Source organism: Aquarana catesbeiana, linkage group LG05, assembly GCF_042186555.1.
Source record: "Aquarana catesbeiana isolate 2022-GZ linkage group LG05, ASM4218655v1, whole genome shotgun sequence".
Classification (NCBI taxonomy): domain Eukaryota; kingdom Metazoa; phylum Chordata; class Amphibia; order Anura; family Ranidae; genus Aquarana; species Aquarana catesbeiana.
The window spans coordinates 569,571,417-569,643,505 of NC_133328.1; positions in this window are offsets into that span (position 1 = coordinate 569,571,417).

Below are 72,089 nucleotides of genomic sequence, written 5' to 3' on the forward strand. Positions count from 1 at the left end.
CCCCCATCCCAAAGCACCTTGTCCCCATGTTGATGAGGACAAGGGCCTCTTCCCGACAACCCTGGCCGTTGGTTGTTGGGGTCTGCAGGTGGGGGGCTTATCGCAATCCGGGAGCCCACTTTAATAAGGGGGCCCCCCACCCTATGTGAATGAGTATGGGGTACATCGTACCCCTACCCATTCACCTAGGGAATAAAGTGTCAATAAAAAAAAAAAACCCACTACACAGGTTTTTTAAGTAATTTATTAGACAGCTCCGGGGGACTGTGCCCAGGGACTGTGACGTTATAAGGGGGCAGGATCACCGCCTATATAAGTCATTGCGGAGCGATCACACACCATTACAGCGGGAGAGAGCGTCGTGTCAGCATCGGAAGAAGAGAAGAGGGAAGAAGACGACGCAGAAGTCCAGGCCACCGCTAGCAAAAGAGCGGCAGAAGATAGCTGAGGAGCCGGCAGAAGAACCGGACACCAGGAGAAGAGGTCGAACACCGGGAGAAGAGGCCGGAGAGCGGGAGAAGAACCGGACACCGGGAGAAGAGGCCGGAGACAGCGGCGAAGTCGGAAGAAGATCCCCGAAGTTGGAAGAAGACCCCCAAAGTCGGAAGAAGACCCCCGGAGCTGTCTAATAAATTGCTTAAAAAACCTGTGTAGTGTATTTTTTTTTATTGACACTTTTTTCCCTAGGTGAATGGGTAGGTGTACAATGTACCCCATACTCATTCACATAGGGTGGGAGGCCGGGATCTGGGGGCCCCCTTATTAAAGGGGGCTCCCGGATTCCAATAAGCCCCCCGCCCACAGACCTCGACAATCAACGGCCAGGGTTGTCGGGAAGAGGCCCTTGTCCTCATCAACATGGGGACAAGGTGCTTTGGGGTGGGGGGGCCGCAGGGCGCCCCCCCCCAAAGCACCCCCCCCCCCCCATGTTGAGGGCATGCGGCCTGGTATGGTTCAGGAGGTGGGGGCCGCTCGCTCGTCCCCACCCCCCTTCCTGACCGGCCGGGCTGCATGCTCGGATAGGGGTCTGGTATGGATTTTGGGGGGGACCCCACGCCGTTTTTTCGGCGTAGGTGGTTCCCCTTAAAATCCATACCAGACCTAAGGGATATCGTCACCTCGCGCTTGCCGCAATAGGAAAATTAGTTTTTTATATTGCAGCGAGCGCGAGAGGCAGTACCCTGCCCTTGCGTCGTATCTGGTCCTTCGGACCAGCATACAGACGAACGGGCTTTCCGTTAGGAACGTCCGGCGGAGTTACGACGGAAAGATTTAAAGCAGGTTTCAAATCTAAAGTCCGTCGGATTTCCGACCGAAATGGTCTGTCAGAAGTCCGATGCAGACCACACACGGTTTGTCCGCCGGATTTGGTCCGTCAGACCAGTCCGGACGGAAAGTCCGCCCGTGTGAACAGAAAAGTAATGCAGCCATCACATTTAAGGATTGGTAAGCTGTGATATACAGTATGTAGAAACATAATTAAAAACTAGACCACACTCTTATAAATGCAAGTAATCGTCAATAAACCATACAAAAATTGTGCAAAATTTTGAAGTCTATAGTAAACAGTCCAAGTAAAGTACTCAGTGCAAATAAATACATCTAAAAAGGTGAATTACCAGCAGAAGCACATAGCACTCACCAGGAATATATGACCTCTTTTCTTAAGAAAGGTCCCACAACATGTCATTTTTGGTCTTTCAGTTTCCATTGCCATGCTCATACATGCCTGAGTATATAACATTGATGTAAGTGCAATTTTGTACATCTTTTAAGAAAACTTGATATTACTACACCAAAGGGTTGATTTACTAAAACTAGAGAGTGCAAAATCTGATATAGCTCTGCATAGAAGCAGAAGCAGCTTCCAGGTTTTATTGTCAAAGCTTAATTAAACAAACTGAAGTTAGAAGCTGATTGGCTACCATGCACAGCTGCACCAGATTTTGCACTCTTCAGTTTTAGTAAATCAACCTCTAGAAGAGGTTTCTTTACCTTTTCCCTTTGCGAGTGAGGAAGGCAGAGAGTCTCTTAAAAGTGCAGGAGCACTATTAAGTATATGGTGGCGCACAGTTGTCCATGTGTACAGGATACAATTAGCTGACTGAGAACAGCTGTATGCGGGAGCACCTGTTGGGGATACCATAAGCAAGTTTTGACCTTCTTTGAGAAGAAATTTAAAATGCACAGTCTGACAAGGCACAGCCTACATGTAGGGTTGCCACCTGTTCGGGATTCACCCGGACAGTCCGGGTTTTTAACCACTTGACCACTGGGCACTTAAACCCCCTTAATAACCAGACCAATTTTCAGCTTTTGGTGCTCTCACATTTTGAATGACAATTACTCAGTCATGCAACACTGTATCTATATGAATTTTTTGTCCTTTTTTTCACACAAATAGAGCTTTCTTTTGGTGGTATTTAATCACCGCTGGGTTCTTTATTTTTTGCGCTATAAAAGAAAAAAGACCGAAAAATCTGTAAAAAAATTAATTTTTCTTCGTTTCTGTTATAAAATTTTGAAAATTAGTAATTTTTCTTCATATATTTTGGCCAAAATTTATACCGCTACATATCTTTGGTAAAAATAACCCAAATTAGTGTATATTATTTGGTCTTTGTGAAAGTTATAGCGTCCACAAGCTATGGTGCCAATATCTGAAAATTGATCACACCTGAAGTACTGACGGCCTATCTCATTTCTTGAGACCCTAACATGCCAGAAAAGTACAAATACCCCCCAAATTACCCCTTTTTGGAAAGAAGACATTCCAGGGTATTTAGAAAGATGCATGGTGAGTTTTTTGAAGTTGTCATTTTTTCCCACAATTCTTTGCAAAATCAAGTTTTTTTTTTTTTTCTTTTTTTTTTTTTTCACAAAATTGTCATATTAGCAGGTTATTTCTCACACACAGCATATGCATACCACAAATTACACCCCAAAACACATTCTGCTATTACTCCTGAGTACGGCGATACCACATGTGTGAGACTTTTACAAAGCGTGGCCACATACAGAGGCCCAACATGCAGGGGAGCACCTTCAGGCATTCTGGAGCACCCATGCCAATTCTGACATTTCTCTCCTACATATAAAAATCATCATTTATTTGCTAGAAAATTACATAGAACCCCAAAACATTATATATGTTTTTTTAGCAAAGACCCTAGAGAATACAATAGCGGTCATTGCAACTTTTTATCTCGCACGATATTTGCGCAGCAATTTTTCGAACGCGTTTTTTTTTGGAAAAATAAATGTTTTTTGCTTTAAAAAAAAACAAAACAGTAAGGTTAGCCCAATGTTTTTGCATAATATGAAAGATGAAGTTACGCCGAGTAAATAGATACCTAACATGTCACCTTTCAAAATTGCACACGCTTGTGGAATGACGCCAAACTTCGCCACTTAAAAATCCCCATAGGTGACGCTTTAAAATTTTTTACTGGTTACAAATTTTGAGTTACAGAGGAGGTCTAGGGCCAAAATTATTGCTCTCGCTCTACCGATCGCAGCGATACCTCACATGTGTGGTTTGAACACCGTTTTCATATGTGGGCGGGACTTACGTATGTGTTTGCTTCTGCATGCGAGCACATGGACAGGGGCGCTTTAAAAAAATTTTTTTTTTTTTTTATTGTTCATTTTATTTTATTTATTTTAGTTTGATACTTTTTTCCCCAAAAAAATTTTTTTGATCGCTTTTATTCCTATTACAAGGAATGTAAACATCCCTTGTAATAGGAATATGGCATGACAGGTCCTCTTTACAGTGAGATATGGGGTCAATAAGACCCCAAATCTCACCTCTAGGCTGTGCCTGAAATTAAAAAAAAAAAAAAAAAAAAAAACGATCCTGGCATCGATCATAGCGGTGAGTCGGTAGAAGCACCGGAGGGCGGCGGGAGGGGGGGACGTCCCCTCTCGCCTCCCGTAAGAACGATCAAGCAGTGTAACAGCCGCTATGATCATTCTTTATGGTGTAGGGAATCGCCGGCTGAAAAAGATGATATCTGAATGATGCCTGTAGCTGCACCCATCATTCAGATATCCCCGCACAAAGTCAAGGACGTCGTATGACGGAAGGCCAGAAGTGGTTAAAACGCTTTTTTTTTTTTTAACACAAAGTTGTCCATTTATACAATATTTCTAACACATAGCATGTATATACCAAAAATGACCCCCCAAAATAGATTCTCCTACTCCTCCTGAGTACGGCGATACCACATGTGTGAGACTTCCACAGCCTGGCCACATACAGAGGCAGAGCATGGCTGAGCCTGGCTGGGTATGGCTGAGCATGGCTGGGTATGGCTGAGCATGGCTGGGTATGGCTGAGCATGGCTGGGTATGGCTGAGCATGGCTGGGTATGGCTGAGCATGGCTGGGTATGGCTGAGCATGGCCGAGTATGGCTGAGCATGGCTGGGTATTGCAGAGTATCGCCGAGTATGACTGGGTATGGCTGAGCATGGCTGAGCATGGCCGGGTATGGCCGAGTATGACTGGGTATCGCCGAGTATGACTGGGTATGGCAGAGTATGACTGGGTATCACCGAGTATTGCAGAGTATGGCTGGGTATTGCGGGGTATTGCAGAGTATGGCAGGTTATGGCAGAGTATTGCAGATTTTTGCGGGGTATTGCAGAGCATGGTTGGGTATGGCAGAGTATGGCTGGGTATCACTGAGTATTGCAGAGTATGGCTGGGTATCACTGAGTATTGCAGAGTATGGCTGGGTATCACTGAGTTTTGCAGAGTATGGCTGGGTATCACTGAGTATTGCAGAGTATGGCTGGGTATCGCGGGGTATGGCAGAGTATTGCGGGATATTGCGGGGTATTGCAGGGTATGGCAGTGTATTGCGGGGTATTTCAGGGTATTGCAGGGTATGGCAGAGTATTGCGGGGTATTGCGGGGTATGGCAGAGTATTGCGGGGTATTCCAGGGTATGGCAGAGTATTGCGGGGTATTCCAGGGTATGGCGGGGTATTGCGGAGTATGGCGGGGTATTGCGGAGTATGGCGGGGTATTGCGGAGTATGGCGGGGTATTGCGGAGTATGGCGGGGTATTGCGGAGTATGGCGGAGTATGGCGGGGTATTGCAGGGTATGGCAGAGTATTGCAGGGGTATTGCAGGGTATGGCAGAGTATTGCAGGGGTATTGCAGGGTATGGCAGAGTATTGCAGGGGTATTGCAGGGTATGGCAGAGTATTGCAGGGATATTGTGGGGCATACCAGAGTACTGTGGGGCATTGCAGAGGGCATTGCAGGGCATGCATAGTAGTGGGGATGGCTGAGCATGGATGGATGGATGGCTGGATGTCTCTGTGCAGCGCTGTGGGCACTACACATGCAGCCCACAACGCTGCAGCCATCCATCCATCCCCCTCTCCGCTCACAGCGTACCGATCGGTACACAGAGGGGAGGAGAGGATTGTTTACATGTGATCGCTCCGTCATTTGACGGAGCGATCACATGGTAAACGGCCGCGATCAGCGGCCATTTACCGGGATCTGTGATGCGCCGGGTCCTCTGGACCCGGCGGTCACGGATGCTCTCGAGTGCGCGCCCTAGGGGGCGCGTGAGAGCAGAATTCTGGGAGGACGTCCCTGGACGTCCTCCCAGAGTTAAACAACCGCCCTGTAGCCGTCATTTGGCTATGGGCCGGTTGTTAAGCGGTTAATCATGTGTCCAGGTTTCAGTCCACCTGAAACCCGGACACAATATTCAGAAAGGAATGTGGCTCAGAACAGTGCCTGATAGGCGGGTGAGGGGGCACTATGCATGCCACATTACTATTCTCTTTGGAGCGCCCAAAGATGTCCCAGGTCTGTTACTATCATATAGTTTATGCCAAAAAAATAAATTTTTGCTGTGCGCCGCTAAAGTGTTCAGGTTTGGCTTGAAGAAAAAGTGGCAACCTTACCTACATGAGAGTAGCAACTCTGTTCTCAATTCAGGAGCTGTGCAGCATCATTGCTACACTCTCCCCAGGTTAACAATGCTACTGCCCAAAGGTGTCTTTGTGACTCCTCCATCCAGAGTGTAGACACCTTAAGACAGTAAGCGTGTTACTTTGTCAGGGGTGTAAATAGGGGTTGTAAGGTAGGCAGGTTACATTTCTTCTATGTTCGCCCCCTTGTTGGGTGGCAAGTGTGGGTCACATAGTTAGTGGCGGCTGATGGGTTTTTTTTTGGGGGGGAGACAAACAACCCCCCCCGCTCACTGTTTGCCGGTCGATCAGCGGCAAACGGCAGGAGGCAGTGGCAGTGACGTATCCAGGGTATGGCACATATGGCAAGTGCCATGGGCGCTATATGAAGGGGGCGCTCGTGAGTTGCTCTTCTTCCCAGGGCCGAATTATAGATTCTTTACACAATCACCGGCCGCCAGCCACTACATTGCCTTGCAGTCTCGCCAGACAGCTGAATTATAGGCCCAAGACAGTGAGCCGACCCGGGGCAGCGGCCGCTACATACATTGCCTTGCAGAGAATGCTGTGCTGCATAGCCTCTGTACTAGTGCGCTGAGGCTGAGTGCGCTCCTCCCCTTGATGTCCTGGGTGGCATGATGTCATCCAGAGGCCGGCCCGAGAGGCTGGTGGGAAAGGAGTGTGGGCGGCGCCTTGCCGCTGCATGCAAGGAGGAGGAAGCGCTGTACAAGTACAAGCTCTGCCTCTGCATGGGGCTTGGTGAAGTCGGGCAGATAAGTGCAGCTAAGTGTACTGGCTCTGGCTGAAGTGGGTTAACTGTTTGGGAGGGAGGGAGGATGGGCAGGGGGGTTGTCAGTGTCTCCTAGGCCTATCACTACCAGTGCTCATTAGTGCAGCTCATCAGCGCCAGTGCCACCTATCAGTATCAGCGTCACCTATCAGTGCAACCTATTAATGCCAGTATCACCTATCAGTGACACCTATCAGTGCCAGTGTCATCTATCAGTGCCACCTATCAGTGCAGCTCATCAGTGCCACCTATCAGTGCCAGTGTCACATATCATTACCACCTATCAGTGTAGCTCATCAGTGCCACCTATCAGTGCTAGTGTCAGCTATCTGTGCCACCTATCAATGCAGCTCATCAGTGCCACCTATCAATGCAGCTCATCAGTGTCACCTATCATTGCGACCTATCACTGCAGCTCATCAGTGCCAGTGTCACCTATCCGTGCAGCTCATCACTGCTACCTGTCTTTGCCAGTTTCACCTATCAGTGCAGCTCATCAGTGCCACCTATCAGTGCCAGTGTCACCTATCAGTGCCACCTATCAGTGCAGCTCATCAATGCCACCTGTCAGTGCCAGTAAAACCCATTAGTGACCATCAGTGCAGCTTATCAGTGCCACCTATTAGTGTTAGTGCTGCCTCATCAGTGCTGCCCAATCAGTACCCATAAATGCTTCAAATCAGTGCCCATCAGTGCTGCCTATCAGTGCAGCCTATCAGTGCCCATAGGTGCAGCTCATCAGTGCCAATCCATAATTTGTTAATTGAAAGATTAAAGAGCTTGACTTGTAGTTTTGTTAGCTGTTTTTTTTGTTAAGGTTATCTTACATAGTTACATAGTAGGTGAGGTTGAAAAAAGACACAAGTCCATCAAGTCCAACCTATGTGTGTGATTATGTGTCAGTATTGCATTGTATATCCCTGTATGTTGTGGTCATTCAGGTGCTTATCTAATAGTTTCTTGAAGCTATCAATGCTCCCCGCTGAGACCACCGCCTGTGGAAGGGAATTCCACATCCTTGCCGCTCTTACAGTAAAGAACCCTCTACGTAGTTTAAGATTAAACCTCTTTTCTTCTAATTTTAATGAGTGGCCACGAGTCTTGGTAAACTCTCTTCTGCAAAAAAGTTTTATCCCTATTGAGGGGTCACCAGTCCGGTATTTGTAAATTGAAATCATATCCCCTCTCAAGCGTCTCTTCTCCAGAGAGAATAAGTTCAGTGCTCGCAACCTTTCCTCATAACTAAGATCCTCCAGACCCTTTATTAGCTTTGTTGCCCTTCTTTGTACTCGCTCCATTTCCAGTACATCCTTCCTGAGGACTGGTGCCCAGAACTGGACCGCATACTCTAGGTGCGGCCGGACCAGAGTCTTGTAGAGCGGGAGAATTATCGTTTTATCTCTGGAGTTGATCCCCCTTTTAATGCATGCCAATATTCTGTTTGCTTTGTTAGCAGCAGCTTGGCATTGCCTGCCATTGCTGAGCCTATCATCCACTAGGACCCCCAGGTCCTTTTCCATCCTAGATTCCCCCAGAGGTTCTCCCCCCAGTGTATAGATTGCATTCATATTTTTGCCACCCAAATGCATTATTTTACATTTTTCTACATTGAACCTCATTTGCCATGTAGTCGCCCACCCCATTAATTTGTTCAGGTCTTTTTGCAAGGTTTCCACGTCCTGCGGAGAAGTTATTGCCCTGCTTAGCTTAGTATCGTCTGCAAATACAGAGATTGAACTGTTTATCCCATCCTCCAGATCGTTTATGAACAAATTAAATAGGATTGGTCCCAGCACAGAACCCTGGGGCACCCCACTACCCACCCCTGACCATTCTGAGTACTCCCCATTTATCACCACCCTCTGAACTCGCCCTTGTAGCCAGTTTTCAATCCATGTACTCACCTTATGGTCCATGCCAACAGACCTTATTTTGTACAGTAAACGTTTATGGGGAACTGTGTCAAATGCTTTTGCAAAATCCAGATACACCACGTCTACAGGCCTTCCTTTATCTAGATGGCAACTCACCTCCTCATAGAAGGTTAATAGATTGGTTTGGCAAGAACGATTCTTCATGAATCCATGCTGATTACTGCTAATGATATCGTTCGTATTACTAAAATCCTGTATATAGTCCCTTATCATCCCCTCCAAGAGTTTACATACTATCGATGTTAGGCTAACTGGTCTGTAATTCCCAGGGATGTATTTTGGGCCCTTTTTAAATATAGGTGCTACATTGGCTTTTCTCCAATCAGCTGGTACCATTCCAGTCAGTAGACTATCTGTAAAAATTAGGAACAACGGTCTGGCAATCACTTGACTGAGTTCCCTAAGTACCCTCGGATGCAAGCCATCTGGTCCCGGTGATTTATTAATGTTAAGTTTCTCAAGTCTAATTTTAATTCCGTCCTCTGTTAACCATGGAGGTGCTTCCTGTGTTGTGTCATGAGGATAAACACTGCAGTTTTGGTTACTGAAGCCCCCCGATTCACTCGTGAAGACTGAGGAGAAGAATAAATTCAATACCTTCGCCATCTCCCCATCCTTTGTAACCAGATGTCCTTCCTCATTCTTTATGGGGCCAATATGGTCTGTCCTCCCTTTTTTACTGTTTACATACTTAAAGAATTTCTTGGGATTTTTTTTGCTCTCCTCCGCTATGTGTCTTTCATGTTCTATCTTAGCTGTCCTAATTGCACCTTTACATATCCTGTTGCATTCTTTATAAAGTCTGAATGCTGAGGATGATCCCTCAACCTTGTATTTTTTGAAGGCCTTCTCCTTTGCTTTTATATGCATTTTTACATTGGAGTTAAGCCATCCAGGACTTTTGTTCGCTCTTTTAAATTTATTACCCAATGGGATACATTGGCTAATGCCCTTATTTAATATGCTCTTAAAGCAAACCCATCTCTCCTCCGTATTCTTTGTTTCTAATATTTTATCCCAGTTTATGCCTTTTAGCAAGGTTTGTAGTTTAGGGAAGTTGGCTCTTTTGAAATTCAGTGTCTTTGTATTCCCTTTATGTTTCCTATTTGTGTGATTTATACTGAAACTAATTGACCTGTGATCACTGTTACCTAAATTGCCCCGCATTTCCACATCCATGATCAGGTCTGTATTGTTGGTAATCAGTAGATCCAGTAATGTTTTATTTCTAGTTGGTGCGTCTACCATCTGACCCATAAAATTGTCCTGCAAGACATTAAGGAACTGGCGAGCCTTAAATGAATGTGCGGTTCCCTCCGCCCAGTCTATGTCTGGATAATTAAAATCCCCCATTATGATAACACTTCCCATTCTTGCTGCTAATCCAATTTGTGATAGAAGATCCGTCTCCACTTCCTCCCTCAGGTTTGGGGGCCTATAGCATACTCCCAGTATTATTTTCCCCTTAGCTTTATCCCTTTGGAGCTCTACCCATAAGGATTCCACCTCCTCTCTAGCTCCCTCAGTGATGTCATCTCTCACATTCACTTGTACATTATTCTTGATATATAGGCATACCCCTCCCCCTTTTTTACCCTCTCTATCCTTGCGGTATAGGGTATACCCTTGAATGTTTGCCAGCCAATCATGAGAGCTGTTGAACCAGGTCTCTGAAATTCCCACAAAATCCAAATCCTCCTCGTACAACAGTATCTCTAGTTCTCCCATCTTGTCCGCCATGCTCCTGGCATTGGTGAACATGCCACATAGTTTAGACCAGTCGCATATTGTCCTCGTATTGGGTGTTTCGAGATTGCAACTAGAACTTGCTACTATACTCACCTTGTGTTTTTGTGCTTTGGTTAACCTACCACTAATGCCCCCAATACTACCCTCTGGAATATCTTCCGCGCTGGCTATCTCTGCCTCTGAAAGATGGGTTTCAAATGTTTTGACAGGGGCGCGATTCAGTGCTTGCCATAGGCGCCATTTTCACTAGATACGCCTCTGTCCAGCGGGCATCAGGCAGCAGGCATCGTGCAGCAGCTCCTGTGTCCTTTCCTCCATTGTGTCCAATAGGATTGCCTGTCCTTTCAGCCAATCGGGTGATAGGTCTCAGACCCACTTCCTGATTGGCCGGGGGGAAGGATCAGTGTTACAATAGCGAATATTAATTTGCTGCAATTTCAGTGCTTGCCATAGGTGCCATTTTCACTAGATACGCCTCTGGGCAGTGGCTATCAGGCAGCAGGCATCGTGCAGCAGCTCCTGTGTCCTTTCCTCCATCGGCCGTGCGTCTCCTCCCCTCCCCCTAGGTGTCCAATAGGATTGCCTGTCCTTTCAGCCAATCGAGTGATGGGTCTCAGACCCACTTCCTGATTGGCTGGGGGGAGGATCAGTGTTACAATAGCGAATATTAATTTGCTATTGTAACACACCTGGGTGGATGCATTCTCTGCACCCCGAGCCCACCCTATTCTGAATCCTATTAAAGCCTCTGGCTCTAATCAGTGCTTCAAAAAAACACCCCCGTATTGGAATTCATGCATCCGGCTGCAAGAAGCCAGATGCATGGATATGGGGGGCGGCGCCCGTGCACATGGGAGGACTACCCCGGGATGGGTTCTTCTGGGCTATGCTAGGAACCTTGGATAGGGTCACTGCCTTACACATGGGGTATCTTAACTTGTGCCATGCTCACCAATGCCCTGGGACAGGGATAACTAAACCTTAAGGCCTACTTCTAACTCAAAGATGGCCATGCACCGTGTACACTTTAACAGATGACTGAACTCTAGTTAACTCTCTTCATTTTAATGTATACCATTACTGTCACTTGGCACTGGATACCTGTCCAGCGTATCTCTGCTACCTCACTCCCACTAACAGAACGGGGCGTCGCCGTGCGCCTAGCGTGGGCTCCGTGTATGCACTCACTTAACTTTTGCTCTTCCATACCATTCAGCTGGGGCAGAAGCTGTCTCACAAATCAGCATCCCAACCCACCCACATGCTAGCTATGCTGATTTTCCACTACCAATTACTTGGCAACTGCAGCATAAATATAAAAAGTAAGATTCATTTTTTCACTGCTTCAGTTCACTCTACGACTCAGCAATTCTTTAAGTTGATACTTTTAACAAACTTTCTGTAGAAGCACATAGAGGCTGACATTGTGACTTCCCATTTTGAATGACCCTCTGGCTCAGTCTTTGACTGAGAACAAGTAGGCACATAAGGAACTTTTTGGCTTTAATTCTAAGCGGTATATGTGGAGAAAACCTGGCACTGCTCATCACCTGTCCAATACAGGCCCAACAGTGAAGCATGGTGGTGGCAGCATCATGCTGTGGGGGTGTTTTTTCAGCTGCAGGGACAGGACGACTGGTTGCAATCAAGGGAAAGATGAATGCGGCCAAGTACAGGGATATCCTGGACGAAAACCTTCTCCAGAGTGCTCAGGACCTCAGATTGGGCCGAAGGTTTACCTTCTAACAAGACAATGACCCTAAGCACACAGCTAAAATAACGAAGGAGTGGCTTCACAACAACTCAGTGACTGTTCTTGAATGGCCCAGCCAGAGCCCTGACTTAAACCCAATTGAGCATCTCTGGAGAGACCTAAAAATGGCTGTCCGTGATGTAAAAAAATGAGACAAAGATAAATAATTTCAGAACTTTTTCCACCTTTAATGTGACCTATAAACTGTACAACTCAATTGAAAAACAAACTAAAATCTTTTTAGGTGGAGGGAAGTAAAAATAAAAAAATAAAATAATGTGGTTGCATAAGTGTGCATACCCTCTTATAACTGGGGATGTAACTGTGTTCAGAATTAAGCAATCACATTCAAACTCATGTTAAATAGGAGTTAGTACACACCTGCCATCATTTACAGTGCCATAACTCAAATAAAGCAAAAGCCATGGTCCGCAGAGAGCTTCCAAAGCATCAGAGGAATTTCATTGTTAGGTATCAGTCAGGAGAAGGGTACAAAAAAATTTCCAAGAATTTCCAAGGCATTAGATATACCATGGAACACAGTAAAGACAGTTCTCATCAAGTGGAGAAAATATGGCACAACAGTGACATTACCAAGAACTGGACCTCCCTCCAAAATTGACGAAAAGACGAGAAGAAAACTGGTCAGAGAGGCTGCCAAGAGGCCTACAGCAACATTAAAGGAGCTGCTGGAATATCTGGTAAGTACTGGCTGTGTGGTACATGTGACAACAATCTCCCGTATTCTTCATATGTCTGGGCTATGGGGTAGAGTGTCAAGACGGAAGCCTTTTCTTACCAAGAAAAACTTCCAAGCCATGGAAAAACACATCTGAAATCTCCCAAAAACATGTGGGAAAATGTGTTATGGATCTGATGAAACCAAGGTTGAACTTTTTGGCCATAATTCCAAAAGATATGTTTGGCGCAAAAACAACACTTCACATCACCAAAAGAACACCATACCCACCGTGAAGCATGGTGTTGGCAGCATCATGTTTTGGGGCTGTTTTTCTTCAGCTGGAACAAGGGCCTTAGTCAAGGTAGAGGGATTTATGAACAGTTCCAAATACCAGTCAATATTAGCACAAAACCTCCAGGTTTCTGCTAGAAAGCTGAACATGAACAGGAACTTCATCTTTCAGCATGACAACAACCCAAAGCATACATCCAAATCAACAAAGGAATGGCTTCACCAGAAGAAGATTAAGGTTTTGGAATGGCCCAGCCAGAGCCAAGACCTGAATCCCATTGAAAATCTGTGGGGTGATCTGAAGAGGGCTGTGCATAGGAGATGCCCTCGCAATCTGTCAGGTTTGGAGTCTTTTTGCAAAGAAGAGTGGCCAAATATTGCCAGGTCAAGATGTGACATGCTGATAGACTCATACCCAAAAAGACTGATGGGGCGTACACACGGTCGGACTTTTCGACCGGACTGGTCTGACGGACGCCGACGGACCAAATCCGGCGGACAATTCGATCGTGTGTGGGCTTCACCGGACCTAACAGCGGACTTTTCCAGTCGCAAATCTGACGGACTTTAGATTTGGAACATGCTTCAAATCTTTACGTCGTAACTCCGCCGGACCCAGAAATCTGCTCGTCTGTATGCTAGTCCGACGGACAAAAACCGACGCTAGGGCAGCTATTGGCTACTGGCTATAAACTTCCTTATTTTAGCCCGGTATACGTCATCATGTACGAATCCGTCGGACTTTGGTGTGATCGTGTGTAGGCAAGTCCGTTCGTTAGAAAGTCCATTGGAAGTCCGTCAAAAGTCTGTCGAAAGTCCGCTGGAAAGTTTGTCGGACCACTCCAGTCGAAAAGTCCGTCCGTGTGTACACGGCATGAGTGCTGTAATAAAATCAAAAGGTGCTTCAACAAAGTATTCGTTTAATGGTGTGCACACTTATGCAACCATATTATTTTATTTTTTCATTTTTACACCTAAAAGATTTCAGTTTGTTGTTCAACTAAGTTGTACAGTTTATAGATCACATTAAAAGGTGGGAAAAGTTCTGAAATGATGTATCTTTGTCTAATTTTTTTACATCACAGAAACCTGACATTTTAACAGGGGTGTGTAGACTTCTTATATCCACTGTACATACCTGTCCCACATTAGTGGCTTGAAATATCAAAGCCAGAGGGTCAATTTATCACCAGGAAACTAGCATTTTTAAAAGGAGGTAAGCAATGGTGGACCCCAAAGACCCCAAATTTCACTTATTGTGGTTTTAAAAGCCCTATTGAGTTATATTTTTTGCAGGTGTCCCACTGGGGAAATTTCCCTTCACTTCCTGCAGTGGAGATGCAACAGAAATGAGAGTTTGTGTTCAGGAGTTGTCAGAGGAACAAGTGTCCCCACTGAAGGATCTTCCCTTGTTTCTTGCTCTGGAGACAACTCTAAATTCTGGTCACCAGGACAAGGGGGTGAAAAATTCTGCAGGGATACAGACAGCAATAAAAACTTTACAACGTGTCTAACCTTCTCTGCTCTATCCAAAACATTAAAACACGCCTTTACATGCACTTTTATTTTACAATTCTGTTTTAATGGTCTTGCCATACATAAATGCATCTGTTCATATGTCTCTCTGTCCATCCTTTCATCCATCCAATCATCCATTTATCCATTCATCCGTCAATACGTCTGTCCATCTGCATGTTCATTTATCCATCCATACATTCACGGGTCTATCCCATCTCTCTGTCCGTCCATCCGTCATCCTGTCCATTTATCCGTGCATCCAACCTTTCATCCATCCCTAGGTGTACAAAGTACCCGTTATCAGCAATAGACAGAGCTAGGCATTAGGATTTACTAAGTAATCTGGGCTTTGCACATTACACACTAGTTCTGCAATGTTACAGATAAAATAACAAATGCTCAGCAGATCTTTAGTGCCCTCAATTAGCTCATAATTCCGCAGTTCAGTAATTAAAGCAGACTTTCTCCAATGTTAATTCTGGCCCCTTAGCAACTGTAATCACACTGAATCAAATCTATTGAGTGTAGAGGGAAGAGCGGTACATGGGAGCTGCATGGCACAGTTCCACTTTATTATTACTAAGGGCCATTTAATTACAAGTCTTCTCTTCTTCAACAGCCTAAATGAATTACATAAAGCTTTGCAGTACTTTGTTAAGAGAAGCTAAAATGCTGTTCAAACATGAGGACAGTGCCCCACGGTATAATGCAGCCAGCTGCCTCAGGGAGACACAGCATTCCATACAAATCTATGAGGCCCATTTGTATCTCTGCGCTGCTTTGTGATTGCACCATGGATGAATTTTATTGCATCAGAATATGTTTTGGTGAAAACACCTTTACTATGTTTTGGATGCAGTATGCAATATGACTGTAGAAAGACAGTTTTATTAATATTTTTGCCTGTATTAAAGCTGCCCTTTTAATTAAAGAATATTTATCCACATTTTTTTATTCCTGATATGTGCCTACTGTCAGGTCACCTAGAGGCTGGGTGACAGATGCACACCGTTGGGATCAGGAGTGCACCACAAGGCAGTGGACCTGGACTGCTGCGGATGGGAGTCCGGGTGGTAAGGAAGGCAGGGCCGCTGGGACACCAACACTGATCCCACCGGGGCTAGAGCGTAGGATTCCCTGGGGCGCGGAGTCTAAGAGCCAGCAGGTGTTCACTAGAGCCTCTAGAGGTGAGGATGGACTGGGCTGCAACTGGCTCCAGGTCGCGGCCCCCAGGGTCCCCCAGCTCACACCCACAGTAGGCAACAGGAGGATAGGGATAGTAAAGGAATAAGCCAAGGTCAGGGCCACAAGCAGACAAGGACAACAGAGTTCACGCCAAGGTTCAGGGTCACAGGCAAACAGGGATAGTTGGGGACACGCCAGAGGTCAGGGTCACGAGCAGACAGGAATAGTAGAGAACACGCCAAAGTCGGTAACAGAAACAAACGTAGAGCACACGGCAGGCAGGAACAGGAAGCCAAACACACAAAGGTTGATCAGCAGGGCTGACCTGCAGTGCAGAGGTTAATATAGAGTTCTCTGATAGGAGCTGGGGTGGAGCCATGCTAGAGGAGAGTTAAAAGCAGTCAGGTGAGAGACAGCTGGTCTTTGGAGATGAACACATGGAAACAGGCAAGCTGACAAACAACCTCTATTGCATGACCATGACAGGACCCCCCCTCTTACGAGGCCTCCCCCTTCCCTGCCTGGGACCAGGTTTAGAGGGGAACTTCAAATGAAACTTCCTCAACAGACGAGGTGCAAAGACCTCAGAAGCCTTGATCCATGACCTCTCCTCAGGACCAAACCCCTTCCAATGCACGAGGTACTGGAGAATGCCTCTACAGAGTCGGGAATCCAAAATTTGGCTAACCTCGTACTCCTGATTATCCTCAGAGACCGGCGCTGCGATAGAGAGAGGACAAGAGAACTAATTGAGGAATAAAGGCTTCAGAAGGGCAATATGGAAGGAGTTAGAGATTTTGAGGCTTTTGGGAATATGGAGCTTGAAACAAACCGGATTCAGTTTAGAAGTTATGGTGTACGGACCAATGAATCTTGGGGCAAATTTGAGAGAAGGAACCTGGAGTTTGATGTTCCTGGTGGAGAGCCAGACTTTGTCTCCTGGCTGAAGAGAAGGCGGCTTACGCCTGCGACGGTCAGCAAAATTCTTGAATTTGTTGGCAGCTTTCTGGAGGGAATCATGAACGTCAGCCCACATGGAATTGAATGATTCCTGAACAGTAGCCAAGGCTGGAATGTCGGAAGAACAGGTCATAGGAAGAGGGAGTTGAGGATGTTTTCCATAAACAGTGATAAAGGGTGTTTTCTGAGAACTGACGTTGACATGATTATTGTGGGAGAACTCTGCCCACGGGAGTAGTGATGCCCAATCATCGTGATGAGCCGAGACCAAGGTACGGAAAAAGACCTCCAACTCCTGATTAACCCTCTCAGTCTGGCCATTGGATTGGGGATGGTAAGAAGAGGTAAAATCCAAGGTAATGTTGAGGGATTTGCAAAAGGCTGTCCAAAAACGGGACGTAAACTGAACATCCCTGTCCGAAAGGACATGGGAAGGAACACCATGAAGGCGGAAAATCTCTCATACATAGATGGGAACCAAGGCAGAGGCAGAAGGGAGACCAGGAAGAGGAACAAAATGAGCCATCTTGGAGAACCGATCGATTACCACCCAAATGGCTGTATTATTCTCCGACAGTGGAAGATCGGTGATAAAATCATGGCGATGTGAGACCAGGGCTCCTTAGGAATGGGCAAGGGCATGAGAAGACCAGCAGGGGCTTGTGTGGAAGATTTAGACTGAGCACAGACATGACAAGCCTTAACATAATCTTTAACATCCGAGCGGAGGTTAGGCCACCAGTAGAGACGACTGATGAGCAGGAAGGATCGGAGGAACCCAGCATGACCTGCCACCTTGGAATCATGTCCCCAATGAAGGATCTTAGCTCTTAGCTCCGTGGGAACGAAGGTCTTGCCAGGAGGAATCTTTGATTCCAGGGTGGTAGAATGGGCAACAATGCATGAGGTTGGAATGATCGGCTCAGGATCAGGGGTGGACTCCTCGTCCAAAGTGTCATATGACCTAGAGAGCGCATCAGCCCGACCGTTGCAGAAACCAGGTTTGTACGTAATCGTGAATTTAAAATGAGAAAAGAAGAGACTCCACCTGGCCTGTCTGGGGTTCAGACGTTTAGCATTCTGGAGGTATTGTAGATTCTTGTGATCAGTAAAGATCGTAATGGAGTGAGGAGAACCCTCCAAGAGATGACGCCACTCTTCCAACGCCAATTTAATTCCCGATCACCAATGCCATAATTTCTCTCCGCGTGAGAATTTTTTTTGGAGAAGAACGCACATGGTTGACGTCTCTTCTCAAAGAACTGAAGAAGCACAGCTCCCACCCCTGTCTACTTCAATAAAAAATGGGTCCTCAGGATTTGGTCTCCTCAAGAGAGGTCCAGAAACAAAGGCCTGTTTCAGATGGTGAAACGCAGAGACAGCCTCGGGAGGCCAGTCTTTGGCATTCGCACCCTTCTTGGTTAAAGCGATAATAGGCGCGGCAATGGAAGAGTAATTCCTTATGAACTGCCTATAATAATTTGTGAAGCCAAGAAAGCGCTGTGTGGCCTTAAGGTTAGCAGGAAGGGGCCAGTTGGTAATGGCCGAGACCTTTCCGGGATCCATGCAAAGACCCAAACTAGAAACAAAACATCCCAGAAACAGGACCTCAGGACATTCAAAGGAACACTTCTCCAGCTTGGCATAGAGATTATTCTCTCTAAGGCGCTGAAGTACGGTGCGGACATGGTTCCTGTGAGCAAGCAGATTTTCAGAAAAGATGAGAATGTCATCCAGATAGATGACAACAAACTGGTATAGTAGATCCCTGAAGATTTCATTGACAAAGTCTTGGAACACAGCTGGATCATTACATAAACCAAAAGGCATAACCAGGTATTCATAATGCCTGTCCCTAGTGTTAAACGCAGTCTTCCATTCGTCACCTTCCCGTATTCTAATGAGATTGTATGCACCTCTGAGATCCAACTTGGTGAAAATGGAAGCCCCCTTCAACCTGTCAAATAGCTCAGATATTAGAGGTAAGGGGTATCGGTTTTTGATAGTCACTGCATTTAACCCTCGATAGTCGATGCAGGGTCTGAGGGTACCATCCTTTTTACCAATGAAAAAGAACCCTGCTCCTGCAGGCGACGAGGATTTCCGGATGAAACCTCTCTCCAAATTCTCGGCGACATACTCAGACATGGCCTAGGTCTCTGGAATGGACAGAGGGTAGGTACAACCCCTGGGTAGAGTTGCTCCAGGGACAAGGTCAATGGCACAATCAAAAGATCTGTGGGGAGGAAGCACCTCGGCAGACTTCTTACAGAACACATCCCGGTAATCGCTGTATGCCGAGGGAAGATCAGAAGATACGGATGTGGTAGCAATGGGAAGTCTCTCCTTGGGGACCACCTTGAGAAGACAGGACGAGAAACACGAAGGGCCCCAAGCCAGGATCTGCCCAGAGACCCAGTCCACATGTGGAGAGTGGAGCTGTAGCCAAGGAAGGCCTAATACAATGGGGGTAGAGGCCTTGGGTAGAATGAGGAAGGAAATCCACTCCTGGTGGAGTATCCCTACCGACATCCTAATAGGTATCGTCTGGAAACGGATAGGGCCCCCTCGGAGCACAGTGCCATCAATTGCCGAGACTACCAGTGGTGTAGCGAGGGGAGAAAGGGTAAGCTTCATAGAAGAAGCAGTTCTCCATTCCATAAAATTGCCGGCAGCCCCGGAGTCCAGATATGCTAGGACCGATTGGGGAGAAGGGCCTACATGGAGGAACACCGGAAGAAGAAGACGAGAGGGTGATGTTTCTGGGTCCAATACTCCACCTTCTAAATGTATTAGACCCGAGCGTTTCCCGGACGAAGCGAGCAGGAGTCACGAAAATGACCCTTGCCCCCACAATAGACGTCTAGCACGTTCTTCGGGGGTTGGTCTGGTCCGGGCCAGCTGCATAGGTTCCTCAGCAGGCAGAGGATGCTCCACAGGGCGACAGGAGAAGAGTTCTGGCTGACTAGGACCTAGGGGGTGCTGGCGTCTTTTTTCTAGGGACCTCTCCTGGAAACGAATGTCAATCTGATTGCACAAGGAAATTACATCGTCCAAAACGGCGGGGATGGCTCTTCCTGCTAATCCTTCACTCAGTCAGAGAGGCCATGTAAAAAGGACCAGGACCTCATTGTTCCAGCTCAATTCAGCTGTGAGGATACGGAATTGAAGCGCATATTGTCCCACTGAACAAGATTCTTGGCAAAGGCGTAAAAGGGCACTAGGCGCTGAAGAAACCCGAGCTGGCTCCTCGAAGATATTACGAAAAAGCCTCAAGAAGTCGGACAGGCTGGAAACCACCGGGTCATTCCTCTCCCACAGGGGGGCAGCCCAAGCTAAAGCAGAGAGGAGGGAAATTATATAGGCTACCTTAGCCCAATCAGACAGAAAGTTTTGTGGCTGGAGCTCAAAATGAATGGTGCATTGGCTGAGGAAGCCCCTGCAGGCCTTGGAGTCCCCAGAAAAATGGGACGGAGCTGGCAGTGGATATGAATGTGTGGCTGCGACTGGTGCGATAGGTGCAGCTGCTGATTGTACTTGAGGCTGCAGGTTCGGGTTTCCCAAGGAGGCCTGGAGCTGCTCGAAGCGGGAAGCCAGATCCTTAAGGAATCGCATTACCTGAGTCTGATTAGATTCCTGGGCCTCGAGTCTGCGAACTATGCCCTGCAATGGATCGGCTGCAGGAAGCGACACGTCAGCCGGGTCCATGGCTGATCAAACTTTCAGGTCACCTAGAGGCTGGGTGACAGATGCACACCGTTGGGATCAGGAGTGCACCACAAGGCAGTGGTTCCTACGGCTGACTGCTGCGGATGGGAGTCCGGGTGGTAAGGAAGGCAGGGCCGCTGGGACACCAACACTGATCCCACCGGGGCTAGAGTGTAGGATTCCCTGGGGCGCGGAGTCTAAGAGCCAGCAGGTGTTCACCAGAGCCTCTAGAGTTGAGGATGGACTGGGCTGCAACTGGTTCCCGGTCGCGGCCCCCAGGGTCCCCCAGCTCACACCCACAGTAGGCAACAGAAGGATAGGGATAGTAAAGGAATAAGCCAAGGTCAGGGCCACAAGCAGACAAGGACAACAGAGTTCACGCCAAGGTTCAGGGTCACAGGCAAACAGGGATAGTCGGGGACACGCCAGAGGTCAGGGTCACGAGCAGACAGGAATAGTAGAGAACACACCAAAGTCGGTAACAGAAACAAACGTAAAGCACACGGCAGGCAGGAACAGGAAGCCAAACACACAAAGGTTGATCAGCAGGGCTGACCTGCAGTGCAGAGGTTAATATAGAGTTCTCTGATAGGAGCTGGGGTGGAGCCATGCTAGAGGAGAGTTAATAAAAGCAGTCAGGTGAGAGACAGCTGGTCTTTGGAGATGAACACATGGAAACAGGTAAGCTGACAAACAACCTCTATTGCATAACCATGACACCTGCTGTACCATGTACTTGTATGAGAAAGTATCCTGTTCTCTTTGTATGGCTTCATTTGTGTGAAATCGCTCATGTTCCTAAAAACTGACCACACTAAGCATGAGAGCACAGTGTGGTCAGTGTTCTGGCTGTGCTGGGAACTTAGACGGCTCTCCTCCAATATTTCTCAATATTTGGGACCACTTTTAGTATCAGCTATGTACACGTATGGTAAGCCCTAAGTGTGTTTATGTACTGTATATAGAGTGCCTATGCATATAAGTGTGCTTTTTTAATGTGTTTGGACAGTTTTATCAGTATTTCCATCGTTTATGTTTTCTGATTGGTGTGTCACATGACCCAAGACACTGGGCCCACCCTAGGAGTGAGAGGAACAAAGGAACCGCATGCAATTACCCTTGCTCTATATAAAGGCAACTGATTAAGATCCAACCAATATTGCCCCGGGGAAAAGAACACAGCCATCGAAACGCGTAAGCCATTTGGATCTTTGATGAGGTCCTCCCAAGCCCAGGAGCAAGCGGAGTGGACATATACATATACATGGAGTCTATCACCCTCCTGGGGAGATATACATGTGCGCCCGATTCTTCCACGGGTTTCTATCACCACAGCTCCTGGGACAAACACTCATAGCAGCCCTCAGTTTGCAGTACTGCATATTTTGAACTTTAGTCGATATGTACAGTGGTGACGGAAAGTATTCAGACCCCCTTAAATTTTTCACTCTTTGTTATATTGCAGCCATTTGCTAAAATCATTTAAGTTCATTTTTTTTCCTCATTAATGTGCACACAGCACCCCATATTGACAGAAAAACACAGAACTGTTGACATTTTTGCAGATTTATTAAAAAAGAAAAAACTGAAATATCACATGGTCCTAAGTATTCAGACCCTTTGCTCAGTATTTAGTAGAAGCACCCTTTTGATCTAATACAGCCATGAGTCTTTTTGGGAAAGATGCAACAAGTTTTGGGGATTTGGGGATTCTCTGCCATTTCTCCTTGCAGATCCTCTCCAGTTCTGTCAGGTTGGATGGTAAACGTTGGTGGACAGCCATTTTTAGGTCTCTCCAGAGATGCTCAATTGGATTTAAGTCAGGGCTCTGGCTGAGCCATTCAATAACAGTCACAGAGTTGTTGTGAAGCCACTCCTTCCTTATTTTAGCTGTGTGCTTAGGGTCATTGTCTTGTTAGAAGGTAAACCTTCGGCCCAGTCTGAGGTCCTGAGAACTCTGGAGAAGGTTTTCATCCAGGATATCCCTGTACTTGGCCACATTCATCTTTCCCTTGATTACAACCAGTCGTCCTGTCCCTGCAGCTGAAAAACACCCCCACAGCATGATCCTGCCACCACCATGCTTCACTGTTGGGACTGTATTGGACAGGTGATGAGCAGTGCCTGGTTTTCTCCACACATACCGCTTAGAATTAAGGCCAAAAAGTTCTATCTTGGTCTCAACAGACCAGAGAATCTTATTTCTCACCATCTTGGAGTCCTTCAGGTGTTTTTTAGCAAACTCCATGCAGGCTTTCATGTGTCTTGCACTGAGTAGAGGCTTCCGTCGGGCCACTCTGCCATAAAGCCCCGACTGGTGGAGGGCTGCAGTGATTTTTGACTTTCTACAACTTTCTCCCATCTCCCGACTGCATCTCTGGAGCTCAGCCACAGTGATTTTTGGGTTCTTCTTTACCTCTCTCACCAAGGCTCTTCTCCCCTGATAGCTCAGTTTGGCCGGACGGCAAGCTCTAGGAAGGGTTCTGGTCATCCCAAACGTCTTCCATTTAAGGATTGTGGAGGCCACTGTGCTCTTAGGAACCTTAAGTGCAGCAGAAACTTGGCCAGATCTGTGCATTGCCACAGTTCTGTCTCTGAGCTCTTCAGGGAGTTCCTTTGACCTCATGATTCTCATTTGCTCTGACATGCACTGTGAACTGTAAGGTCTTATATAGACAGGTGTGTGGCTTTCCTAATCAAGTCCAATCAGTATAATCAAACACAGCTGGACTCAAATGAAGGTGTAGAACCATCACAAGGATGATCAGAAGAAATGGACAGCACCTGAGTTAAATATATGAGTGTCACAGCAAAGGATCTGAATACCGAGGACCATGTGATATTTCAGTTTTTCTTTTTTAATAAATCTGCAAAAATGTCAACAAATCTGTGTTTTTATGTCAATATGGGGTGCTGTGTGTGCATTAATGAGGAAAAAAATGAACTTAAATGATTTTAGCAAATGGCTGCATTATAACAAAGAGTGAACAAATTAAAGGGGGTCTGAATACTTTCCGTCCCCACTGTAAGTATTTTGGGACTGGATATCCTCTTTCCTTCCACCCTCATTCCCTTCTGGTTGTTTGGGGTAACTATTATGCCGCGTACACTCTGATTTTCCAACAGGAAATGTTGGATGTGAGCTTGTTGTCGGAAAGTCCGACTGTGTGTATGCTCCATCGAACATTTGCTGTCGGACTTTCCGACAACAAATGTTTGATAGCAGGTTCTCAAATTTTCCGCCAACAAAACTTTGTCGGAAAGTCCGATCATGTGTAAACAAGTCCGCGCACAAAAGTCCAGGCATGCTCTGAAGCAGAAGCAGTCGGTCTTGTAAACTAGCGTTCGTAATGGAGAATTAACATTCGTGACGTGGCAGATTAGGAAATCTCCAAATGCAGCGCACATTCTCTTCTTCTTTAATGGGATAATAATGAAGCTGCTTTACTGGTGATACTGATGGAGTTATTGCAAACAAATTTTCAAAGGCTTTTTTTTTTAACTGATATGATAAGAAGAATAATAATAGCGCAAAATAAACACTCACACTCACCAAACTTCTAATAACACGAAAATTAGCAGAAGGAGCCCAAAGGGTGGCGCTAAAGAGCTGAAAAACCACATAGTATGTCTAGTAGGTCACTACGGTCGTAATTGTTGGCCAACATTTGTGTGACCGTGTGTATGCAAGACAAGTTGGAGCCAACAACCTTCGAACAAAATTCCACGGTTTTGTTGTCAGAAAGTCCGATCGTGTGTATGGAGCATTAGACTATATTGGTATTTATATGTCTTTTGCAGATATGTTGTGCATCTGCTCCTGGGGAAGTGGAGCAAATCCACAAAATGTGTTAAGCTTTATTGGAGGCATCCATGTCCCTATTATACGGTTATTTTCCATTTAGACCATTATGTAACGTTTTAATATTTTAACTGACCTCATGACACGGAGTATACCTGGCTTACATGATTGGCTACTGCATTGTGCTACGTTGTTATCTATGTATATAAAAATAAATTGTCAATATGTCATTGGTGTGTATATACAGTATCTCACAAAAGTAAGTACACCCCTCACATTTTTGTAAATATTTTATTATATCTTTTCATGTGACAACACTGAATAAATTACACTTATAACAGTGTAAATTTGCTGTCCCCTTAAAATAACTCAACACGCAGCCATTAATGTCTAAACCGCTGGTAACAAAAGTGAGTAAACCCCTAAGTGAAAATGTCCAAATTGGGCCCAATTAGCCATTTTCCCTCCCCGGTGTCATGTGCCTCGTTAATGTTACAAGGTCTCAGGTGTGAATGGAGAGCAGGTTAGAGTGTTATCGCTCTCACTCTCTCACACTGGTCACTGGAAGTTCAATATGGCAACTCATGGCAAAGAACTCTGAGGATCTGAAAAAAGAATTGTTGCTCTACATAAAGATGGCCTAGGCTATAAGAAGATTGCCAAGACCCTGAAACTGAGCTGCAGCACGGTGGCCAAGACCATACAGCGGTTTAACAGTCCAGGTTGCACTCAGAACAGACCTCGCCATGGTCCACCAAAGTAGTTGAGTGCACGTCAGAATACAATAGCGCAGTGGGGAAGATTCCCCCATCCACCTCAAATGTGTAGATGGGGTAATTGGTTCAAAAACCGAACCATGTCTGGTCAGCTTTAACCTCCCTATAAACCTTGACCCAACTCCAATGCTTCCTAATGTAAACATTATCTCTTATTCACATACTCATCTCTCCTGGGATATTCTGCACTGAAGATGAACCCTACCTGCACCCAAAAGGCACCAATGGGGTTGATCTACTAAAACTGGAGAGTGCAAAATCTGGTGCAGCTGCACATATAAACCAATCAGCTTCCAGTTTATTTTGGCAAAGCTTAACTGAACAAACAGAAGTTAGAAGCTGATTGGCTACCATACACAGCTGCACCAGACTTTGCACTCTCCAGTTTTAGTAAATCAACCCCATTGTGTACCAGAATGTACTGTTTTATTAAAGCGTTAGTAAAATCTATATTAAAAAAAAAAAAGTTCCACTCTGTAAGGCAACATCATAATGTGCTAGTATGCATCACATGAAAGACTTACCTTAATTTGAAAGCCCTTCAGTGGCGTGCTGTTACCACTGCAGAGGCTTCTATCTTCACCCGGTCTTCGCAGACTCTGGCCTTCTGACTGGCAGAGACACAAAAACATCACTACCACGCATGCACATGAGAGTCTCAGCCATGGCACCCAGCTCTAAAGGAACAGCACAGGTAGGCCATTCCTTCAGAGCGCATGCCCCGTTGGCGTCATCGGCTGCTGCTGGCTAGAATATCTCCTAAATGGTGCATGTTATGAGATATTCATTTATCTACAGTTACATTTTTTTATAAGCTTACCTGTATGTAATTTTTAAAAAAAAAACTGAGTTTACTACAACTTTAGGAGCTCATTTACACATGCGTCGTTCTGTGAAGAGAGATCTGTGGTGGATGACTTTTCACGGAGCAGTACAGGTATGGCTGACAGGCATTCAGGAAGCAATGCTGCCACCCCTTGAATGCCTGTCTTTTTTCTTTTTTTTTTAATGGCCAAATCTGCTGTTTGGATGGGAATACCGCACCACAACCAAGAGCTTTTTTTGGCTCGCAGTTGTAGCGCATTTACTTGAATAGGTTGCGTTCAGTGGTGTTTCTGCACGCCAAACATGACAGGGGGATAGCTTTTGCTTTGCATTGCTGCCATGTCATATGTATACCCCTGTCCAAGTGTTTAAAGTGGGGAGGATAATAATATATCCCAACCATCTATTTTTGCCATTCCACAAATGTAAACTAAGCCTAATGTCGCGTACACACGACCGGACTTTCCGGCAGAAAAGGTCCAGTGGAATCATTCCATCGAATATTCCGATTGTGTGTGGGCTTCATCGGACTTTTTCTTTTGAAAATTCTGACAGACCTAGAAATAGAACATGTTTTAAATCTTTCCGACGGAATCAATTCCTATCTGGAAAACCGTTCGTCTGTATGCTATTCCGACGGACCAAAAACGATGCAAGGGCAGCTATTGGCTACTGGCTATTTAACTTCCTTTTTCTAGTCCTGTCGTACGTCATCGCGTTCTAAACGATCGGACTTTGGTGTGATTGTGTGTAGGCAAGTCCGTTTCAGCTGAACTCCGTCGGAACTCCGTCAAAAAAAACGTCAGAGTTTATTCTGACGGAAAAAAACGGCCGTGTGTACAGGGCATAAGTGGAAATTTGTAAGAAAGAGAAACTGCAGCGAACTATAAAGTATAATAATAAAAAAAAACATGAAAAACAAGTGAAATAAAGTTATTGATTAACTGTCTTCCCTTTAGGAATTCATCAGTGAATGTTATTATTTGAGAGCATGCCATTATCAAGGAAACCTGCTGCTTCCACAGCCAATAAATCTTTTTTAACCCAACGAACCAACTTATCAGACAGACACGGACTTATACAAATCTCCAATATCAATATTAGGTTTTAAAACTCAAGCAGATGGAACTGAATTTTTGTTCCTCTTGTTCCTAAGAATACTAGTATTTTTCCTATTATGCAAGTGCTGAACTAGTGTAGGACCTGATATCTATACAGAGCAAGATGATATATTGATACTAAAGTATATTATTCCTTGTGTGCCTATTTTGTTAGCTTAAAGTGGAGAGTAAACTCCCATGTATGATTTTTACCTATAGGTAAGCCTATAATGAGGCTTACCTATAGGTACAATACATTTCTCCTAAATGTGCACCGTTTAGGAGATATTTACTTTAGATGCAGCCAGTGATGTCACCAGTGCATGCGCTCTGAAGGAACAGCAAACCCGTGCCGTTCCTTCAGAGCTGTGCTGTAAACAGCGGCTCCCGTGCGCTGCTGGAGGGCTTTGTTTTCAGGTAAGTCTGTCATAATATGCTAGCATGCGATCTATACTAGCACAATATGAATAATTATTTTTTTTTATATGGTTTACTACTGCTTTAAATCTGTACATCTTAAAGTGAAACTATAGTTATGCTGTTGTTCACTGTGAGCCTGCAGGCTTTTTTTTATTGCAGAAGAGACATCCAATGTCCCCCAGCATGTAAATTGAGCTGCGTATTCACAGCTCAGTGACCAGCCCAATCTCTTTACGCTGGAATAATGGACTCCTGCGCATGCACTGGAATGAGTCACCCCACGCCGGCCAATGAGGATGGCTGAAAACTGGCACACAGAAGAAGATGCTGGCACCGGTGAGAGGTGGAGACCATTGGAAGAAAGGTTAGTGTAGATCCCTTTGGTTCCCCTTTAATTTACCATTGCTGTTTTGGCCTATTCTTTTCCTTGTTTGATTCTATTCATGCGTGAATTCAGACTGTGATAGACTATAGTATACAGAAAGAAAGATTAGTGGGACAACACTTATCTATCCTCATACTGCTTTAGAGATAAGCGTTTTTCAGTGAATATGCTTTATTAAGTTAAAACATCTATCTATCTATCTATCTATCTATCTATCTATCTATCTATCTATCTATCGACTTTAAAGTGATTTTTAACCATTCATTTTTTTTATTTTAAATAACAAACATGTCATACTTACAATGGATTTGTACAGAGCAACCCTGATCCTAATCTTCTGGGGTCCCCCGCTGGCACTCCTGGCTCAAGTACCCCCCTAACAAGCTGCTTGCTAGGGGGGGTACTCATGCAGGATTTTGCCCCACCCCCCACTCTTTCGTCATACAGTGCCTTGAAAAAGTATTCACACCCCTTGAAATTTTCCACATTTCGGCATGTTACAACCAAAAACGTAAATATATTTTATTGGGATTTTATATGATAGACCAACACAAAGTGGAACATCACTGTGAAGTGGAAGGAAAAAGATAAATGGTTTTCAATTTTTTTTTTACAAATAAATATGTGAAAAGTGTGGTGTGCATTTGTATTCAGTCAATACTTTGTAGAACCACCGTTCACTGCAATTACAGCTGCAAGTCTTTTTTGGGGATGTCTCTACCAGCTTTACGCATCTGGAAAAAGTGAAAATTTTGCCCATTCTTCTTTGCAAAATAACTCAAGCTCTGTCAGATTGGATGGAGAGCGTCTATGAACAGCAATTTTCAAGCCTTACCACAGATTCTCAATTGGATTTAGGTCTGGACTTTGACTGGGCCATTCTAACACATGAATATGCTTTGATCTAAACCATTCCATTGTAGCTCTGGCTGCATATTTAGGGTCGTTGTCCTGCTGGAAGGTGAACCTCCGCCCCAGTTTCAAGCCTTTTGCAGACTCTAATGCCGCGTACACACGGTCGGACTTTTTGTCTACAAAAGTCCGACAGCCTGTCCGACAGACTTCCGGCGGACTTTCGGCGGACTTGCAGCAGACTTTCTAACGAACGGACTTGCCTACACACGACCACACAAAAGTCCGACGGATTCGTACGTGATGACGTACACCGGACTAAAATAAGGAAGTTCATAGCCAGTAGCCAATAGCTGCCCTAGCATGGGTTTTTGTCCGTTGGACTAGCACACAGACGAGCGGATTTCGGGGTCCGTCGTAGTTACGACGTAAAGATTTGAAGCATGTTTCAAATCTAAAGTCCGTCGGATTTGAGGCTGAAAAAGTCTGCTGAAAGTCCGGAGAAGCCCACACACGATCGGATTACCAGCCAGCTTTAGTCCGTCGGCGTCCGTTGGACTTTTGTAGACGAAAAGTCCGACCGTGTGTACGCGGCATAAGAGGTCTTCTTCTAAGATTGCTCTGCTATTTGGCTCCATTCATCTTCCAATCAACTCTGACCAGCTTCCCTGTCCCTGTTGAAGAAAAGCATCACCACAGCGTGATGCTGCCAACACCATGTTTCACGGTGGGGATGGTGTGTTCAGGGTGATGTGCAGTGTTAGTTTTCTGCCACACATAGCGTTTTGCTTTTAGGCCAAAAAGTTTACTTTTGGCCTCATCTAATAAGAGCACATTCTTGTACCATACTCTTTCCATTTTTGGATCATGGATTGAATAGTGCTCCATGAGATGTTCAAAGCTTGGGCAATTTTTTGCTAACCTAACCCTGCTTTAAACTTCTCCACAACTTTATCCCTGATCTTTCTGGTGTGTTCCTTGGCCTTTATGATGCTGTTTGCTCACTACGGTTGTCTAAAAAACCTCTGAGGGCTTCACAGAACAGCTGTATTTATACTGAGATTAAAGCAGAGTTCCACCCACATCTTCCACTCCTCACCAAGCAGCACTAATGTGCATCCTTAAAATGAATTGGCAATTTTTTTTTTCTGTTCACTTACCTGATTTGTGCATATATCTAATTTCACTTGCTCCTTTAGTGGATGCAGTGCCATATATCATTTCCGGTTTTGCATTGGCTCTTGTGACATGTGTGTCATCAATCCCAGGAGGCAATTGGCATTGCTGGCTCGTACCAGAAACCCGACCTACAAGCTATTGTACTTGTTTGCTCCATACTGCGCATCCACGAGATTGGCAGGTGCATGCTGGGTAGCCAGCATGCACAGAATCCAGGAAGAAGCACACTGCGGCTGCGCTGTGCAGGAACTTCACAAAGTAAGAAAACGATGCTGCACAAATAGTTCACATCATACCTTTGTTACATTGCATGAGGCATGAGTATTTTTTTACACAATTACACAAAGGTGGACTCTCGTTACTAATTAGTTGACTTCTGAAGGAAATTGGTTCCACTAGATTTTAGTTAGGGGTATCAGAGTAAAGGCAGCTGAATACAAATGTACGGCACACTTTTCTTATGTATATTTGTAAAAAATGTTGAAAACCATTTATCATTTTCCTTCAACTTCACAATTATGTGCCACTTTGTGTTGGTCTATCACATAAAATCCCAATAAAATATATTTACGTTTTTGGTTGTAACATGACAAAATGTGGAAAATGTCAAGGAGTATGAATACTTTTTCCAAGGCACTGTAGGCTTTGATTGACAGCAGCAGGAGCCAATGGCTCCCACTGCTATATCAAAGAATGCATTAAGGTAAAAATCCTTTAGGCTCTAGAACTACTTTAACCACTTGCCCACTGGGCATTAAACCCCCTTCCTAACCAGACCAATTTTCAGCATTCGGTGCTCTCACACTTTAAATGACAATTACTCAGTCATGCAACACTGTATCCATATAAAATTGTTGTCCTTTTTTTCACACAAATAGAGCTTTCTTTTGGTGGTATTTGATCACCACTGGGTTTTTATTTTTGTGCTATAAATGAAAAAAGACCGAAAATTTTGTAAAAAAAAATGCATTTTTCTTTGTTTTGGTTAAAATTTTTTGCAAATTGGTCATTTTTTTCATAAATTTTAGCCAAAATTTATACTGTTACATATCTTTGGTAAAAAACTAACCACAATAAGTGTATATTATTTGATCTTTGGGAAAGTTATAGATTCTACAAGCTATGGTGGTAATCATTAAAAATTGATCACACCTGATGTACTGACGGCCTATCTCATTTCTTGAGACACTAACAAGCCAGGAAAGTACAAATAACCCCCAAATTACCCCTTTTTGGAAAGTACACATCCCAAAGGTATTTAGTATAAGGCATGGTGAGTTTTTTGAAGTTGTAATTTTTCCCACAATTCTTTGCAAAATGAAGATTTTTTTTAAATTTTTTCACAAAATTGGCATAATAACAAGTTATTTCTCACACACAGCATATGCATACCACAAATTACACCCTAAAATACATTCTACTACTCCTCCTGAGTATGGTGATACCACGTGTGAGACTTTTACACAGCCTGGCCACATAGAGAGGACCAACATGCAGGGAGCACCATTAGGTGTTCTAGGGACATAAATTACACATTTAATTTCTTGACTACCGAAAAATGACCCCATTTTGTAAAGCAAATACCCCAACGTATAATCTATGAGGCATAATGAGTCTTTTGAACATGTCATTTTTTTTCCACAAGTTTTTGGAAAATGTTGAAAGAAAATTAAAACTTTTTTTTTAACACAAAGTTGTCCAATTATAAGATATTTTTACACATACCATGTACATAGCAAAAATTACACCACATAATATATTCTGCTACTCCTCCTGAGTATGGCGATACCACATGTGTGTGACGTTTACGCCTGGTCACATACCTAAACCCATTGATTTAGCTGGTTTCCCATAACAGTTATGTTTATGGTATGCCTTGAATGATAATTGTTATGCCCCGTACACACGGTCGGACATTGATCGGACATTCCAACAACAAAATCCATGGATTTTTTCCGAGGGATGTTGGCTCAAACTTGTCTTGCATACACACGGTCGCACAAAGTTGTCGGAATTTCCGATCGTTCTAAGCCCGGTGACGTAAAGCACGTACGTCGGGACTATAAACGGGGCAGTAGCCAATGGCTTTCGTCTCTTAATTTATTCTGAGCATGCGTGGCACTTTGTCCGTCGGATTTGTGTACACACAATCGGAATTTCCGACAACGGATTTTGTTGTCGGAGAATTTTATAGCAAGCTCTCAAACTTTGTGTGTCGAAAAATCCGATGGAAAAAGTCCAATGGAGCCCACACACGGTCGGAATTTCCGACAACACGCTCCGATCGCACATTTTCCATCGGAAAATCCGACCGTGTGTACGGGGCATTACAGTTGCTTGTGCTCTCAACTGAACTGTCAAGCCATCAAATGGTTGGTGTCATAACTGATCAAATGAGTAGCACTATGGCAACCGCTTTTCAAACAGAGGATGCAATGACATCTTTCTTGACTGTACAGCATAGGAGGGTTTAGTTCCACTTTTAATCAATGATTTAATTGATCATTCCTGACAGTATTAATTATTTACCTAACTTCAGAAAGCAGCAACATGTTAGTATTATGCATATAAAATTATCCTCTTTGTCTTTTTTTTTTCTCTAGCTATTGCTTTCATACCAGTATAACCCTTACATGATTTATAATCTGACAGTTTTCAAGGAATAGTGAATAGCTGTGTTTTTTCCAAGGGCTTATTGTCCGCCCACACATTTGATTTGATTTGATTCACGTAATAGCTTACAATATCTAATTTTGTTATCTGAAACGGTGTTAGCAAAATGTAACCTTTCTGCTTTTTTTTTTTAACACATCTATAAAAATATATACAGTGCCCATCCAATAATAAAATGCATGCTGGGCGCACCTGTGTCCTCACTTTCATCTTAAATGTCATAGCTATGAAAGGTATGAGTGTCAAATCTGTTAGCAGGCAACCAATTGCAGAATCTCAGAAATTGAAGTCATCGGATCCTGCATTGTTCACTTTCCTCCCTTTATTGTCTAATGCCTTTTTCTGCTGTCCCTGCCTGTCTCCCAAATGCCTATTATCCCTGACAACAGCATCAAAGTAATTACATTGGAAGCAAGCAATATTTCTGTGTAAGTAGTAATAGACTCATTCTGGTGGTGGGATGAACGAAAGAACTATGAAAATGTGATTTTTGCGAGGAACATCCTTAAACTATTACAGTGTATTTTTCACTTTTTAAAAAATTCTTCTTTCAAAAAGATCTATAAAATATCATTTAAAGCTAAATCAGTTTATAACCACTTCAATACTGGGCACTTTCACCCCCGTCCTGCCCAGGGCAATTTTCAGCTTTCAGTGCGGTGACACTTTGAATGACAATTGCCGGGTCATGCAACACTGTACCCAAATGAAATTTTTTATCATTTTTTTGAGACAGATAGAGCTTTCTTTTGATGGCATTTAATCACCACTGGGTTTTTTTATTTTTTGCTAATAAAATGAAAAAAAAGTCCAAAAATTTTAAAAGGGATTTTTTTTTTCTTAGTTTGACCCCTTTCACACTGAGGCGCTTTGCAGGCGCTATAGTGTTAAAAATAGCGCCTGCAAAGCGCCCTGAAACAGCGGCTCCATTCACTCCAGTGTGAAAGCCCCAAGTGCTTTCACACTGGAGCGGTGCGCTGGCAGGGCATCAGAAAATGTCCTGCCAGCAGCTTCTTTGGAGCGCATTAGGAGCGGTGAACTCACCACTCCTAAAGCGCCCCTGCCCATTGAAAACAATGGGGCAGCGCTGCTATACCGCCAGCAAAGCGCCGCTGCAGCTGTGTTTTGCGGGCAGGTTTAACCCCTTTTCGGCCGCTAGCGGGGGTTAAAACTGCCCCGCTAGATGCTGAATAGCGTCTCTAAAACTATGGTATAGCGGCGCTAAAAATAGCGCCGCTTTACCACTGATGCCCGGGGCGCCTCAGTGTGAAAGGGGTCTTTCTGTTAGAAAATTTAGTAAATAAGTAATTTTCTCCTTCACTGATGTGTAGTGATGAGGATGCACTGATGGGCACTGATGAGACGGCACTGATAGGTGGCGCTAATTGGCACTGATAGGCAGTACTGATTGGGGGCACTGATGGGCACTAATTGCCAGCACTGATTTTTCGTCATGCACATGTCTAGTCATCTGCTCTTTAACGGGATTGGGGATGTGTCCTGGGGCAAGCGCAGCGAGAGTGGGACAACATCATATGACGTTGTCCCAGAGCAAGAGAGCATCTTCACCCACCGTCATTTTCCTATACAGCGGGGCGGGAGTTGGGTAAATAAGAATAGAATGAATAAGAATACCTAAAGATGAACTCTAAGCAGATATACACAAGCAGACATAGATCAGTGAGTTTGGGGTGGAGGAACTTGACTTGCCTGCACAGAGTCTTGACAGCAACCCGATAGAACACCTTTGGCATGAATTCGAGCGCAGACTGCGAGCCAGGCCTTCTCGTCCACATCAGTGCCTGACTTCCCAAATGCGCTTCTGGAAGAATGGTCAAACATTCCCATAGACACACTCCTAAACCTTGTGGACAGACTTTCTAGAAGAGTTGAAGCTGTTATAGCTGCAAAGGGTGGGCCAACTTAATATTGAACCCAACGGACTAAGACTGGGATGCCATTAAAGTTCATGCGCGTGTAAAAGCAGGTGTCTCAAACCTCTTTGTAATATAGTGTATAAAGGGTACTTTCTCTGGTGTTACAATTAGCTTGTTATTTCACAGATCTCCTTTAACTGGGTGCTGATTACTCTGCAACACCATGGACAGAAACACCCCAGTGAAGAAACCTCTCTCTGGTCTGGTTTCCATAAAACAAAGACCTAAATAACCTGGCCACATCATATTTTCCACTCTTCTAGACTTACCATTCTTCATTATAGAGCTCCCCAGGCTCCATGCAGTTGATGCTTGGTCCCTCCTGTGTTTCCCTCTCATCCTCATACTGCCCAGACAACCTAGCTGTATTGTCCAACAGGGGTTTCTGAAATGCAAAACTGGCTTAACAGAATTATAATCCTTTGGCAGATAAAACATTACCCATATATGTAATTTATCTGTATATTTTTCTGCTTGCCTGATGATCAGCTTTTAAGTGAGGAGTAAAAATATAAGGCATATTATATTTTTATTTGAATTGGTCAACATGTCTTAATTGGGAATAGAGACATGTGTGGCTCTCTGAATCCATATTTTGATTACTGGGCCTAATTATGCATGATGAGCAGCAAAGCATCCCTCAAAATTATTATTGACCATTTTAACCGCTTAAGGACCGCCCTACGTACATATACTGTGGCAGGGTGCCACTTAATACCTGTACATGATTGTTTTCTTCGACTCTGGGATTGGACACAGCTGGAAACCCAGCAATCGTTCAGAGAGGGGCAGAACAGCGGCCTGCCTATGTAAACAAGGCAGATCGCCATTCTGCTAATAAGAAAGACAGATCTTGTGTTTCTGTTAAGCAGGAACACGGATCTTTGTCTTTCTTCAGTTAAACCATCCCCCACACAGGGAACACATTTAACCCTTTGATTGCCCCTGCTGTTAACCCCTTCCCTGCCAGTGTCATTAGTGCAGTGACAGTGCATTTTTTTTTAGCATTGATCACTGTATTGATGTCACTAGTCCCCAAAAAGTGTCAGTGTCAGATTTGTCTGCTGCAATGTTATAGTCCCGCTAAAAATCGATGATCGCCGCCATTACTAGTATAAAGTCCATAAATCTATCCCATAGTTTGTAGATGCTATAACTTTTGTGCAAACTAATCAATATACGCTTATTGGAATTTTTTTTAAACAAAATTATGTAGCAGAATTCATATTGGCCTAAGTTGATGTTTTATAAATTCGATTTTTTACATTTCTTTATTGGATGTGTTATAGCAGAAAGTAAAAATATTGATGTGTTTCCTTTTTTTTCTGCGTCCCGGTTGGAGAGATGTAAAGGGGAAAATATCCACAATATGGATACAGACTTCAGAAAAATCACGACTAAGGCTTTACAACTTTCAGGCCCTATCCAAAACAGGCTTTACCCACTTACTGCCCGTATAACTTACTCATAATGCGGCAAGGTGGCACTGCTGTGCCAGATCACTTACCTAGTACATGATCCAAAACATCCGGGTCTGGGGCACGCTCCTGCTGTGATTATACACACCCGCCGATCATCCATCAGTGACAGAATGGGGATCTGCATCTGTAAACAAGGCAGATCGCCGTTCTGTCAGCAAATCGTTTTGTTTTTTTTTCACCAGAACCAGCGCTGACACCGTGCCGGTCCTGAGGAGCTGCGGGCAGGAGTTTTTAGGCGAGGCAGCGGCTTCGGCCTAGTCCGCGAGGCCGGACACCGCAGACTAAGACAAAGCTGCGGCCTCGCCTACCATCTCCTGCCCGCAGCTCCTCAGGACCGGCGCGGTGTCCATAAAAAAAAAAAAAAAACTCGATTCGAATCATGAATCAAGTTTTTTTTCAAAAAATTGCAGATTTTTTTCGCCCAGCTTTAATAGATATGAAGGGAGGTAAATCTTCCGAAGCTGAAGTGGTTAATTTATTACAATTCATTCATTATGTAAACATTTAAAGTAGGAAGCATGAGATGTGGATATTTTATTCAATGAAATTCAAGTAAGGGAGTAAGGGATATTTATAACCCCTGTTAGTTTTCTTTTTCACTATCTGTGTCCCATAAAAGATTTCCCTTCACTTCCTGTCCCGTAGCCAAAACAGGAAGTGAGAAGAAATCCCTCCAAATTATGGGAATCCCAGGGTGTCCTATATTACCTTTTTGATGTCAGCCCAAAATTTGAGATTGTTTTGTACTTTCATTTTCAATGATAACGGTAAATAGAACAAAAATGACAGGTGCTCTAAAAAGTTTTGTCGTAAGTTAAACTTTAAGCAGCCCTAATGTACATGATTTACATCATTACACTGACTATGAAAACCAGCATGTGAGAGCAAATCCAGAATATCATTTAAATGACATGCAATAAACATTTCCTATCAGGCTATTCTCTTCTGCCAATTAAAACTAAAGAAAATGTTCAACAAGCCTATTTGACACTACTTCAATAAATGTAAAGGGTAATATATTCTCCTTGTACCCTATACTTTTACTACAATAACTGGTCTAATCACCGGGGGTATCATATTCTTTGTAATCTTACCACCTGACCTTTTAATCAGATATTGATACTTTATAAGCTTCTGTAGCACTACCCCCACAGGAGCCGCTTGAGTATATTTGGTTCTGTTCTCTGCCTTTCAACCCCAAGAACAGCCCCTCTGGCACACCTAGTAAACAGTGTAAATGCAAGCACGGGAGTAAAGAGACGCAAACTGCGGTGAACAAGAAAGTCTGTTTACTGGGAAACTTTTACCATCAACAAACAGTACAGGCTAATCCAGTACTGTAGTCAGAAAACAGACTCTGATTTATAACAGTATAGTACAAACTACGTGTGGATTTCAAATAGCACAGTTAAAACAACTTAAATACCGTATTGATCTATGTATAACACGCACCTTAATTTTATGAGGGAAGTTTCAGGAAGAAAACTTTAACTTTAATTAATCAAATGCAGTCTCACCAGTGTCCATCAATGCAGCCTCACCAGTGCCCATCAATGCAGCCTCACCAGTGCCCATCAATGCAGCTTGATCAGTGCCCATCAATGCAGGCTCACTAGTGCCCATCAATGCAGCCTCACCAGTGCCCATCAATGCAGCCTCACCAGTGCCCATCAATGCAGCCTCACTGTCACCAATGCCCATCAATGAAGCCTCATCAGTGCCCATCAATGCAGCCTCACCAGTGCCCATCGATGCAGCCTCACCAGTGTTTATCGATGCAGCCTCACCAGTGTCCATGAAAGCAGCCTGATCGGTGCCCATCAGTGCGGGTATTAGAGAGATGAGATAGTGTCCCATGATGCTTTGTTCCTCCTGTGCTGAAGTCCCATTGGATCCCTCCTCCTGCCAATGAGTAAGTAGGGGAGGTAGCAGAGTGATCTGCTTTGTCTGTGAGTGTCTCTCTCTCACTGCACAGTGAGAGAAGCAGAAGGAGGGGGGGAATCCCCTGCAGCTGCCGACAGGCTGTGTGTGTGCCTGCCAGCCTGCCTTTGTATGCATCGGTACGGCATGTGGGAGGTGTGGGACACGGGCAGGCTGAGCGGCACCTGCTACACACTCCCACACCAACAAACTTTGGTCCTCCAAAGGCGGCAAAATCTTTAACCTGATACATGCTTTCAAGGTATACGCGAGAAACAGGTTAATGCACACGAGACAGCAAATAATTAACATTTACATGAACCAGAGCTCAGATTTAAACAGCTCATTTCATAACACAGAGTTAACAGAGGAACCTCCCACCAATTGTCATAAGAGAGGATGGTTGTCCTGTCTAAAGGACAACTTTATTGGGATGGCCCAGCTAGATGTGCCAGGGGGTGAGTTAGGGTCGCTCTCCACCAAATCTGCGGTGGAAAGATCAAGCAGATCAAGAGTTCTGTAGTTGGTGAGAATGACTTCAAGCATCAGTGGTGCCTCCCGTCCAAATATCAGCTGATAAGGAGAGTAGCTGGTGGCTTCATTTGCGTTACTGTTGTAAGCATGTACAATGGCCGCTATATGCTTGCTCCAGTGTTGCTTTTTTTCTGAAGTGAGAATCCCAAGCATATGCAGGAGAGTTCAGTTGAATCTCTCCGGCTAAGGATCCCCTTGAGAGTGGTATGGAGTGGTTCTGGACCTTTTGATGCCCAACAGGTCAAAGAGTCTCTTGATGAAGTTACTCTCAAAGTCACTCCCTTGATCAGAGTGGATGCGTTGAGGCAGACATAGCGTACAAAGAACTTCTCCACCAAGATCTTGGCCACAGTGGATGCTTGTTGGTCTTTTGTGCGAAATGCCTGGGCATATCTAGTGAAGTGGTCAGTTACTACCAGGATGTTTTCCTTTCCACTCAGATCAGGCTCCAAGCACAGAAAGTCAATGCACAGCAGCTCCATGGGTCCTTGGCTCCGAAGATGGCCCATTGGGGCAGCTCGGTGAGGCAGAGTCTCTGTATGCATCGAATGCAGGAGTGGCAGTAACCCTTGACTTTAGCCCGCATGCAGGGCCAGTAGAACCAGTCCCTCACCAGGTTGAAAGTCCTCTCAGGCCCTAGGTGGCCATGATTGTCATATAGGGCAGTTAACGCCGACTCCCTATGATTCTTGGGTAGAAATAACTGCCATTTCTCTTTAGGATCATCAGAGTAGACCACTCCGTTGTGCAGCTGCAACCGATCCCACTCTCTGTGCAGCAGACGGGCTTCTTTCTGGATGTCAGTAAGAAGCAAACCAGAGCGCTGGCTCTCCAAAGCCTTCAATACTAAGCTACAAAGAGGGTCTTTCATCTGGTACCTTCTTAAGTCTTTCTTGGAGAGCTTGGGCAGCCCTTCATCCCTGACCTGGATAATTTTACAATAACCTCTGGGGATGCCAGCAGCTGAGACCCCAACTTCTTCGGCTCTAGAGCCACCTACAGCTTTGATATTCTGCGCCCTGACATAGAGCTCGTACACCTTCAGGTGTCAGCTGAGTCCATTCTTCCGGTGAGTCTCTGGAACTGTGGGGCCTTCTTGACAAAGCATCCGCATCTCTGTTCCCAACCCCTGGACGTTACTTCAGACTAAAAGTGAACTCCGATAGAGCAGCCAACCACCTGTGACCAGTGGCGTCCAACTTGGCAGTAGTGAGGATGTATGTGAGGGGATTATTGTCTGTCTTGATCATGAAGTCTGTCCTGTACAGATAATCTCTCATCTTATCTACTACTTCCTACTTCAAAGCCAGAAACTCGAGTTTGTGCATGGGATAGTTCTTGCGGGTGCCAAGCTCTGGCTCACATAGGCAACAGGCAGCAGGTGCCCTTCATGCTCTTGATATAGCACCCCAGCTAACGCATCTTGACTGACATCGATGTGTAGTTTGTATGGCTTGGTTAGATCTGCATAGGCCAGGACTGGAGCAGTTGTTAGGCTTCTCTTCAGCTGCCTAAAAGCCTCCTCACACTGGGCAGTCCACTGTTCCTGAATGAACTCTCGAGGACTTGCGATTATCTGCTATATCCACTAGCAATAATCACTGCTTCTCCCGCTCTGGCTGCAGGAAAAAAATTCCACCTTCAATGCCTGCCTTAATGTGATGAGCACCCTCAATGCATGATAGGAAGACTTATGCCCTGTGCACATGGTCGGACTTTCCGATGGAATATGTGCGATTGGAGCTTGTTGTCAAAAATTCCGACCGTGTGTGGGCTCCATCGGACTTTTTCCATCGGAATTTCCGACACACAAAGTTTGAGAGCAGGCTATAAAATTTTACGACGTACGTGTTTTACGTCACCGCGTTCAGAACAATCGGATTTTCCGACAACTTTATGCGACCGTGTGTATACAAAACCAGTTTGAACCAACATCCGTCTGAAAAAATCCATGGGACCTTGTTGTCGGAATGTCAAATCAATGTCCGATCGTGTGTACAGGGCATAAGGACTTGGGTGATAGCTGGACCAAGCTTGACCGTTACAAGAAACCCTCTGCACACTGCTATACACCCTTTCCAGCAAGCTATGCAATGAAAAAAAAGGGATTTTTAATTCACACATTTTGCAATACATGTTTGAGCTGGCCAACTGCACCAAAGTCATCCAGTCCTACACTCTTACAACCAGTCCTACACTGCATGCTATGGTGGACACTATGCCAACATGGGACTTACAGACAGGGTGGGGGAGAGCTACTAGGTCTGGTCACTGACCTGCGTTACAACATAGAAAAGATATACCTGTGTTCTAATCCCAAGCTTGACTGTTGCAAGAAAAGTATTGATTAGCATATCATTTAAACTGCCTTTCATTTTGGATATACTAATCATTTTTACATGATAATTTTTAGTAAAGACAGCCTTTGTTCATGCACTGTTTTTTTCATCAGGTGCTCAGTTAGAATTTCTCATGTTTGGTACAAGGTTACTTTAAATTGTCCTGTCTCACTAAAATAACATAGTAATAGTATGCTATATTTATGATTACACTTTGTAAAACAAGGTCAAGTTATAAAGAATGCAATTGGCATCATGGATAAATGCAATCTGTTTTATGCAACAGCGCACAGAAATAAATATGCTATACACAAGTGTTATTCTGACCTCAATTTGTTTTGCCGCGGTGAACAAATACAATTTCACTAATTCTCTTGATACACAGATGACAGACATCTAGTGTGTTTGGTTAAGTGAATTTATTGTGTTGTGCTCTACTCAGTGCTTCTAAATGCTTCTAAACCTCTGCATTGGAGGCGAACTATAAACTATAGTACAAATATTAGAGATATAATTGTCTAGTGCCCCGTACACACGATCGGACTTTCCGACAACAAAACCGTCAAATTTTGTTTGAAGGTTGTTGGCTCCAACTTGTCTTGCATACACACGGTCACACAAATATTGGCCAACAATTACGAACGTAGTGACGTACTAGACGTACTACATGGTTTTTCAGCTCTTTAGCGCCACCCTTTGGGCTCCTTCTGCAAATTTTTTGTTAGTAGAAGTTTGGTGAGTGTTGATTCGTGCTTTTCTCTTTTTGTGTTTTTTATTTTGCGCTATTATTCTTGATATCACTAGAAAAAAAAGCCTTTGAAAATTTGTTTGCAATAACTCCATCAGTATCACCAGCAAAGCAGCTTCATTATTATCCTATTAAAGCAGAACAAGCTCACAACATTTGTTGTCGGAAAATCCGATCGTGTGTACGGGACATTAGAGTTTCTTGTTTAAAATACTAACTTCCAATTTAGACCATTTTAGACCCCTTTTACACTGGGGCCACGGGCGCGTTAGCGCTAAAGCGCTGCTTGTTTTAGTGGCGCTGTTTAGGCTACGCTTTTTGGCCGCTAGCGGAAAGCTTTTAATCCCAAAGAAGGGGTTTAAAAGTGCCTGTGTTACGGCGCTCCCAAAGCGCTTTTTAGGTGCTTTGGAAGCTCTGCCCATTCATTTTAATGGGCAGGGCATTTAGGGAGAGCTAAATACAGCGCCCCCAAACCACCCCAAAGATGCTGCTTGCAGGACTTTTCCTAACGTCCTGCAAGAGCACCGCCCCAGTGTGAAAAGTCACACTGAAATGAATATTAGCATTGTTAACCCAAAAACCTAAGTTGTTATGTAACCACTTCAATACCAGGCACTTTCCCCCCTTCCTTTCCAAGCCACTTTTCAGCTTTCAGCGCTGTCGCAGTTTAAATGACAATTGCGCGGTCGTGCTACGCTATACCCAAACAAAGTTTCTATCATTTTCTTCCCACAAATAGAGCTTTCTTTTGGTGGTATTTGATCACCTCTGCGGTTTTTATTTGTTGCTAAACAAATAAAAAAAGACCGAAAATTTAGAAAAAAAAAACTTTTTTCTTAGTTTCTGTTATAAAATTTTGTAAATAAGTACGTTTTCTCCTTCACTGATGGACACTGATGAGACTGCACTGCCGGGCACTGATGGGCACTGATGAGGTGGCACTGATGGGCACTGATAGGCACTCATAGGCGGCACAGATGGTCACTCATAGGCGGCACAGATGGGCAGTAAGAGGCGGCACAGATGGGCACTAAAAGGCGGCACTGATGGGTACTTATGGGTGGCACTGATGGGCATGGATGGGCATTGATAGGTGGCATCAATGGACATTGATGAGTGGCACTGATTGACACTGATTGGCATCACTGATTAGTAGGCATTAGTAGGTATTAGTAGGTATTGCTGGTGGGCACTGATTGGCATCATGTGTGGGCACACATTGCCACCCATGGCCGTCAGGGATGCCATACCTGGTGGTCATCAGTGGTGCCATCCCTGGTGGTCCTGGTGGCATCCCTGGTGGTCCTGGGTGGGCATCCGAGGGGGGCGCTGCGCTGATAAAAAATCAGCACAGACCCCCCCTTGTCAGGAGAGCCGATTTTTATTTTTGATAAAGGATTGTCAAAAACTGTGTGTGTTTTTATTTGCCTCAAAGCACCCCCTCCATGTTGAGGGCATGTGGCCTGGTATGGTTCTGGGGGGGGATGAGTGAGCGCCTTCCTAGCCTGCCAGGCTGTATGCTCGGATAAGGGTCTGGTATGGATTGAGGGGGAACCCCCACGCTGTTTTTTTTTAACATTTTGCTATTGCCAACAATGTTTTCTTTTCATTCAGTTGTCAGCGGCTGTCCTTTGTTAAGGATGTGGCAGCTGGCTTCCTGGTCTGCTCCTTAACAACATATTCATTGTGTGCTCAGTGGGTGAACATCCTGCCGAGCGCAACGCAAATTTGGGTGTTAGGCAAACACCCGAATGGGCACTGTTCGGGGCTGAACCAATGCTCGCCCGAACAGTTCACCCATCCCTATTTGTAAATATGTGGGTATTTTTGGATGCACTTATGTGTACACACATGTATGCTATCCATGATGTTTTATGATTGTTAGGCTCATGATTTTATCAGTCACAATTGTATTTACAATTGTGTTTTATTATTGTCAGGGCTGGGCTCAGCCCTTCCTTCTCTGAGCTGGCCACTCAGCTGTCGGTTAATTGCCAGCTCCTTTCTCTCCACAGGGACTCAGCTGTTGATGATATTCTGCTCGTATGGCCTGGTTACTTAAAGCCGTCCAGCTCACTTCATTTCTGCCTTTGCCTTTGGTCACATCTCAGAGACTTTCTCCTGCGTTCCTGTTGAAGACTTGCTCGGCTGATGTCCCTTCTGGCTCCTGATCCTGCTTGCTCTACTACTACGTTGATCTCTGGCTCTCTGACATTGGCATTGGCTGACTACCTGATCTGGTTACTAAACTCTGGCTATGTATTGACTACGCTTACTCGGTTTACCTTTTTATTATTATTAAACAAGTGTGATTAACTGTACTTCTGTCTCGGTCTGATTCATGGTTTCTGACAATTATAGCCCTGATGAAGGGGGAGTTCCTTTGACTCTGAAAACATGTTGTTTTTTAACACAATATCAATAAATTATTTTGGTAGACATGTGCAGAATGAAAAAAATTTGTTTTGTTTTGATTCGTTATTTACATAAATTTGTTTAGTTAAATTAGTTTAATCTGTTTAATTCGTTTTCAGAATTTGTTTTGTTTATTCATATTCAATTCATTTTCTAATAGTTTTCTAATTTGAATAGTTTTCAAATTCGAATTAGAAAAGTTTTTGAATTCCAAAAGTTTTCGAGTTTTCCGATTTGTTTTCCCATTTCCAATAGAATAGAAGATAAAGGAATAGAATAGAAAAAAATTGAATAGAATAAAAAAGAATATAACAGAAAATAAAAGAATAGAATTTAATAGAGTAAAACAGAACAAAATAAAATAGATAATAAAAGAATAGAATGGAATAGAATAGAATAGAATAAAAAAGAATAGAGTAAAATAGAAAGAATATAACCATTTTCTGAAATTTGAATAGAAAAGAATAGAATACAAAAGAAGATAATTAAAAAAACAATGTAATCGAATAAAATCAAATAGAATAAAATAGAAAGAATATAAACCATTTCCCAAAATTCAAATAGAATCAATTCGAATCTGAATAAAAAAATATATGTAAATATCGCACTGTCATAAAAGTGTAAGCAGCTAGCACGAACAAGTGATCTAATCCTGTAAGTAAAATTGTGTAGAGAGAAGTGCAGCGCTAAGAAGTAAAAAAAATATAATGGATGACATTAATTCATATCATACAATGAATAATATATATTAGTACATAGATTCCATAGGTATATAATGTCATGCGGTGAACATTCTAAGTTGTGTACATTGTGTCCATGACTCAAAAAGATGTTTTGTGACACACTAATAATTGGTGTTCTAAATAAAATAAGTCCATGAAAAAATATTGAGAGATATATAACACCAGGAAGTGTAAAGAAATTATGAAGTGTTGATAGAAGAATTCACCAGCGTTCTTAAGGGGGACTTACCGGAAAGATTGGACACAGATGGGTATACACCCACTGTGTCAATCAAGCTTGTAAAAGTGGGGATCCTCGATAGTTTCTGTTTATTATAGATGCAAATCCAAGTGACCCGGGTACTTGCAAGGAATATATATGGCAAGGAGGGCAAATCCAATCAGACATCCAAAGTATATGTGGAAGGAATGTGAGAGCGCATAGCGTAATACTGCATAAAAAGCTTAAAGCATATTTATTGAAGATAAAAAAACACTCACATTTATGAAGAGTAAAAACAAAATTTAAATTTCAGAAGATGGTTATATTCTTTTTATTTTATTCTATTCTATTCTACTCTTTTCTATTATATTCCTTTATTTTCTATTATATTTTATTCTCTTTGGAAATTGGAAAACAAATCAAAATCGTTTCGAATTCAAAAAGTATTGTAAATTGATTTGAAAACTATTAAAATTGATTCAAATTCGAATTTCGTCCGAATTTCTTTTTCGTTATTTTGGATTTGTTTAAATTTGGTACTATTGTAATTCGGATACATTTGAATTTCCAAAAACTGAAAATTCGTCCAAATTTCAATTTGGAATAAAACGAACTGCACATGTCTAGAATTTGGACTCTTTTCTGTTGTTCTGGCTCTTCTTTCATAAATGTAGGTCTAATCTTCAAATATCAGCTTTTCTGAAGCTAGTAGAAAATAGCTAGAATATTATGAATCCTACTGCAGCAGTCCATATAGCAACATCTGGCACTTAGTTCCCTTCTGGCACTTGCACAACTAACAGGTCTTTACATAAAGAAAATAAGAAGAGCCTTCTCCAGACGTGAGATTTCAGTGCAATGCCCTCCAGAAAATGTAATCCTCAGGCAATCTTCCCCAGACCCTCAGCCCAGCAGCTGCTGTGGCCTAGACTGCAGCTTCTTGTCTTTAGTAGAGATGCCTCCAGGGCAGCAGCCCCAAGAGAGCTTGGAACCCCCTCCCTCCCCCCTTCCTCGAGCGAAAAAACAATATCTTTAGGTCTCCTGCACATTTATCACCTCTCCAGCCACCTTCTGGACACTTCTTTCCAGGGATTGGCTGGGACATAAATATTCAACTGATCATTTGAATCTCCCAGACCTATGCTCTGAAAACTTCTGTCAAAAGCAGGTGGGAGTAATCAAACTCTCAGCTCAGGAAACCCTGAGCAGACCTACACCTTTAATCACTGCTCAATTCACTACAATGTAGCCAAATACTACATTTTACCTAGTAACTCAACCTGAAGAGGGTGCTACACATGTTCTCTGAGAAACCCACAGGTTGACATTAAAGAGCATGCAAACCTAAGAACAAAAATATTATTATATATTGCAATTTACCAATTCTCAGATATGGTGTCTGAATTCATTTTCAGCCTTCTTTTGTCTTTATTGTCACCTAGTGGTCCTGCCAGCTACATATTTCATGATCTATGGTGACAACTCATTCACTGTACTGTATCTAAGAAGGAACAGCATTGCCAATCTAGTCTAAGAAACAAAATGTATTTCTCAACATACTAACCAGCTAGCCAGGCAAAAAATACACTTTCTAAAAATATTTTAGTTGTACATTATCTTTAACTGTGAGGCCACACTGCTTCGCCAAGGCCCTTCTGTATAGTGCGGTCCTGACTCCAATATGTTTTTAGGGTTGTAGCAAATGCATTTCTGGGATTCCAAAACTTCCCCTTCCTCTGGGCATGACTGAACACAATATGAATGGACTAAACATTAGCTAGACCTTTCGGTTGGGTTCACAACGCAGCACGCTACGGCTCAGAGCAGGGGTCCGGTTCATCTCCATTCACTGTTTCAGGTCCGATTTCAGCTTGAATTTTGGGCTGAATTCAGACCTGAAATGAGCCAAAAGACGCAAAATTCGCACCAGAGACGCTGCGGAGATGTGTGAACCGGCTCCATAGAGAGACAATCACAATCACCTGCTATGCGTATTGGATGGGGGGGAACTCCCATCCACTTCACATAGGTGTGACTCCAGCCTTAATGTGATTTCTTCCAGTGTGACTACAAGCACAGGTCTGGTCAGTAGATGGGTTGGCGGCCAAACCTGTTCAATCAAGCCCTGATGAAAGCAGCACTGGATAATCCTTGGATTGTCCCACAGACTTTTATTGGAATAAAGTTATATCTGGACCCCTTAGCATTGGTATGGGGTTTCAATTTCAATTTTTGTTACATTACGCTACAAGCCAACCTACAAGTCAAGGAGAGACCATGGAGATCCTCTGGGGTGTAGAAGTCCCCTCTCAAGCAACCAGATTATTTTACTTTAACCACTTGGGCTCCGAAAGATTTTACCCCGTTCATAACCAGGCCATTTTTAGCTATTTAGCACTGCGCTACTTAAACTGGAAAATTGCACATGTAATGCTGTAGTCAAATTAAATTTATATAATTTTTTGTTTAATACAAATAGATCTTTCTTTTGGTGGCATTTGATCGCCACTGGAGTTTTGCTTTTGTTTTTTTGCTATATAAATGAAAACATTTTGAAAAAAAAACTATATTTTTTACTTTCTGCTACAAAACATATCAAATAAAAAGATAATAAAAAGAAAAATTCTTCAAAATTTTGGGCAAAATATATTCTGCCAGATGTCTGTAATAAAAAAAATCCTAAACTACCAAATTTGGGATTCTCAGCTTTCCCAAGACCCCACAAGTAGATCCACTGATATCACCCTGTCCTCTGCAAATATTTAAGAAGCTGGGGTGTAATCATTTTATTTTAAATTAGTGAATTTTATTTGGAGTGGCTAACAAATAATTGGATCCTAAAACACAATAAATGTCACTTTTACTTGCTGTTGCAGCAGGCTTAATCCAACTTTGAGTAAATTGGCTTGGTATTATACTGACTGGTGTTGTCAGAGTTTCATATCATGCTTTACAAGCAGTGCCCAGTGCTTTCTACTTCCCCATTCGGAAATTCTGCTGAGCTTGTTCATTTAGGAGAAACTTTGGTCATCTGGCTGCAACACCTGAGAGACCCCTTTATGTGTAGTCACATCGAGAAAAAATAAACGACTTTTCTGCAGCTAAACTTGAACTTTGCGCTGAACCACAAGCTTTTATGCTTGGGTGGTTATCCAGATTATAATGTAGCAAAAAAGCAAAATCAGCATTTTATTTTTAAACATAAAATAATAACATTAAATAGTGGTCTGTTTCTGGTACAAGAGCAAGTCCAGGATAGTTGCAAGGAGCTTCGGTATCCCTCAGGAGCCATATATATCTAATTTCACCTTCTCTATTGACTCCAATGCATTTCTCAAGAAATAGCAATATTTCTGTATTTTTGCTAAAATTGCTGCAAAATGAAAACCCAGTTTTATTGCTCTCTATTAACCACCACTGATCATCACTGTATAAGCCTTAACAGTGTAACAAATAAAAAAAATAAAAATGAAAAAAGGATGATGACAGGATTTAAAAAAAAAAATTAAGATATGTTAAAAAATAAAAATAAACAAAGTGGAAAAAATGTAATAAAAGTGGAAAAAAATGTATATAAATTGATCAATCGTGATGTACCGACGGCCTCTCATTTCTTGAGGCCTGAAAATGCCAGGACGGTACATATACCAAATGACTCCTTTTTGGAAAGTAGACAGTCTGAGGCATCTAGTAAGAGACATGGCGAGTTTTTTAAGCCCGGGTTCACACCTATGCGAATTAGCTGCTGCTTACACCGCAGCTAATTCGCAGGACATTTTAAAATACATTCATATGAATGCATCTGGTTCACATATGTGCGTTGCATTCGCACTGCGCATTGCACAAAAAACGTGTGCGTTTTTTGGGCATTGCGGTGCGAACTACAAGCCTATTATCTCCTATGGGAACGCATCTGATTCGCAGATGCATTGCGTTCTGAACAAGAAATTTCTACTTCTCCTCACTACATCTCCCCCTCTCCCCCCTCCTCCCTCCCCCTCTCCCTGCTCTCTGATACTGAGCAAAAACGCAATGAATCCTTTGAACAGGAGATTTTTATCTCTCCAGTGAAACCTGAGCTTCAATTCGCACCGCACAAGTGTGAAACAGGGCTGAAGTTGTAATCTTTTGCCACAGTTTTTTGGATAATGTTTTTTTTCTACTATAATATTTTTTAACCTACTGTCACCAGCGCAGTACAGGGGCATCAAATGACTGGTGTGACAGTGATCAGTGATACTGACTTGTAGCATGTAAAAAAAAAAAAAAAAAATTATAAATTTTAACCCAATACCCCTGGTATGTATGTATGTATATATCTATATATACAGTATCTCACAAAAGTGAGTACACTCCTAACATTTTTGTAAATATTTTATTACCGTATATCTTTTCATGTGACAACACTGAAGAAATGGCACTTTGCTACAATGTAAAGTAGTGAGTGTACAGCTTGTATAACAGTATAAATTTGCTGTCCCCTAAAAATGACTCAACACACAGCCATTAATGTCTAAACCGCTGGCAACAAAAGTGAGTACACCCCTAAGTGAAAATGTCCACATTGGGCCCAATTAGCCATTTTCCCTCCCCGGTGTCATGTGACTCGTTAGTGTTACAAGGTCTCAGGTGTGAATGGAGAGCAGGTGTGTTAAATTTGGTGTTATCGCTCTCACTCTCTCATACTGGTCACTGGATGGCACCTCGTGGCAAAGAACTCTCTGAGGATCTGAAAAACGGAATTGTTGCTCTACATAAAGATGGCCTAGGCTAAAAGAAGATTGCCAAGATCCTGAAACTGACCTGCAGCACGGTGGCCAAGACCATACAGCGGTTTAACAGGACAGGTTCCACTCAGAACAGGCCTCGCCATGGTCGACCAAAGAAGTTGAGTGCACGTGCTCAGCGTCATATCCAGAGGTTGTCTCTGGGAAGTAGACATATGAGTGCTGCCAGCATTGTTGCAGATGTTGAAGGGGTGGGGGGTCAGCCTGTCAGTGTTTAAACCCTACCCCGCACACTGCATCAAATTGGTCTGCATGGCTGTTGTCCCAGAAGCAAGCCTTTTCTAAAGATGATGCACAAAAAAGCCCACAGCAGGATTGGACAGAGGGCAGCAGTTGCAGTTAATTGGTTGCTAGGACCGTCCTGAATCCTAGGAACCAATCACCTGCTTGTTATCTTGGGCTGCACCTGTCCTCCATCCAGAGCTGTCCCGTCTGCCACTGTCTGCTCTGTGTGAATGAGAATGACAGCAATGGCAGCGATGGGTCTTGTAGAAGGGCACCTAGATGGCAGGACTGGTAGCAGAATACGTTTTGGCCTAAATTTATGGAGAAATTTGACTTTATAGGATATAACAGAAAGTAGAAAATATCATTTTTTTTCCCAAACATTTTAATTTTTTTTTCATTTATATAGAAGCTATATTTGTGTGAAAAAAATTATATAAATGTTATTTTGGTAGAGTGTTGCATGACTGCACAATTACCAGTTAAACTAGCGCAGTGCCAAATAGCAAAGAATGGCCTGGCCATGAAGGGGGTAAATCCTTTTGAAACTCAATTGGTTAGCTATCAATTCACAATCCATAGGATCTTACTACGTCTTCTTTTTTTTAGCTGACATAGACAAGATTATAGGAGTCCTTTGTGCTTTGTCCAAGCCTCCGGTATCTATTGAGGTGGTCCTTCCTCTGAAAATCAACGTAAGAAATCAGACTTTTTATGGAGTTCTGGGGATAGAAATATTTATTTGTTAAAATTATTTGATATCATCAGAATTATAAAAAAAATTCAATAGCTCTTTTAGATAAAATAAACATTATTTTAGATTTACTAGTCCCTTAGAAAGATGAACCCTCCCAGGTAACTGAGTGCAACATTTTAATCCTTTTAAACTTCACAACAAATTTTGTCAGAAATTACTTCTCATTTATAATGCCCGGCAATAAAAAAAAAAAAGTATGTCACAGCCAACTAGAAAGGTTTTAATAATATATCACCTGTCTTCTTCCACCCACGGCCGAACTCGCTGAGGTTATTTCAGTTTGACATCAGTGTTATTCCCAATCTCATTTCAATCTCTTACATGCTCTCAAAGAAATTGCTGCTGTTCTTTTTAATGAAGAGTGTGATAGCTTTTTAGCTTGGTGTGTTCAGTAAACGGGCCTGTGTGCTCTGTGTGAAGAGTAACGCTACCATTCTATGCATTCATTGAGTTCCTATTCTTTTATTGATGGTAGATGTTTTTATTTTATTCCTTTATTTTCCAAAAAAAGTGCATTTTACAGCCAGAATAGACAGCAGAGATATATAATAAAATTCAGATAATAGAAACAGAAAGGGTCACACGATGTGAGCAACATATTATCTACCCCGGTAATACACAGTATGGATGGCACGAGGAAATATCACGGTATAGAAAAATTGTAAGTGCGCAGAGCCGGGGAGGCATCTAAACAACTGCCTGAGAGACCCAAAACATATAATCATATATGCAAAACTATGCAATAAAATAAACTCTTGTGCCCCGTACACACGATCATACTTTCCGACAATAAAACCGTGGATTTTTGTTCGAAGGGTGTTGGCTCCAACTTGTCTTGCATACACACGGTCACACAAATGTTGGCCAACAATTCCGAACGTAGAGACGTACAAGACATACGTGATATCTCCATTATGAATGCTAGTTTTACAAGACCGAGCGCTTGATTCCGAGCATGCGTGAACTTTTGTACGATGGACTTGTGTACACATGATCGGAAAGTCCGACAACAATGTTTTGTTGGCGGAAAATTTGACAACCTGCAAGCCAACATTTGTTGGCGGAAAGTCTGACAACTTTCATGCGCTTTTTCTAGGATGTTAACGCCACACACGTTAAGAGAAGTAATCTTAAGGAGACCCATAGTGGTGTGTAGGTGGTCACAATAGTGTGTGAGGAAGGGCCCCAACCAAGGGACCCCCCCTAGTTGAGAGGCAGAGAGCGAGGTGACAGAGAACGACACAGAAAGGAAGGGGGGCAAGGAAGAAAAAGAGGGGGGGAGGGAACGGGGGATAATCGGTCTGTAAATGTGCTTATGCTGAGGACCCTCGTAAAGCACCAGTAGTGCCCTCACAGAGGTCTTCCCTAATTGGGGGTGCCCAAAAGCAAGCAGTTATATGTCAACAAAGAAAAGAAAACAATACATTTGGAGATGCACGGAGTGAGAGCAACAAGAAACATATTATAAGTAAAGTAAGAGCCAATTAAATTAAAGATAAAAACAGCAAATAAAGACATGAGCTGAAAAATAGAGGATCAACATTTGGGACCGTACAGTGATGGTGCGCTGGGGGATACCTACAGATTGATAAAACTCCAAACGGGCAACAGGTAGTAAAGGGTGGAACATGTTCAGGGCCTCTTCACTATGCCCCAGAGCACCAGGATGGAGAGTCAATATGCATACATGTATATAAACCAGGGTATTCAGGGTGGGTGGGGAGGCTAGGGAATATGGGGATTGTATGGGATGCAGAGTCCCCATAGGGCAATGCGTATGGGGTCAGCATACTAACGGCCAGTTATGGCTGGGATGGGCCAGAGGTATTGGAGCTTGGAGCCTGTCCGCAGACCCCTGTCACTCGCACCCGTCTCCCCCGTCCGCAAACCATGGAGAAAGTGAACAGGGGAGAGCAGTATATATATCAGTACAGTACAACTCTAGCTGTGGCTGAAGTTGGAGTGGAGTGGAGAAAAATTATCGGTATATCAAAGGAAACCCCCCCATGATCGAAGGTCTGCAGGAGTTATTGTGTAATGGAACCATTGGAGGCAGACTGAAATACCAACCGGAGTGGCCCAGAGAGTCGATGCAAATCAGGGGCAACAGGAACCCAGGGAACTGCTGGGTCTTCCCAGAGAAGGTCCACAGGAACAGCTGCTGAAATATTTTGGCATTTATTGAAATAGAGGAAGGAGTTAGGCTTCGGAGGACGTCGGATGGGATCTAGAAGACTCCCGACTAGAGGCGCAAGAGCTGGGTCCACTAACCTGTTGCGGTATTGGCAGAGGTGGGCCCAGCGCCTCCTGGGAAAGTTGGTAATCAAACCAGTTGGGAACACTTATAGCAGGCTTGGCTATCAAGCTGAACAGGTCTGGGAGTTGGTCTGGTGAGCGGAGATGGAACGCAGATCCCTGCTTCCTCACAATTAGGTGGAAAGGATGGCCCCAGCGGTAAGTAGCTGCTGCTTCCCGTATCACCTCAAGGAGAGGTCACATAAGCCCTCGCATGGCCCGTGTTTGCCTGGAGATATCAGAGTAGATCCGTATGAGGGCTCCATCAAAGTCAGTTGGGCCTTTCACCCATGCCAGGCGTAAGATCTCCTCCTTAATGGTAAACAAGTGCACCCTGCAGAGAACTTCTTGTGGCAGATCCGAGATAGCAAGGCCCTGCGGGGATGAAGAAGGTGACCTGGGGCCTGGCACACAGTGAACCCTATAGGCAATAGGGATATATTCAGCGCTGACTATCAACAGGACAAAATTGCAATAAATGCTAGCAGACACTCAAAGGTAAATTCAACAACACCTCTCATGTATATAAAAGGAAACAAACAGTGCTGCGCAAATATTAAATGTCCATATAAGAATAGATGCATAAAGCTGAACAAATATGGAGTAGAGGTGAGACCAACGGTGAACACTCAAGACGACAAGACTCAGCGTGGGGCTGAGGAAGTCCCGCCTTCGGACGTAACGCGTACGGGGCTTAGGAACGCATGACGTCACCCGCGGTCATCTGCTTTCGATACGATCACACGCTGTTTCGCCGGCACTCGGATCTGAGTGCTGGTCTGTGTAAGTGAGTTTTTATCTATTCTATTTTAATAAACGTCCATGCAGAGAGCACTATATTTTGTTATTTGTTGTTGCATACATGACATTCCCATACCTTGATGAGTATTGAAAACGTGGCAACTATTACCTGGACCGCTTCATCCGCTGTTTGGTTTATGAGCTCTGTGACCTGTTGCAGGTCGAATTGCTAAGGTGAGGGGCCATCTATGTGTGGTGGAGGGATCACAGTCACTGAAGTAGAGATCCGTGTCGTCTTGAGTGTTCACCGTTGGTCTCACCTCTACTCCATATTTGTTCAACTTTATGCATCTATTCTTATATGGACATTTAATATTTGCGCAGCACTGTTTTTTTCCTTTTATACACAGTGAACCCTGTCCAGCTCTAGCTCAGAGGTAGGGGGCTTGCCCAGAACCTGGTTCAAGATAGCTACCACGATAGCACAGAGATCTGGATCCACGGTAGCCTAAGGGATGCCGCGGAGGTGCAGATTATTTCACCTCCTCCCATTTTCCACATCTAGCCGCAGCTGGACCTCGACAAGATAGTGGCGGAAGGCCTGGTGCTCCGTCTCCAGGGTGGTGATGCAGGCATCTGTGGTGGTGGTGGAGGATTCTAGGATGGTCACCCTCTCTTTAACCGTATCCACCTGCTGGTGGAGATCATGGAGCTCCTGCATGAGAGCATTCACAATGGAGGATGGGCTGGGTTGGTCGGGCTGGGGCGCGAATCGGGGCTGGGCGCGCGCCCATGGCATGAAGGTCCTGCTTAGTGGGCAGACCCTCTACTATATCCCGGAGGGAGCCCTCTGAGTGGCCGCCTGACCCCCCTGTGTGCTCAGAGTTCAGCTGTAGGTCCGAGTGCGGGATAGCTGAGGACAGTATAGGGGAGAGCGGCTTATCCGTAAGTGATGGCAAGTCCCCTGCTGCTGCAGCCCCTGCCTGTGTACCTTTTTACTTGTGGAGGCGGTGGTGCTCGCCGGGTTGACTTGTGGCAGCGCCATCTTGGTCAAGGCAGCGGGAGAAGAAACAGCGTGCTGCCTCAAGAAGTAGTGGGTGCACAAAAGAGCAGCTCGCCTGCACAATCCAGCAGGTGATTCTTGGCTCTCTTCCGTGCAGAGCTCCAGAAAGCACTTCCTCACGCTTCCATTGCTAAGCCACGCCCCCATGGTAGGTGTTTTGATTAAGGCTCTGTTTCCACTACTGTGAGTTGTTGTGCGACTTGACACATGTGAAGTCGCATGACAAGTCGAAATCCATGTTTTTCAATGGTCCCTGTTCTAGTTGCTCAAGTCGCAGCGACTCCAAAAAAGCAACTTGTTCTCCCATGGTTCTCACCAGTCACGTGACATTGCATCTAAAATTGCATTGCAAAGTCACACTGTAAATCGCAGGACTTTGGGGTCACAATAGTGGAAACCTAGCCTTAAAGGTATGCTTCAGCCTAACTGAAACGGAAGTCTTGAAATACATAAAGGGGACACAATCTACTTTTCAGCGCATTCTGCTATTCATTCAGGCAGAACTATGCTGTAGCATTCCACAATTAAATTATATGAAGTTGATTTACTAAAACTGGGGAGTGCTAAATCTGGTGCAGCTCTGCATGGTAGCCAATCAGCTTCTAACTTCAGCTTTCTCAATAAAAGTGGTTGTAAACCTTTCCATATACAGTGAAGTGACTGGCCTTAGGTGATACATAGAAATTAAACAATCCTCCTACATCAGTTGTACCTGTTTATCAACAGACTTTTCTTCCCTATATCCATTCAAAGTGCAAAATGTATAAAGTCTGTGTGAAGAGAGCTCTGAGAGCTGATTAAAGGGAAGGGACACACCCCCCATTCACACAGCTCACAGGATTTCAAGAAATATGATACAGCGCTGCGCTAAAACAAACTAAGTAAGCAGCCAACACACCCGTAGACTCAGGGAGAACAGAACAACTAAAAAATGCACAGTGTGGCGCTATTAAGTGAATACAATATGAACAAAGTAAACATAAATTATTCAAATCAAAAACATCTCATGTGAGCATTTGTGACAGTGACTAGTGAAAGAATAACACATATGTGTATATAGATGATTTAAGCATCGAAGGCAAAATCAAATATAGAGTCCATAACACCAAAAAGAAAAAGTCCGTGATAGCAGTGTGTAAATGGTATACAGGTGTTCTTCTTGTATATGCAGGAAGATCAATTGGACCCGGTAGCCTGGTAGATGAATGGACCATAAACGACCAAAGGTGCACAAAAATTTAAAAACGGTGCCAGGACCATCACCAGAAGATATGGAGGCTTACCAGAAGTAGTGGCCTGAAATAGCGTATGCTAGAACAGGTCAAGAAGGCTTGGTGACCAACTGGTCTAGATGTATTGTCTGGATAGATGTCATCACCACACCAACGGAGGGAAGGGGGGGAAGCAATCAGCACGATTTCCTCGAAAATAATCACACCACCAAGCCAAGCGGAAGATTCATGTACCATGTGAGAGATGAAGACACTCACATAGTGTAATAACGTATTAACTTGGATTTATTAAAAATAGCAATAAAAAACAAACTCACATTTTGTGCAGATCAAACAGGCATGTAAATCGTATAGCGGTAGTTGTGAGGGATCCACCCACGTATTAACTTGGATTTATTAAAAATAGCAATAAAAAACAAACTCACATTTTGTAACACAGCTCACAGGAACAGAGCTCAGGCTGTCAATCAGCTGAAGATCCCTCCTCTGTCACCTTTTTTTCTCTTGGTGTCAGGAAAATTTGTCAGAAGTGGTTCATGCTGATAGCAGAGGAACGAAGCAGCAGACAGAAATTACACTAAACCTGGATACACACTATACAATTTTCTTTAAATGTTTTCCTTTAGACTTATCAAAACCATATAATATGAGGTCAACCTGAAACACCTTCAATTTGTATGCAATCAGGCAGGCCCGTGTACTACATCAGCCTTTCTCAACCTTTTAAACACAGAGGAACCCTTGAAATAGTTCTCCAGTCTCGTGGAACCCCTGTTAAATATTAGAAATCTACAACTCATGATACATTAGTGTTATGGTCAGTGGAAAGAATGGTCCTTACACTTGTGGTCATTGAGAAGAATTACCTCCTTACAGATAGCTAAAAAGATCAATGGTGTCGTGGGAACTTATCCGAGAAGGAACCCCTAGCAACCTCTGGAGGAACCCTAGGTTTCCACAGAACCTTGGTTGAGAATCACTGTACTACATAGTTAGAGGTAAATCTAAAGGAAATCTAACAACAGTTGTATAGTGTATCCATCTATCCAGCTTTAGTGCTTTTAACTGAGACAAGTACACACTATAGGGGGGTATGCTTTGTTCATATTTCATGTCTGAGGTTTACAACCACTTTAAGCTTTAACAACAAAAAAAAACTTGGAAGCTGATTGTTTCTGTGCAGAGCTGCACCCTCCTGTTTTAGTAAATAAACCACAACCCCAATATGTTTCCAGTATTCTTCTGTTCTGGGAACAACCATTCCTTGGACTTTACAATGTGTAGGATGATTATTCTCATCTCTCCCACTTTTAAAACTTTTTATAAATTTCCACTTAGATAGAGACAGAAAGAAAAAAGTAAACTCAGGTTCACTCATAAAACCCCTAATGCTATATGACACCAGTGGCATTGGGGCATTCTATAATGAGGCTCTGTTCCCAGGCACGGGCCATTTACCGGGATCCGTGATGCGCCGGTCCTCTGGACCCGGCGGTCATGGATGTGATCAGGTGCTGCCGTCATTCGGCTATGGGCCGGTTGTAAAGTGGTTAAATACTAATTTTCAAAAATATCGAATTCGTATGTTTATGATTTTCAGTAAGAACACTTGTATTTATATATATAGGTATATATTAACGTAACCCTTGTTTCTTTTATTGTTGCCAAATTGATATTTTTGCTTTCACTTTTTATGTTATGTCCACGCCCTGATGAAGGGGATCATGTCTGGCTGTGGAAACCTGTTGGATTCTGTATCCACTTTATGTTTGGAATAAAACTAAAATTTTAGATTCATATATTATAGTGTGGTGCTTCAATTTCTCAGGTTCAAATGTAGCCTTCAATATCAAAGGACATTGCAGTAATCTATTGGTGTTTGGAGGCTGCCTGCCAAACACCCAGATGCCCCACAGGAACACTGGGGGTGATTTACTAAAACTGGAAAGTGCAAAATCTGGTGCAGCTGTGCATGGTAGCCAATCAGCTTCTAACCTCAGCTTGTTCAATTAAAGTGATTGTAAAGGCAGAAGGTTTTTTTATCCTAATACATTCTACGCATGAGGATAAAAAGCCTTCTGTGTGCAGCAGAACCCCTCAGCCCCCCTAACGCTTACCTGAGCTCCATCTAGATCCAGCGATTAGACATGTGCATGACGAAAAAATAAATTTCTAATCTATTTATTTTGTTTAGTTAAATTTGGTTGATTCGTTCAATTTGTATTCAGAATTCATATTCGGAATTTTTGAATTTTCCTTTTTTTTGAATTTTTGAATCAGTCTAAATGAAAATGTTATATTGTTTTAGTTTCGAATGCAGCAAAGTGAACAAACAAAAGAAAAATCTTCATGAAATGATTACAATGACTCTTTAAATCACCTTTGGCTTAACCTCCCTGACGGTATTCCCGAGTCTGGCTTAGGGTGGAAATTCAGAACCAAAAGCGGTAACCCCGAGCCAGACTCAGGATCGCATCACAGGATCCAGGTACAGCTTACTTACCTTGTCCCCTGGATCCTGCGATGTCTTCCCGCAGTGCGAGCGGCTCATCCTCCGCTCGATTCATCACTGAGCCGAGCTCCGTTCCCTGCGAGTGTTGCAATGCACGGGGACGGAGAACAACGCTAAATTCAAAAAGTAAAACACACACAATACATAGTTGTACATAGGACACTTTTTTGGCTGTAGGCGGAGGCTTATTATAATTAGAGGGCGGGGCATACGTTTGTAGGTGTGGCACAGGGGAAAAGTAAAAATGCGGCGGGGGAGTGCGTGGCGGCGAAAAATGGGTGTGGTTTATGCAAATAGTGGGTGTGTCTTAAATGGGCATGGCTCAAAGGGGGTGTGGTTAGCGTCTGAGATGAAGGAGGGATGGAGGGAGCGGGAGGGAGGGATGGAGGGACAGCAGCCCCAGATCCTACATAACAATAGAAATATGTGTATTCCAGAAAGTTTAACAATCAGCAGATAAAGATACTCCAAACACCTGGTGTTAGCACTTCAATCATCCCGGCACCATGGTTGTTATGGTGTCAGGATGATTGAAGTGCATTATTTCTATTATTACATTGTAATATAAAATTAAATCATTCAACTCACCATAATGCTGAATCAGTGGGATCCTTGAGCGTGTCACCTGCCACGTCGCCTGCCACCAGCCGTCCGTCCTTGCATCAGGTGCCCCCAGCAGAGTCCGTCCTTGCATCAGGTGTCCCAGAAGAGTTCGTCCTTGCATCGGGTGCCTCCAGCAGAGTCCGTCCTTGCATCAGGTGTCCCAGAAGAGTTCGTCCTTGCATCAGGTGCCCCCAGCAGAGTCCGTCCTTGCATCAGGTGTCCCAGAAGAGTTCGTCCTTGCATCAGGTGCCCCCAGCAGAGTCCGTCCTTGCATCAGGTGTTCCAGCAGAGACCGTCCTTGCATCAGGTGTCCCAGCAGAGTCCGTACTTGCATCAGGTGCCCCCCAGCGGAGCCCCCTTACATCAGATGTCCCCAGCAGAGCCCCCCCTTACATCAGATGTCCCCAGCAGGGCCCCCCCTTACATCAGATGTCTCCAGCAGGGCCCCCTTACATCAGGTGTCCCCAGCGGAGCCCCCGCTTACATCAGGTTTCCTCAGCGGAGCCCCCTCTTACATCAGGTGTGCCCAGCGGAGCCCCCCTTACATCAGGTGTCCCCAGCGGAGCCCCCCTTACATCAGGTGTCCCCAGCGGAGCCCCCTCTTACATCAGATGTCCCCAGCGGTGCCCCCCCTTACATCAGGTTTCCCCAGCGTAGCCCCCCCTTACATCAGGTGTCCCCAGCGGAGCCCCCCTTACATCAGGTTTCCACAGCAGTGCCCCCCCTTACATCAGATTTCCCCAGAGGTGCCCCCCCTTACATCAGGTTTCCCCAACGGAGCCCCCCTTACATCAGGTTTCCCCAGCGGAGCCCCCCTTACATCAGGTTTCCCCAGCGGAGCCCCCCTTACATCAGGTGTCCCCAGCGGAGCCCCCCCTTACATCAGGTTTCCCCAGTGGCACCCCCCCCTTACATCAGGTTTCCCCAGCGCAGCCCAGCCTTACATCAGGTTAGTCTCCGCCGGCCGCATGGGGGGTGGAACGGGGCGGAGTGGGGCGGGGGGTGGTGGGAGCGAAGCGGGGCTGGGGGGTAGGCGGGGCGGAGATACAGGAGCTCCGTCTAGCCGCCCAGCCGTGTTCCTGGTCTTCTAAAAAATGGCAGCGGACCTCTAGCGGCGGCGGAAAATCCTAGAAAAACCAAATTTCTCGGGACATTTCCCGGGAAGCAATAAATTCGGGAAAATAGTGTAAATCCCTGAAATGTCCCGGGAAATTCAGGACAGTTGGTAAGTATGCCAATATATACAGTATACTGTAATCTTACAGATTACATTACTGTATGAAATTATTTCACATCCCTTTTGTCCCTAGTGGTTTTTCTAGTGCCCTACATGCAGTTTTATATTATAAAAACTGTTCTTTCTGCCTGGAAACTGGAGATTGTCCATAGCAACCAACACTGTCCCTTTACATCGAAAGTGGTTTTAGACCAGCTAGAAAACAGTGATAATAAATTAGAATCACTCGCAGAATTGAGCGATAGTGATTCGTGGGGAGATCCGTCATCAAACACTGAAAAGTAATGACAGCGACAATTCTGCAACTGAGCAAATTTCAGTGTTTTTGATTTGATTACATTATTGAATAATTTTTATTATTATTATATTATTATTTGGTATAATTATTTATAGTTATTTATTATGTAGCAATAACTCTCGGTGGAGCTGCTGGTTTAAAGCGGGCCTGTCCTCAATGCTCTTCACCCTTCTTAAATTGTTCAATCCCCTTGACACAAATGTAGTGCAGTGTTGTAATTATATGAATATCAACTTTAACCCATAATATGCACTTACAGTTATAGTTACCTCTACCTGGGTGCTGGTAGCTCCACCTGCAGGAGAAATTACAACACTGCACACAAACATCAGTAATAACCAAAAATAACTTCTTTCTTTGGGTAAATAATATATTTATATAAAGAATTATTATAATGACTATACTATCACACCAATGTAGTGTAACAGTATAAGAAATGATTATGACAATCAGTAGCAGACACAAATATATCTATTTATATATATAATTGTACCCAGGAGCTCCCCCTGCTCTAGACCTTAAAGTCACTATCCTTTGTAACTAAATGCAGGGCCCTGCAATGAAAAGGTAGTCCTGACGTCTTCAGTCTTCGCTAGCTTTTATAATTGTAATCCGCAAAGGGTTCCCCCTGGGTGTTGCACAGCGTAATGTATCACACTAAAACAATTGTAATCCAACAGAGTGACTAAGTTTTCTTATATGAAGAAACAAGCATCTAGCAGCCGTTCTCGAATACTGAAGTCTATTCAGGTGTAAAGTTCTCCAACTTCACTTGTTCCGTGGGACTATCAGTCCCAGCGACACTCTGTAACAGTTCTAACTGTGTATGTAATAGTTAAACAGATTTCTGGGTGTTAACCCTCTCACCACACAGGCAGATGGATGTCTCAGTTTCAGCAGTTCTCAGTCTGTATCGAGACACCACCACGCCGTCACACTGTTCTGTCCACAAGCGACCAGGAGTCCTCGGTTATCTCCCCACGGGTCTCCGGAACGATCACTTCGGCTGCTCCAGCACGCTGTGATGCGATGGCAGGATCCTTGCAGCTGCTCCTCTCCTTCGCAAAGTAGGCCGCAACCCTGTAGGACACACACACCCACAGGGTTCTGCTGGCAGGCCACGCGTCCCAGGAACAAGAGACCTAAAATGGCCGCTCCTTACCCTTTTATATCCTCCCACAATGCAGTTCAGTTCTCACCTTGTCCAGGAGCATTGTGGGTGGGTCAGAGCTAAAGTTCCGAAGTAAACAATGAATCACTTCCATGTCATTTTACTTGATCATGAAACGTAAACGTATTGTACTTTCTCAATTGTCCACAAGATGGCACTAACACAACCTATGTATTGTATAATACACATAGAGCTAGAAACAAAGGTTGTCAGCGCTACAATTATATTATAATTTATGATTTTGTGTTTCAAACTTTATCATACCCGAGATGTCTACTAGACTCTGGTTTGGACAGATTTAAGTGAGTTATTCCTAAGAATTACAGGCCTACAATATAAAACGCCAAATTTCCATGCAAAATAATTGTACCGCTTTCAGCATCAAAAATATGAAATAATCATAACGCCAGGGAGGTTAACAAAAACAGCATTATTTCAAAATGGTACTCTATTCGAGTGAAGTTCAATGTAAAATTTGATTAGAATTTCAGTCTGAATTTCCGAAATTCGGACGAATTTCGTTACGTTATTCTGAGCATTCTTTAAAATTTGTTTATATTGTAATTCGGGTATTCGGATATATCCGAATAATGAAAAATTTGTCTGAATATTAATTTGGAACAAAACTAACTGCACATGTCTACCAGCAATGTTGCAGGAGTGTCTAGGTTGCCTGGGACTCCCCTCCTCATTGGCTGAGACAGCGCCATTGGCACCCCCGGCTGTCAATCAAAGTTAGTCAGCCAATCAGGAGAGAAACAGGGCGGGGCCGGGCCACGACTCCATGTCTGAATGGACATGGGGAGCTGTGGCTTGGCTCGGGTGCCCCAAAAGCAAGCCGCTTGCTGTAGAGGCACTCAACAGGAGGAAGGGGCCAGGTGCACAGAAGAGGGACCCAAGAAGAGGAGGATCTGGGCTGCTCTGTGCAAATCCACTACACAGAGCAGGTAATTATATCATGTTTCTTATTTTTAACTAAGGCCCCTTTCACACTTATACGACTTGTCCCACTATTTTGTACTGCAAAATCGTATGACAAGTCATTCTCCATGATTTTCAATGACTACCGTTCATATTGCCACGACTTGAAAGTAGTCCCTGTACTAGTTTGATCCAACTTCTATGCGAGTTATACTCCATAGACCTCAATGTTAAACCCTCAAGTAGTATGCAAATCGTACCTAAATAATATAAACACGATTTCAGTACGACTTTGTAAGCACAAGCCTGGCTCGCTGATCGGGAAAGGAAAACTTTTTTTTCCTTTCGCGATGAGCGACAGGCAGTGCTGACATCATGAATCATGAGGGGGAACGCCACGCCAAGTTTTAAATGAAAAAAACGGCGTGGGTTCCCCCCCAGGGGCATACCAGGCCCTTAGGTCTGGTATGGATCTTAAGGGGAACCCCCTACGCCAAAAAATCGGCGTGGGGTCCCCCCCCCCAAAATCCATACCAGACCCTTATCCGAGCACGCAGTCTGGCTGGTCAGGAATGGGGGTGGGGACGAGCAAGCGCCCCCCCCTCCTGGACCGTACCAGGGTGCATGCCCTCAACATGGGGGGGTGGCCCCCCCACCCCAAAGCACCTTGTCCCCATGTTGATGCCCCCCCACCCCAAAGCACCTTGTCCCCATGTTGATGCCCCCCCACCCCAAAGCACCTTGTCCCCATGTTGATGAGGACAAGGGCCTCTTCCCGACAACCCTGGTCGTTGGTTGTCGGGGTCTGCGGGCGGGGGGCTTATCGGAATCCGGGAGCCCCCTTTAATAAGGGGGCCCCCAGATCGCGGCCCCCCACCCTTTGTGAATGAGTATGGGGTACATCGTACCCCTACCCATTCACCTAGGGAAAAAAGTGTCAATGAAAAAACACAGTACACAGGTTTTTAAAGTAATTTATTAGGCAGCTCCGGGGTCTTCTTCCGACTTCGGGGGTCTCTCCGGCGTCTCCCCCCGGTGTCCTGATCTTCTGCCGGCTCCTCCGCTATCTTCTGCAACTCAATTGCTAGCGGTGGCCCGGACTTCTGCCTTCTTCTTTTCTTCCAGAGATGTTGACACGACGCTCTCTTCAACTGGAATGGTCTCTGAGCGCTCCGCAACGGACTTATATAGGCGGTGACCCCGCCCCCTTATGAGGTCACTGTCCCGGGGCATGCTGGGACTGTGCCGTCATAAGGGGGCGTGGTCATCACCCGGTGACCATGCCCCCTAAAACTTCACAGTCCCAGCATGCCCAGGGACTGTGACGGCATAAGGGGGCGGGGTCACTGCCTATATAAGTCCGTTGCGGAGCGCTCACAGACTATTCCAGCTGGAGAGAGCGTCGTGTCAACATCTCTGGAAGAGAAGAGGGAAGAAGACGATCCAGAAGTCCGGGCCACCGCTGGCAAAAGAGCGGCAGAAGATAGAGGTGGAGCCGGCAGAAGATGCGGACACCGGGAGAAGACGCCGGAGAGACCCCCGAAGTTGGAAGAGGTCCCCCGAAGTCAGAAGAGGACCCCCAAAGTTGGAAGAAGACCCCGGAGCTGCCTAATAAATTACTTTAAAAACCTGTGTACTGTGTTTTTTATTGACACTTTTTTCCCTAGGTGAATGGGTAGGGGTACGATGTACCCCATACTCATTCACATAGGGTGGGGGGCCGGGATCTGGGGCCCCCTTATTAAAGGGGCTCCCAGATTCCGATAAGCCCCCCACCTGCAGACCCCGACAACCAATGGCCAGGGTTGTCTGGAAGAGGCCCTTGTCCTCATCAACATGGGGACAAGGTGCTTCGGGGTGGGGGGCCCCACAGGGCGCCCCCATGCCCCAAAGCACCCACCCCCCCCAATGTTGAGGGCATGCGGCCTGGTACGGTCCAGGAGGGGGGGCGCTCGCTCGTCCCCACCCCCATTCCTGACCGGCCGGGCTGCGTGCTCGGTTAAGGGTCTGGTAAGGATTTTGGGGGGGCCCCCACGCCGATTTCTTGGCGTAGGGGGTTTCTCTTACAATCCATACCAGACCTAAGGGCCTGGTATGCCCCTGGGGGGGAACCCACGCCAGTTTTTTATTTAAAACTTGGCGTGGAGTTCCCCCTCATGATTCATACCAACTACTGTATGTTTTCATTTGTTAATGCCAAAGTTGTGGCAAAGTCGTACAAAGTAGTACTGCTCCCAAATCGCAGTAAAATCGCAGCCCTGAAATCGCGGTAAAATCATATGAGTGTGAAAGGGGCCTAAAGGAGAAAACTGAGACTTTAGTATCACTTTAACCACTTGCCGACCAGCCGCAGCAGTTTAACTGCAGCAGAATGGTACGGCTGGGTGAAACTACGTTATGTAACATGGCTTCGGCCCCTGCTCACCCATGGAGCCGATGCGAGTACCTGGCGGCCACGATCACCGTCGGGCTCCCGCGATCACTCATGGCACACCGAGAACCGGGATCTGTGTGTGTAAATACACAGTTTCCGGTTCTCTGAGGGGAGAAGAGACAGATCGTCTGTTCATACAGAGTATGAACAGCGATCTGTCATCTTCCCTAGTCAGTCCCATCCTTCAGTTAGAACACACACTAGGGAACACAATTAACCCCTTGATCGCCCGCTAGTGTTAACCCCTTCCCTGCCAGTGACATTTTTACAGTAATCAATGCATTTTTATAGCACTGATCGCTGTATAAATGCCAATGGTCCCAGAAACATGTCAAAAGTGTCCGATGTACCCGCCATAATGTCGCAGTCTCGATAAAAATCACAGATTGCCGCCATTACTAGTAAAAAAAAAGAATAATAATAAAAATGCCCCTATTTTGTAGACGCTATAACTTTTGCGCAAACCAATCAATATACGCTTATTGCAATTTTTTTTTTGTACCAAAAATATGTAGAAGAATATATCGTCCTAAACTGAGGAAAAAAATAGTTTTTTTTATATATTTTTGGGGGATATTTATTATAGCAAAAAGTAAAAACAAAATGTGTTTTTTTTCAAATTTTTCGCTCTTTTTTGGTTTATAGCGCAAAAAATAAAAACCGCAGAGGTGATCAAATACCACCAAAAGAAAGCTCTATTTGTGGGGAAAAAAGCATGCCAATTTTGTTTGGGTGCAACATTGCAAGACCGCGCAATTGTCAGTTAAAGCGACGCAGTGCCGTATCGCAAAAAGTGCTCTAGTCAGGAAGGGGGGAAAATCTTCCAGGGCTGAAGCGGTTAAGCTTTGACAACAAAAACTTGGAAGCTGATTGGCTGTTTTTTATGCAGAGCTTCACTATATTTTGCACTCTCCATTTTTAGTAAATCCCCCCCTTACACCTAATATTTATAAACATATTTGAGCATTAAGTTGTTACAGATCATTACCTCCAGGTTCCAGCGCCATCGCTCGAATACTTTGTACAGCAATACAGGGGCAGGGTAGTGCTGATATAGACTTCTATCTGTAGTTCCTCCTGTCTGTGCTGTAACACTGACATTTCATCCACTGGAAATGATGTAAGGAGAATTGTACATAGCCTTGGGTTTTGGAAACAGATTAGCATGCTATGGCTTTGTAAAAAAAAAAATTAATTAAAATAAATAAATAAATAAATAATTGCAGCAGCAGAAAAGAGTTTCAGTTTCATGGTATGACTACCGAAATTCTAGAGGTATTAATAGAAAGACGGACCTGCTGGAAAGAAATAGAAAAAAATTCTAGGAGACTTTTATAACGCCCTGTAAGAAGGTCATTCTTATTTACTTTAGTTCCATTTATCTTCCTTATGTAATGAACTTTGTGTGAGATTTAGGAGCCATTACAGAACATACATCTTTTTCTTTTCTGTTTTCCTTTTCTTTTTATATAAAAGCAATACAACTTATAATGTTGGTATATATATACACATTTTGCAATGGTTACAAAATTGTGGTATTTAAATTCTATGGTGAATATATTATTTTAGTTTATTACTCTTTTTCCTGAATATAAATCCTGCTCCTGAACTCTTTGTAACATGCCAAGACAGTTTCTGACGTCAGCAGAGCCTTACATAATGCTGCTATTTTTACTCTCCCCTCAGCTGCAAAAACCCGTGAGCCCAATGCTGGCTCATGTATGCCAAATACCAGTCTGCTGAACAAATACGGTGTGCTATCTACAATTCACAGGTACCTATACCCTCTTATACGTCTTCCATTTCAACATGGAACAGTCCTGTTCTGTTAATTATGTTGGTTTTCCGCTTCTGCTGAAATAAGATCTCCTCCTTTCCTTCACCACAGTGTTACATAAATAGTAGTAAAAGACCAGAAAGCCTCTAGACTGAAATTGCAGGGTGGCCGGGTATGTGGATGAATACCTATGCATCACATGGTCTTAACTAAAGAAGAAAATCAACCTGCCTAAAGTTTTCTTTTCTTACAGAAGCAATCACAAAATCAAATGCCAAGGCATCCATTCTAATTACTGGCTATGGTGGAACTAGGGTTGCCACTTTTTCTTCAAGCCAAACCCAAACACTTTAGCGGCGCACGGTAATTTTTTTTTTTAAGTATACAGTATAGGATTATAACAGACCTGGGACACCTTTGGGCACTCCAAAGAAAATAGCAATGGGGCACACATAGTGCCCCCCTCAACATCCTGTCAGGCCCTGTTCCGAGCCACATTTCTGTCTGAATAATGTGACTGGGTACCTTTATGCACCACATGGTCTTTGCTAAAGAAGAAAATCAACCTGCCTAAAGTTTTCTTTTCTTACAGAAGCAACCACAAAATCAAATGCCATGGCATCCATTCTAATTACTGGCTATGGTGGAACTAGGGTTGCCACTTTTTCTTCAAGCCAAACCCAAACACTTTAGCGGTGCACGGTAATTTTTTTTTTAAGTATACAGTAAAGGTTTATAACAGACCTGGGACACCTTTGGGCACTCCAAAGAAAATAGTAATGCGGCACACATAGTGCCCCCCTCACCATCCTGTCAGGTCCTGTTCCGAGCCACATTTCTGTCTGAATAATGTGTCTGGGTTTCAGGTGGACTAAAAACCGGACACATGATTCAAAACCCAAACTGTCTGGGTGAATCCTGAACAGGTGGAAACCCTAGGTGGGACTCAGGAGCAGCAGTCAAAATAATATTTGAGGGATTCTGGTGCTATTTTTGTGTTGCCTATAAAAACCCTCTGGTTAAATTTTTGCAAGCAGTTTTTATTGCCACTATTTAGAGCCTAAAATCTTTTCTGTCAGTACTGCCAATTTTTGTTTCCACCAGTGTATCCCATCAAGTTTTTATTGCTGTCTGTGACCCTGCTGGGGACATCTCTCCACTGTATTTGTTTCTGAGACTGATAGGAAACATCCAACATTTTTAGTTGTCACCAGAAGCAGTCTCAGGGGTTGATTTACTAAAGACAAAAAGACTGTGCACTTTGTAAAGTGCAGTTGTGCGCTGCAAAAGCAGTTGCTCCAGAGCTTAGTAAATGAGCAGACTCTGCTGACTTCCATCATCCAATCATGTGCAAGCAAAAATGCATTTTTTTTAAATTTTCTTTACATGTGATTGGGTATTCTTTGCAAAGTAAATCTTTGCCTCATTTACTAAGCTCTAGAGCAACTGCACTTGCAGAATGCAATGCACTTTGCAAAGTGCACAGTCTATTGCCTTTAGTATATCAACCCCATTGTCTAAAGCTTCATACGATAAGAATATCTGATGAATGATCATCCATTTTTTTTTCCTTGTGTAGCAATAACTCTCGGTGGAGCTGCTGGTTTAAGCGGGCTTGTTACCTTCACTCTCGACACCCCTGCTTTACCGGCACCGGGTCTAGGGCTTCGTTGAGTTTACCTCTGGACGATAAAAGCACCAACACTTGAATACGTTTTCAATGCTTTATTGAACCAAGTAACGAAGGAAGTAGCAGGAAAGAGGCAGGAGGGAAGCTACAGGGAAGCTCAAATACCTTTCTTTAGGATTCTTCAGAATGTCCTTTAAAGTTGAATATTGTAATCGGGTGCGATCCCCTTGTGGGACACAATCTTTGCTTGCCTGGATAGGCCTCTCTCACTAGCCTAGCAGCCAGTACGTAGCACGAACAAAAGTCTCTGCCACAGACTTGCTTGAAATAAACCCGTACAATCCTCTGCCACAGGATGTATTAAACTTTGCGGTGAATGTCAGACACAGTACTTGGACCTCTAAGCCAACCCAGCAGTACTATGCTGTAGAACTACTTTAGGATACGTCCTCCAACCGAGTCACCAGGCCCCTCTCCAGACCAGCACTCTGCATGATCCTTCCATGACGGGTCCTCTACTGTGGCGATACCTGTTGCCCAATCCATCCGATAAGCACGGGGCGACATGGTAGGTTGCTCCACCACAAACAAGTACTCTCCACACTGTGGACATTGGCCAAATGGACGGAGATGTACGGCCAGTCCTTCACATTTATGGCAAATCATGCCCAGTCCCTCAATATCTCCTGAGGTATACAGAACAAACCTCCCCTGCGGCTTCAGACGAACTCCGGTATCTGTAAGCAGGGTTCCGGGCAGCACAGTATTCAACGCGGTGCTTGCAGGGAACATTCTCGGTCCCATAATCGACTGCATCGCTGAAAAAGACATGGCCACACTCTGATCTTCTCAGCACGACCACGAGGCCTCTCTTCTTCTCTGGCGCCAAACACATACAAGCGTCCTACGCGGTATCAAGTAGGGTAGGCTCCTCCTGCTTGTTCTTCTGATCACGTAGCTCCCGGGCTTTTACTGGCGCCCGCCGCCTACACATTCAGGAATAAAGTCCTGCAACTTTTAACCTCTTCTCTTCCTGAAAAAAATGACAAAGTCCAGCTTTCACCATAAACTCCCGGTGAAACACCTCTCTGGGTTGCGCGAATCGATGGTCAACAAATCCAGGATGACGCCCCCACATGTAGCAATAACTCTCGGTGGAGCTGCTGGTTTAAGCAGGCTTGTTACCTTCACTCTCGACACCCCTGCTTCACTGGCACCGGGTCTAGGGCTCCTTTGAGTTTACCTCTGGACGATAAAAGCACCAACACTTGAATACGTTTTCAATGCTTTATTGAACCAAGTAACAAAGGAAGTAGCAGGAAAGAGGCAGGAGGGAAGCTACAGGAAAGCTCAAATACCTTTCTATAGGATTCTTGAGAACGTCCTTTAAAGTTGAATATTGTAATCGGGTGCGATCCCCTTGTGGGACACAATCTTTGCTCGCCTGGATAGGCCTCTCTCACTAGCCTAGTAGCCAGTACATAGCACGAACAAAAGTCTCTGCCACAGACTTGCTTGAAATAAATCCGTACAATCCACTGCCACAGGATGTATTAAACTTTGCGGTGAATGTCAGACACAGTACTTGGACCTCTAAGCCAACCCGGCAGTACTATGCTGTAGAACTACTTTAGGATACGTCCTCCAACTGAGTCACCAGGCCCCTCTCCAGACCAGCACTCTGCATGATCCTTCCATGACGGGTCCTCCCCTGGGATCTTCTCGGTTGTCCAGCTTCTTCATTCTGGATAGACAGCTCAGGACCATTCCTTGGCTGCTGTGGTAGGCTCCAGACATGCCTCTGGGCCCACCCACGCACCGCAGCGGCGCGGGCCTCCGGAACGGAGGACCACGAGGTAGCACTCTAACGCATACCTGTCGGCCAGGAGGGCCAGCAGGTGGCTGAAAACGAATCCCAAAATATGGAGTCTGTCCCATAAATACTCTCTCCCAGAATGCAACTCAGAGGACCACCTCCACCGAGTTGTCCCCAGGACAGAGGAGCACTCATACGCTTCGACGCATTGCCTTTCCAACACTAGCCAGTGGTAACAGCGACACCCACTGGCTCAGTGTTGAACCACACGCAACGTCAGCCAAGCTGGAACAGAGGCAAATCTAACTCCCCTAACGAGCAATTTACTAAATTTACCTATCAATTGGTAGATCAGAAATCTACCAGCGCTACACTTGCTAGTCTCCGACTTGGTTCATACTTATGCGGGTGGTTGTGGGTATGGGAATCACACCTGTTCCCACACCTGCAGCAAAAACATGTTGGACTGCCATTCATTCTTAATAGCACCCCCACGCATCTAAACACCTAGTGCATTTGGAAGTGCAGGAAATCACATGGTGCACAATTTCCTTGTGGTTTTAAAAAGGTGCAGGAACCTTTTTTCTGCATTTCTTGCAGGTACAGCAGCGCATTCAAGGTAATGGTCTCCTGTGCCCGCACAAACCCTGGTCGCACCAAATGGATAGGCGCGGACCTAGCCTAAGATGAAATTTCCCTCACTTTGGAGGGATTCTCTTTCACTTCCCATTGTGTTTATAGGACAGAATGAAGGAGAATTGCCCTAAAGGGGAAGGGAACGAGTGGGGTTTTAACCATTCTTGCCTAGCTTGTATAAAAAAAGATGTGTATTTGCCTAATTTTATTCTGCTCCAGTCACATGATCCCACAGCTCCAGCTCCCCTGTGTCAGTGAGCAGCTGCTGCAGGGCAGAGGAGGAAGTACCGACAATGGCTGGAGCATAAGAGCCTATGGGTGACATTACATTTCTCCGAATTCCCAGCCATTGTTGAGTGCATAGAAAAAATTGTGAAAAAAACGCGCTGTCTTATACAAATAGTGGTAGCTGCCAGCACATCAGATAATCTGTGAATAAGTGAACAAATAAAGTAGTATAGTGCAGTGCTGATGAAGATGAAATAAGCAATAAAATTATACCAATATAAAGTGAATATGATAAATGAATATTCAAAACAAAAATACACAACAATAAAATAACACAACAATAATGATAAAATAGTATAAACCAACAGTGTCAGTGCATATAAAGTGCATAAGGTCCATATATGACATCAAATATAGTGACTGTGAATCTGTGTGAACTGGTTGTCTGTTTCCACCACCGTAAGGAAAGGGGCTTACCAGACAGGTTGAACCCAACTAGGCATATGCCTGATGAGTCAACCAAGCTCTATTCGTGGGGAAAAAAGGGACGCAAATTTAGTTTGGTTACAACATTGCATGACCGTGCAATTGTCAGTTAAAGTGACGCAGTGCCAAATTGTAAAAAGTGCTCTGGTCAGAAAGGGGGTAAAATCTTCCGAGGCTGGTTAAGCGTAAGTGGCTAAGGTAAGAGAATTAGCATGGCAGCAAAACAACTAACATTGTCAACAGCTGAGTTCAGCAATGGCGGTCTCCATGGTTCTCTTGTGTAAACAACGCAAATCACTTTCCTTGATATACAGATGACCATTAACCGCTTGCCGCCCGCCCACTGTCAAATGAAGGAGGGGCGGTGTGGCTCTTCCATCTGGGACAACATCCTATGACG